This window comes from Malaclemys terrapin, chromosome 21, assembly GCF_027887155.1.
Source record: "Malaclemys terrapin pileata isolate rMalTer1 chromosome 21, rMalTer1.hap1, whole genome shotgun sequence".
Lineage (NCBI taxonomy): Eukaryota > Metazoa > Chordata > Testudines > Emydidae > Malaclemys > Malaclemys terrapin.
In genome coordinates, this window is record NC_071525.1 from 7,050,666 (window position 1) to 7,121,473 (window position 70,808).

The 70,808-nt window shown below is 50.1% G+C and overlaps 3 protein-coding genes across 3 annotated transcripts in view; all 3 read right to left on the minus strand.

Annotated features, from left to right (window-relative positions):
- Window positions 1–460: 460 nt before the first annotated feature.
- Window positions 461–6,685, minus strand: MCL1 (MCL1 apoptosis regulator, BCL2 family member). The gene is made up of 3 exons (XM_054010388.1): window positions 6,042–6,685; window positions 3,800–4,047; window positions 461–3,231 (listed from the first exon to the last, which is right to left on the minus strand). Exons 1-3 carry the CDS (start codon window positions 6,655–6,657, stop codon window positions 3,115–3,117), a joined length of 981 nt encoding a protein of 326 aa, XP_053866363.1. The 5' UTR covers window positions 6,658–6,685; the 3' UTR covers window positions 461–3,114.
- A 16,815-nt stretch (window positions 6,686–23,500) lies between these two features.
- Window positions 23,501–36,221, minus strand: ENSA (endosulfine alpha). The gene is made up of 4 exons (XM_054010408.1): window positions 36,066–36,221; window positions 29,392–29,517; window positions 26,459–26,625; window positions 23,501–24,757 (listed from the first exon to the last, which is right to left on the minus strand). The coding sequence occupies exons 1-4, from the start codon at window positions 36,120–36,122 to the stop codon at window positions 24,700–24,702; spliced, it is 408 nt and encodes a 135-aa protein (XP_053866383.1). The 5' UTR covers window positions 36,123–36,221; the 3' UTR covers window positions 23,501–24,699.
- A 15,302-nt stretch (window positions 36,222–51,523) lies between these two features.
- Window positions 51,524–70,808, minus strand: part of LOC128827314 (hepatocyte nuclear factor 6-like) — a 22,445-nt gene continuing 3,160 nt past the window's right edge. Inside the window, exon 2 of the mRNA XM_054011175.1 lies at window positions 51,524–51,890. Within this exon, the coding sequence (XP_053867150.1) occupies window positions 51,592–51,890 (299 nt within the window). The 3' untranslated portion in view covers window positions 51,524–51,591. The remainder of the gene's footprint in view (window positions 51,891–70,808) is intronic.

Consider the following 70,808-nt stretch of genomic DNA (forward strand, 5'->3'; position numbering starts at 1 on the left):
AGAACCCCCCCGCCCGCTATCACGATACCCTTAAAAGCAGTCCTACCTACCACCCTCAGCTTGACTCTGGGTAGGTCAAAAGGTGGCAGCTCTAGCACATATCCCATTATCGAGAGGAACCTTTGGTAAGGTAACACGTCCGCATGACTGAACGAATTGCTTCTGCAGCAAGATGCATCAGGCCAGTTGCCCTCATGTTGCAATCCCCCCATGGAGGAGAGAAGCTGCCACGGAGAGGTACTTGTTTTGAAAGAAGCTTGTAGGGGACAGTCAATCCTGGGTATCTGCTTCAGGCAGGAACAATACTTGAATACCAATTGATGTTTTCTTGCCTTCAGCAAGAAAGTAGGCTATATGTACAGCTAGAACTACACTGTTAGTTTACACAGTGGCTGTAATTAATAGTAAATGCTTACTAGGTTATAAAAAGCATGTGTGGTTTAAATACAGATATACTTAATATATTTGCATGATTTATTTTAGGAGGGAACAGTCTACAGAAAAGCAGGTAGGCATAATTGCAGAATAGTTGGAATCTAATACACCCTTGAAAAGCTACGCCCGTTTGGTGAAGGCTGTTGCACTACTGGGGGGTGGGCAGAGGGGGAAGAAAAGGAACAAGTATTTCAGTTGTACACATTGTCTGGACCCTGCTGAATGTCAGGGCAGGGCTAAAGAGACTAACCCAATCCAAGCTTAAACAAAAACTCTAAGATTAAAGGCTATTCGCGAAATGTTACTGCAACTGTTGAATTAGCCTCTCCCTTTGTGGTTGAGCCTCTGAGTGCAGCTGTTAGCACTTTTTATGTAGCCCTGTGTGATGTTTAGCTGAACTCTTGTATGCGACTGTTAAAGAGGTAAATTGAGCTGCTCAGTGAAGAAAGATTCCCCCCTTCTCCTTTTAAAGATAGTTGTGATCTGCTGAACTCGTTGAGATTTAAAGTGGTGGAGATGAATGTGAGTGTTTCCTTACTAACACACAATTCTGGGTCAACATGATCATGGAGCAAGGGTTCTCACAACTTCTGTACTAAGGAGAGGATGTTAGGGATTTGTCTTGACACCTCCTCATTCACAGTTGGAAACTATTGCTAAGACAGCTAGAGCAGCTGCTTACAGGGAGGACTAGAAAAGCTATAATGCTTTGTCATCTGTGTGACTTGATGCAACAGCTGGCTGCAAGTAGAACTAGTACTGTGGTAATAGCCCTTGCCCAGGCTTGGAGCTACCTACGAGCTACCCCAGGCCCATAGAACACTTTGGGCATGTACAGTATATTCATTCATGCTATAACTGAAGACTTCTGCTACCACTGTAGCCGTAGGCTGGAAATTACATGCACATTAGGGAGAAAGAAGTTCACTACAGTCATAGTATACACTTGGCCACAAAATACTGTTATGGGGTGCGACTGCCTTTTTCCTCTGCCTAGAAGTTCGCAGCAAGCTTTAATTGTGCAGAAGTGAACAAAAACCACTTTATTGACAAGAGTAGGATGCTCATTTATTATGTAAACAAGCAAGCCTGACACTAGCACCATGTTTAAAGTCTAGGCTTTGTTTTACATTAGCTTCCACTTCAACCCCAATTCAGTCTGAACAAGATTTTAATACAGTGAAGACTAATATACTTAATTTTGCTGAAAACCAAAAAATTTAATGTGAAACTATTGTGCATACAGAGAGGGAATCAACTGGCTCATAGTTCAAAAAAAAAATTAATACCAGATTACTCCCTGCAAGCCTGTCCAGAGTGAATGCTTAGAACTAGCTACTGACGGATTGAATTGAGTATGTCAAATTAATGGATTCACGGTGCTAACTGTAGATTCAATCCAATGTAGCAGTTTTATTTAGTTTGAGAAAATGCTTACATTCAAAATTAGCTTAGTTTTGAATCAAGACTAAAAAATAGGTCAAAATAAAACGTGACTAGGAAATAGCCAACAGTGGCTTCCAGAACACTCACCCATCCATTAAAGAGTCAGGAATAACCCAAAGATTAAAACAAAATAATAAAAAAAACTTGTGCTGTTCCCAGCACGTCCTAGGGACCAGTCACATAGCTGATCTTTGCCAGAGAAGCCTAGCAGTTTTACTAGAGTACATGAGGAAGAGACACTTTGTGGAAATCAGGTAAAAGAGAAGCAAAAAATAAAATGCTGTGTGCAATGGGCTGAAGTATAGTATTTCAATAAAGTGATCTGGACTCACTCAAGCCATCTTTCTCAAGAGATCATCTCTGTAAAAATGTACATATTTTACAGTTTTATAGACATTTACAAAGTTCTCTGTACAGCCTCCCCACCCCCTGGGAAGTTTTTACATACTTACAACTGCACTCCCTCTCTTTATAGCTGCATGTGTTCTTTGGGAGTCATAACAGAGGGGGCAAATAATGGCCCAAGGAGCTCTACTGGTAGCCTGTTACAGTTGACTAGCTACAGTAAGGTCAGGCTTCTCAGCTTTCAAGAGGACTGTACCCCTTTTTACTGCTGATGGAATGTAGGCATATTTCAGCAAAAGTCCCACTCATAGCTGGTATATCTGGTTATAGCCAGAATAAACCTTTTTGCACTTCTAACTCAAGACACAAGCCACAAACTTAAGAGATTCAGTGGGTCCACAGGACCCTAGTCCACATTTCCAGTGAGCTATGATCACAATTCAGAGCTAAGGAAATGAAACTCATTCCACATACAGCCACCATACCAAAACTAATAAAAGCCTCTAGGTAGTCCGGAGTAAGAGCCGCTGGTGCTTTTGTTGACTTGCAGAATAGGAGCTGTTCCCCTTAGTGACAAGACTGCACTTGAAAACAGTACTCTTAGCATCCTTTCACAGAGCTCTTCAAGGAAGTAGTATTACTTGCTTCATTTTCTGTTCTCGTTAGCAAAAAAATCCTCTTGTTGGTACTCTCAGTCAGACTGCACCACGCTATCCCTTTCTGGGGGGGAAGTCACTCAAGGAGATTCCCAGATGTTATTCTCTATGTTCCTGTGAAGTACAGGGTACTAGGTATTCTTTCACAGCAGGAAGTGTGCAGTTCACTAACTCCAGATGCAAAGGAGAGCTAGTGCACCTGGCATTTAGGTCATTTATATCACTCCATGGCTCATCGCATCATGTAGGCCAAGCTTGCTCCCAGTCCAGCAAAGCCTGCAAAAGCCACCAGAACATTCCTGATGCTACCTTCTAGATCCTCTACACGGAAGAATTCAACAAATCCCTCCTGCAAAAAAGAAGTTAATTATTAATGTCTAACAGCCATTTGGGGGGGGGGGGGGGGGAGGGAGAGAAGAGGGGCTCTCAATGCAGTTTGCCTTTGTGAAGTTCTCATAACAGTAGCATCCCTGCACACCACCAACTAGGGACTAATCACTATGACAAACTTGTACCAAATACAGAAGCAATTCAGTACATTCTACCCGATTAAGGGAACCTGTCTAGTGGGTTGAGTGTGGAATTTGGATCTACTTGCGGCACATCCTCATGGCATGACAGAACAAGTCAATTCACCTTTGCACCTTCGTTTCCTATCTTTAATTTGGACAGATATATGGATGAAAGTGCTCTAAGTGCAGAGTAACATCATAAAGCACCATATGTCTTTATTACACCAATTAAGTGATTCATAATCTGCTTGCACTGCTCCAACCAGTAGTTTTAACTGGACTGGTAAATCACCCTGTATACCTTAGGCATGTACAAGGTGTCAAGTGTCAGCCAGAGAGGTAAATATTACTAGACCGATGGACAACTTCATTAACCACATTCAGTCCCTGCAATCTCGCACTTACCCAGCCTCTTTGGTTAACTAGCCAATCTCGTTTGCCTGTGACAAGCACATCTGTGATGATCCCTGCTAGTGTGTTGATGCAATTCTCCTGGTTTATGCTCTTCAGGTGTTTTGCAACAAAGGCACCAAAAGAGATGAGTGTCACAATTCTACCCCAGTTTGTTACTCCATCACTGAAAACATGGGTTGCAACAGCAGTCACTGACTTCAGATCCTCCTCATTCTTGATGTCTAGCTTCCGAAGCATCCCTGAAGTAAAAGATTAGCAGAAAAACACACTGAGACTACGAAAGTAACTCACTAAGTGACTGCAAACACTATACAATAGGTAGTATAAACACCAACAAAAATATCTTCCTTAAAGGCTAGACAAGTACTGCATATCCTTCCCCCCAAGTGGAATAGAGGAAGATGGGAAAGCCATTATCTCCAGGCACGCAGGCATTAAGTTTGGAAGCTTTAGTACACAATTATATTAGCATGAGCTATTTTAGTTGGTTAAATCCTTTTTCAGACAGGAACCTAAAATCAAAGTGCTGTGACACTGCACACTTAAGCTTTGGGGAAAACCTCTGTATTAGCCAAATCACAGTACCTCCTCCTCACTGTATATAGAAGGACAGAACACCCAAGAACAACAAAACCAGTTTCTTTTCAGCCTGTCTTTTGGACACTCCTTGAACAGGCTAGGTGAGTTAAAACAATTATGAAACGGTCACTCCTTATTAAAAGGAAGCCCAACCATTCTGACCCCATGGCCCTCTTGATGAATTAACATACATCAGAAACTACTTTCTTGTTATAGTTAACATTTACAGGAGTCTCCTCCAATATTTCTTCCCTATTCAGCACCAAGCGTTAAGATTAGTTATCCAAAAATACTGTTTATCCCAGCAATATACTCAAACTCATGAAAGAGGTAATTTATTCAGGTGGCTTAATGCCAACTGTAAAGGCTAATGAATTCCATTCCCCAAAGAACTAAACCCATTGAAAGTCCTTATCTTCTTTGATCTAAGTAAAATATAACCCTGTGGAAAGTCTACGGTATCTCAAATACTTCAGACTCATTAAATTTTAGAAGAGTTATTTGAGGTTTCTCTTCAAAAAAGAAAAAAGTTACAGTACTGCTCAAAGTAGGAGTTTTGGGACTTCATGTTATGGTAACCACTGTAACATTGACACAAATTTCATGAAAAAGTTTTCAAAGTTTGGTATTTCAAACCTGAAACCCAGGGCTTAGTGTAGTACTGAAATTCTCTTTTGCTATTACTCAATCAAGTTTGAGACACTAGAAGAGAACTGAAGAAAATGTGACCTTCAGAGGTTAATAGAAACTGCAGATTGGAATATTACAAGTCAAGAAGATTCAGGACACCCACCTATGGACATGGACTTTAGGATTCAAGTTTCTGTAGCTATTTTAAGACTACTGTGCAGCATTAAAGGGTGAAGCTGGTGTAAAAATGCTAAAATAGCGCAACAGAGATAAAAGTCAGAATAAACACTTGCTAGCACTTCTGTTTTACTGCAGCCTAGAAAATGAAGCGGTCTAATCCATAACTGGCTAACCTTTGGACAAGATTAACAATATATTTGCATGTTTACTCCCTTCTTGCACCCGGCTATGGTGAATATGGGACCATCTAGATTTGCAGAAGTTAACGGGTTTTCCCCACCCTCTCGATAAACAACGTTTAGTTTCGTTTTTGAAGAGGCGAAGGTTATGCTGTCCCAACGGGTGTGTGAAGAATGCCCTCTCCCTGGGGCCAGGGGCCCTGCGGCCCCACTCCCGAGCCTGCTTCCCAGGGCCCGCTCTCCAGGCCCTAGATCAGGAGGGGGCAACTTTCCCCCCATTTGCGGGCCCCCCTGCCAATAAAAAGGGGAATGGCGGGGCATTTCCTTTCCCTCTGGAAATCTCGCCGCTGTCCTAGGGCAGAGCCAACCTGGCACTGAGCCTTTAGCCAAGAGCCTGCAACCCTCCAGGGGGTCCCCCCCGCCCGCGATCCCGCGGAAAGCCCCCCCCCCGCCCGCGTGACTCCAGATCTACGGGCCGCCAGCAGGGTCCCCACCTCCGACCCGACCCCGCGCTCCCGAGGGGGGGGGCAACTCGGAGCAAGCAAGGGCAGGAGGCCGGGAAGGCGCAGCCCCCCCCCCCCCCCCCCCCGCGGCCGCCATCTTGGCAGGCGACCCCCCCCCCCCCCCATCCGCGGTGTGGCCCGGCCCGGCCCCCGTCCCCTCACCTTGGAAGGCGAGCTGGTGCTTCTCCATGACGCCGTCGCCGACCCTCCGCAGCGTCTCCAGCGCCTTCTCCAGGGCGGCGGGGCCCGCTCCCCGCGGCCCGCTCAGCAGCCGCTTGAGGAGCTGCTTGCCGCCGGGCGCGCCCAGCTCCGCCGCCTCCCGCAGGTAGCGGCTGATGAGCTCCAGCGAGTCCTGGTACAGCCCGTCCCGCTCCTCGTCGTCGTCCTCCGCGGGCGGGGTGCTGGGCAAGGAGCCGTCGGCGTGGGCGGCGGCCGCCGCCGGGCCCATCCGCTCGGCCTCGGGGTCGCAGCCGTCCAGCTCCTCCTCCGGCCGCCACAGCGGGCCCGGCCGGGGCCCCCCGGCCCCCAGCGCAGGGGCGGCGGCGGCGGAGCCAATCAGCGCCCGGGCCCCCTCAGAAGGGCCGTTGGAACCCCAAGAGGCTCCGCCAATCAGCGTCGCCGGCCGGACGCCCTCCGCCGGCGGGCCGGGGTCCCGCGCGCCCGGGGTGGGAGGGGTCCCCGCGCCGCTCGGGGAGCCCGGCGGGGACGGGGGCAGCGTCGGGCCGCCCCCGCAGTACAGGTTGAGGCCGATCACCGCGTTCCGCTTTAACGCCAACATGGCGCCGTCTTCTGCCAGGCCGGACAATCAAGGCAGGCGGGCGGGGGCTGGTCCCTATATAGAGACCGGATGGGGGCGGGGCTGGGGGGGAAGTGATGAATGAGCGGCTCAGCGAAGGGCGGGGCCTTAGAGGAAGGGGGGGGGGCTGTGAGTGAATGAGTGTGGGGGGGCGCGCAGGGGAGCACGGGGGCGGGGGCGCGCAGGGGAGCTCGGGGGCGCGCAGGGGAGCACGGGGGCGGGGGCGCGCAGGGGAGCTCGGGGGCGCGCAGGGGAGCACGGGGGCGGGGGCGCGCAGGGGAGCTCGGGGGCGCGCAGGGGAGCACGGGGGGGGGGGGGGGAGAAAGCAGGAGGGGGAGGGGGGAAGGATCCAGAAAGCGATGGAAAAATCCAGGCTCGCTGGCTTTGCGCCTCCTGCGGGCGGGGGGGAGCTACTTTCTGGAGGCCTGTGGGTTTCCCCAGGCTGTCCCAGGACAGGGGAAGCGGGGGTGGGATGGGGGGGGGGGGGGGAGGCAATTATGGAATTTCCAATTGTTCTTGCTGCAGATGGATCGATCCTGAAACCCCCCCAAAAAGGGGGGTGGGTGGGAGAAACCCAGATCATAAAATGTCCCACGTGTGGGGGCGGGAGGGAAAAACCGGGATTTAGAGCCAAACCCAGCACCAAGCGGGTGCGTTCTGGTCAACAGCGGGGCAAGTTTGGTCCCAAACAAGCCCGCGTTACAGGGTGAGAGGCGAATGTCCTGCGTAGAGGCCTCGCTTTAAACCATCCGTCCGGGAAGTGCAGATTCTAGGGTGACCAGATGTCCCCATTTTATAGGGACGGTCCCAATAGTCAGGGCTTTTTCTTATATAGGCGCCTATTACCGCCCACCCTCGTCCTGATTTTTCACATTTGCTGTCTGGTCACCGTATCTGAGATGAATCCTGCAAGCTGCTTAACAGTGCACAGCAACATCATACCCACGTTCAGGACAGGGAGTGAAGGAAAGCATTGTAGCCAATGGAAAATGAAGGAACTATGCAGGATATAAGTGTCAGATTAGGAATCTGATGAAAACACCAGGGATAACACACTGAGGATATGTCTACATTACAGTCACTAAAGCAGCACAACTACAAACTTATGATGTCAATATGTGTATATTGTGGGTAAGAAATATTCAGTAAGCCAGATGTTTTTTGCACAAAAGCAATTTACTAGGTCACAATAGGCCATCGAGGTCTACCAATGGGTCGTGAGCCCAAAAAAGTTGAGAACCACCGCCCTAAGCAAGGGCTTACGATGCAGTATTGCCAAGGTGGACTATGACAAGTAGGGGGAATGAATTATTTAGCGGTATAATTACGACGAGAGATGTGGTGAAATTGAGCTAGATCTAAGAGATGGTGGAATAGCATCGCAAGCGGTGTGCTGGAAATATCATTGCTTGAGAGTTATAGCTACACTAGACAAAACACTAGAAAAGATGGTGTATGGAATAACACGGCTCTTGCATGGCTAGATCAGACCAAATACATCTTTTCCAGTTTCTGTAATTTCATGGGAAGGATTATTGTGCGAACCTTATACTGCTTGCTCTTGTCTACACTGGAACATTTCCCCAAACAATTTCCACCATTGCAACCATCATTATTATTAATTACCTCTTTTGCAGTAGCAACTAGCAGCGCCAGCCACAGACCAGGACCCTGTTGTAATAGGTGCTGTGCTGTGCACAGGACAAAAAGGTGATCACTGACCCAAAGAACTGACAATCTAAGTAATGTGCATCGCTACTGGTGTGGACTGTCCTGTCCTGGATTCTATGTGTGATATACAAGCTATCACTTAAATCAGCTTCTGTACCAAAGGACTGGAGGAGAGCTAATATGACACTACTTTTTAAAAAAGTCTCCAGAGGCGATCCTGGCAATTTCAGGCCGGTAAGCCCAACTTCAGTACCAGGCAAATTGGTGGAAACTATAGTAAAGAACAGAATTAGCAAACACATAGATGAATATGATTTGTTGGGGAAGAGTCAACACGACTTCTGTAAAGAGAAATCATACCTCATCAATCTATTAGAATTCTTGGAGGGAGTCAACAAACATGTGGACAAGGTGATCCAGTGGACTGTACCTGGATTTTCAGAAAGCCTTTGACAAGGTCCCTCACTAAAGATTCTTAAGCAAAGTAAGCAGACATGGGATAAGAGGGAAGGTCCTCTCCTGGATCAGTAACTGGTTAAAAGACAGAAAACAGAGGGTAGAATTAAATGGCCAGTTTTTAGAATGGAAAGAGGTAATTAGTGGTGTCCACCAGGGGTCTGAATTGGGACCAGTACTGTTCAACATGTTCATAAATGATCTGGAAAAAGGGGTAAACAGAGGTAGCAAAATTTAAGATGATACAAATTACTCAAGATAGTTAAGTCCAAAGCAGACTGCGAAGAGTTACAAAGGATCTCACAAAACTGTGTGACTGAGTGACAAAATGGCAGATGAAATTCAATGTTGATAAATGCAAAATAATGCACATTGGCAAATAACCCAACTATATATGCAAAATAATGGGATCTAAATTAGCTCTCACCACTCAAGAAAGAAATCTTGGAGTCACTGTGGATAGTTCTCTGAGAATAGCCATTCAATGTGCAACAGCAGTGAAACAGCTAACAATGTTAGGAACCATTAGAAAAGGATAGATAATAAGACAGAAAATATCATAATACCACTATATAAATCCATGGTATGCCCACACCTTGAATGACGTTGTGGTCATCCCATCTCAAAAAAGAAAAATTAGACTTGGAAAAGGTACAGAGAAGGGCAACAAAAATGATTAATTGTATGGAATAGCTTCCATATGAGGAGAGATTAAAAAGACTGGGACTTTTCAGTTTGGAAAAGACGGGGATATGATAGAGGTCTATAAAATCATGAATGGTGTAGAGAAAGTGAATAAGGAAGTGTTATTTACTCCTTCACATAACACAAGCTCCAGGGGTCACCCAATGGAATTAATACGCAGCAGGTTTAAAACTAAGAAAAGGAAGTACTTCTTCACACAATACACAGTCAACCCCGGGATGTAGTTTTGTAGGCCAAAACTACAACTGGGTTAAAAATAGAATAAGGTAAGTTCCTGGAGGATAGGTCCATCAATGGCTATTAGCCAAGATGTTCAGGGTGTCCCTAGCCTCTGACTGCCAGAAACTGGGAGTGGATGACAACAATGGGGATGTGAGGGGGAGATCACTTGGTGATTGTCACATCTGTTCATTCTTTCCGAAGCCCCTGACATTGGCCACTGTCCAAGGAAAGGCCACTGAACTGGATGGACCATTGGCCTGACCTAGTGTGGCTGTTCTGATGCTCGTATGTTATTCCCTGGCCTGCTACAGTCACTTGGCAGTGGGATATACCCATGGGTGGCGGGTGAACCCCCAATTTGCAGGAGGCTAACCTGCCAGCCCCGCCCCTTCCACCCAAGGCCCCAACCCTTGCATGCCGGGCCCGGGGCCCTGAAACCTGCCGCCTGCTAACAGGAGTAGCCCTGAGCCTTCCCCCTCTCTCCCCCCCCCCCCACGACCAGAAAAGCCGCGGCTCGCCCACCCTAGCCACCACTCCTCCCAGCCCCCCGAGTGCCGGGTCGAGTTGAGTTGCCCAGCGGAGCACTGGGCTGAGCCACTCCCTCCTGCCTGAGCTGTCCCCCGCCCTCATGCTGGGCAGAGCCAGTGCCCCCCATCCTCTTCTGAGCCAGTGCTTGGCCAAGCCACCTCAGTCCCCCGCCAGACCCCCGAGCCCTCTGATTGCTCTCAATGTCCCTCCTCATTCCCCCACCCCTGAGGAGCAGCGAGAACCTGGGGGGCAGGAGGTGGAAGCAGGTGGCAGCAGCAGCGGGGGGGAGAGGCCACCACAGTCGGGGGGGGGGCAGCTGCGCCAGGGAAGGCTTTTATACCCGCCACCCATGGGTATACCACATAATGAAGCCCACAGATATGAACACCACATCATGGAGACCTACTTGTCCTTGAGTTACACAGATAATATGCAGTCCTGTCTATACTAGCTCCTCACCACAGCAATGGTGAGAAATCCAACTCCTCGGGTGCACACTGCCTTTCTGGTCTGGGGTGGGGAAGTGAAATGAGAACAAGCTGTGGGGAGGGGATTTACTCCAGTCTCCAGATGACTGTTTCTCCCCCTCCCTTTGCATGGTTGTGAGCATTCAGCAAGGCTTTGAAGTAGGCTTTGAACTTCACACTTGAGATGAGAGGGGTGGGGAAGGTTGCCATTCACACCTCCACAGTTGTTACTTTGGTTACATCTACACCAGAGACCTTGCTGTGGCACAGCTGTGCCTATGGGAAAGAGTTCTCCCGTTAACAAAATTAAACCACCCCCAACGAGCGGCCTTTGCTAGGTCAGTGGGAGAAGTTCCTAAAAGGCCTTACACATCCCCCAAGCTGGGGACATTATAAAAGCACCAAGTAAGCAGGAGAGAGGTCCATGTGTGTAAACTAGTGCGGCGTTCAGGGCGAGCTCTGACCTTGGGCAAGTCGCTCAGGACATGTTTACATGGGAACAGAAAGTGAAGTTAAATCCAGTGTAGCTGGACTGAAGCAAACCCCCGGTGTAGACAAAGGAAGCTGCGAGTGACACTGATGTAGTTCATCCCATCTCGAAACCCCACAGTAAACTGCACTGCTACAAGTCACAGCTTATGTTATGCCCCAATGCATCTAGGCAAGGAGATTTGCCCTGATGGACGTTCAACTGCTGGAAATGGGCCATTTTGATTACCACGACAAAAAGTGGTTTTTTTGCTTTTGTTTTTTTCTCTCCTGCTGGTAATAGCTCACCGTAACTGATCACTCTCGTTATAGTGTGTACGGTAACACCCATTGTTTCATGTTCTCTGAGTGTGTATGTATATATATATATATCTTCCTACTGTATTTTCCACTGCATGCATCCGATGAAGTGGGTTTTAGCCCACGAAAACTTATGCTCAAGTAAATTTGTTAGTCTCTAAGGTGCAACAAGTACTCCTGTTCTTTTCACCAGCGTCTGTCATTGTGGTAAATCCCAAGCTAAGCCAGTCCTGAGACTCAGAACACAGGCTCTGGGAGGTGTGCACAATCCAGAGGGAACAGAAGACTAAACACAGGAATGGAACTGGTTGAAGGAAGTGAAGTTGATGTCTGAAGTGAAGAGGATTCATGGGCCATCAGGGAAGTGAGAAAAGGGGAACCCTGCAGCTGGAAGAAGCCTGCCATGGGGCCAGGGAATGGGCTGTAAACAATGTCACTAATAATAATACATTCATTTGCTTTTCATTTGATAGTCCGAGTGTACTTTACAAGGGTAAATATGTATTATTGTCTCCATTTTATGGATGGGAAAACAAGCCCAGGGAGGGGAAGTGACTTGCACAAAGATCAGCAAGAACCCAGGCGTCCTGATGCCCAGTCCCTTGCCTTCTCTGACCGCTAGACCACACTGCTTCCAATTAGACAGCCATGTGCAATTTGACATGAGTGAAATAATCGCTTTGTTCTTCCCCCTTAAGCAGATGTTAAGATTAAGCTAGGAAAATACTTAAGCTAGGAAAATGCTGCTGTGCAATAAACATGCATTGGTTTTGTGCTCCAGCTTTGAGCCTGGAGAATATGATAGGATGCCTGAGTTCTGAAGGTTTCAGGGTAGCAGCCGTGTTAGTCTGTATCCTCAAAAAGAACAGGAGTACTTGTGGCACCTTAGAGACTAGCAAATTTATTAGAGCATAAGCTTTCGTGGGCTACAACCCACTTCTTCGGATGTTTTCTGAAGAAAACAGCACGTCTCAGATCTATATCTAACATAGCTCACATTCCTCTGCAAATGGAGGGGGAAATCTCTCACTCACCAAAGGGGGAGGTAATAACTGGTGAAATCAAACAAAGTAGATTAAGCAGTCAGATTAGGCCCTTTTTGTTTGGCGCAAATCATTTAGTTTGCAAGAATGGCCTAATGGGGGAGCACAGTAGGGTTCAAGACAGCACTTCTGTGAATGAGCAAAATCAATAGGAAGCTACCAACTTTCCTTCGCCCCTCCGTCTCCACCAGTTTGGAGGGAGAGCCCTTCAAAAGCCCTGACTAGAACCAGTACGGGGGGTGCAGAGCATCAAATCAGCATCCCCTGGATTGACAGATCATCTTGTTTAGTTTGTCCCTGTCTCTGCTCACTTCTGGTCTGTATTTATTATTAGCAGTAAGGATTTGCTGCTTGGAGGCAGCTGTGTGGCACAGCTGTGCCCTGCTGTTTTGGTTGAATGCAGTATTCTTCGCTTCCTGCCCTAAACTCTCGGATGGTGCTGAGGCATGCTCTTAAACAGCTGGTGTATTTTAGGGGTCTGTGATGAGTCTTGTCCAATGCTGTAGGAGCAGGATGAATGAAAAGTGCTCTATCAATGCCACGTGTTATTTGATAGCAGAAGAGGCCGGATAATGGAAGCTAAGCCTTGATACCTGGGGATTTTAGCCATCAATGACCAACCACTGGAGTAACTGCAGCCGTGCAAAGCTCTGATGTAGACATACAAAACTGTTTTCAGCCACAATTCGCAGTGATACAACTCATTCCTGCTTGATACCAGGAGGCAGTTTGTCATCTTGTGGCTAGTAAAGTGGCTCAGGACTCCGAAGAGTTGCATTCTATTTCTGACTCTACCAGAGGCCTGCTTGGGGTTGGGCAAGTCATTTCCCCCTCTTTGATCTTCTATTTTCTGTCTCTTTTAGATTCTTCAGGGCAGGGACGGTCTCTCACTATGTGTATAATTATTGCAAAGTGGGGCCCTGATCTCGATCGGGGCCTTCAGACAGTGCTGTAATACACATAAATATCAAAGGAAATCATGACTCAGCCAGCCTACATTAGAGGTTTGCACTGCTGCAGCTAGTCCACTGGCTGTAATTGGGGCAAATCCCCACTTTTGACTTTGAGGCAACTGCCTGGTCAAAAGCCTTTGCTTTAGAATGACCCAATGCAAGTGAGCCATGTACACACAGGCTGTGTCTGTGATAGCACTTTCCTGAGCAGGGGTAGACAACACAGGACGAGTGGGTGGCTCCAGAGCCCTGTCTACCATTGCTGCCAGTAGCGAAGCGGCAACAGTCCCAAGATCGCAGGAAAGAAGAACGGTTACTGACCCTACAGTAATGGGGGTTCTTGGACATGTGCTGTCCACACAGATCCTACTCTTGATTTGCACATCCCCCAGCTGCTCCAGATTGCTGGCCAAAGGAATCCAGTGTCTGTGGGGGCCGCACCTGTCCCTTGTGTCCCCTTGTGCCCCCACCTGAGGGCATAAAGAACCCAACTGTCCCCCAGTTCCTTCTCCAGTACAGAATCTGGTAGGAGCAGGATGCCATAGTAGGGGAACGGAGGCAGGTCATAGAATCCATCTAGAAGAATTATAGTCACTGTAGGGCAGTGGTTTTCAACTTGTGGTCCACAAACCCCTGGGGGTGCATAGACTACACATTTAAGATTCCCCAAGGGGTCCACACCTCCATTTGAAATTTTTAGGGGTCTGCAAATGAAAAAAGGTTGAAAAACCACTGCTGTAGGGTAAGTAACTGTTTTCTTCTTTGAGTGGTTGTCCAAATGGATTCTACTTTTGGTGACGAACAAGCTGCTAATTGCTTGGAGGTGAGTATTCAGTGTCCTACCTAAAAAATGCCTGCAAGACCACCTACCAAAACTGGCATCCAACCTGGAAGGCTCTAGTGAGGAACAGGGCCTTGTAAAGGTGTAACTCGAGCTCCTGTAGCCACCCTATACATTTCAGATGCAGCAATATTCCTCAAACAGGCCGCAGAAGCTGCCTGGGCTCTAGGGTGGCGCTACACTGGCAAACTCATAACACGTCCTTATACAGTTGGAGATCCACTTGGATAACCTCTCTAGGTTGCTCCTTAATTCTATGAGCAAAGGCTATAAATAGTCCAGTCCGAATGATCTGGTCCTATCCAAATGAAAAGAAAAGGCCTGTCTGCCATTAAGTGAGTGAATTCTAGCTTCCCCCAGGGTTGAGTGAGATTTAAGAAAGAAACCAGGAGGAGAATGGATTGGTTCACACAGAGCTCTGCGGCTACCTGATGTTCCTTCTCTCTTTCCTCTTCCTGTCTCTCATGTAATTATGTCTGAACCAACTGGCATACCTGAGGTGGCTTGATCTGTCTCTGTGGGGAGGGTGATTTAGCCTGAGAGACCAGAGCTAGTCAGAGAACAACAATTCCATTGTGCGACAAACTTTTGAGGTTTCAATATTTATTTTCGTTTCACAATGGACCAAAACCAAATATTTTTACTAGATGGGATTGTGTCCAAATGTCTGGTTTTTAGCTCTGAAAGATTAGGTTTTCAATTTGGGTCTCTCTCAGTGAGCATAGAGTTCAGGAATCTTTGCATCAAAAATGTCTTCAAAACAGAGACGTCTCTGCAAAATGTCTCAGCTTTGATGGAACCGTGTATTTTGACAAAAAACACTGAGTGGGAAGTGTTTCAACCAACCCCACTAGAGACAGCAGAGGAAGCAGGCTTCCTGGAGGAAGGTTAGTCAGCCCAGGGGGTCAAGTAAGGCCAAAGGGTACTGTGGTGAGGGCACTTAGGGGGTATCAGGTGTCTCAGATCCTAGCAAGCACCTCTTCCTGGCCACCCATTAGGATTGCTATGAGAGGAATTCCAGCCACTACCACAATCTCAGAGTCCCTGGGCACACTCTGAAGGCACAGACCTTCTATCTGGAACCCCCCGCCCCACCACACACACACACACACCTCTCTCCCAGAACTCCATCTCAAAGCTGTGAAAACTTCTGGTCCCCCCAACACACACTTTGTTCAATCCATCAGATTTATGCTCTTTATATTTAATCATGTAAAGCACATATCATACAAACCCCAAAAGCATCCTAAACTCAAAGTCCCTCACTAGCTCACTCTTCCCTTGGGAGATAGTTTATGTTCAGGCAGGCAGGGTCCTCCACCCTATTGCCTACCCTGCCCCTGCAACAGCCTCCTTCATCCAAATCGGGTGCAAGGTGTTTCCCTCTGGAGTTCCACCAAGCCCCTTTATGGAGTCCTACTAAGGTCACTTGCTTCTTTTGTTCTGCCTTTTGGTCATTTTCCATTCATCCCAACCCCGCCTTCAGACACGGGGAGGAACAGGAATTGGCGTCTCCCCCATAGAGCAAGCCTGTTATCCCAAGTTGTTTCACTTTGAATAGGCCCTTGAGTGCTGATTGTTCACCATTGTTTCTGGCCTGGGGGGGGAGGGATAGCTCAGTGGTTTGAGCATTGGCCTGCTAAACCCAGCATTATGAGTTCAATCCTTGAGGGGGCCATTTAGGGATCTGGGGCAAAAATCTGTCTGGGGATTGGTCCTGCTCTGAGCAGGGGGTTGGACTAGATGACCTCCTGAGGTCCCTTCCAACCCTGATCTTCTATGATTCTATGACACAACTCTGCAAACTCACCAGGGATCTACATGCATAGAGGCTTTCCATGATTCAGTAATTTCATGATACAATTTCATACTATCGTCCAAAATTCAGAAGTGGTCCAGACAGAATGCCCAATTCGTCACACAGGCAGGGTGATCCCTACGCCGGGGTTGCAATTACACTGCATACAACAATGTAACGTCAATCATCATGTGATCAAACTAATGACGTCAGCTGGTGTTGAGTAATCCTCTTGATTACAGTGCCGGTCGATAGGTGGGAAACTACAGAAAGATGATAAAAAGAGCAGGCCAGACACAACTAAAAGTAAAAATACTCAAACCATTGTGTCATAGAGGACGACATGAAAGTAGCTTTACAACTCTGAGGCAGTGGGATTGCCCGGTCAGGGACTACGTGTCCCTGACAGGTGGATGACCAAGTGACTCTTTGCCTATATATTAATCATTTCCTTTCATCCTAGCAATAAAACTTCAGGCTTGGTGTCTGCAGGAAAGAGGCCGTTCTATAGGGCATATCCCACATAAACAATGCTCCACAGAAGCAAAAGAAAGAGAAAATTTGAAAGTGAGATCTGTAAAGGAAATAGGACTCAGTCTGATTTTCCTCTGACATTGGGTTTTACATCAGTGTAACTGCATTGAAATCAGTGGAACACAGTAATGGTAACCCCCTGTACATGTGTGCTTCTTCACCATTGCTACCCGCAGCGAAGCCGGACAGCAGAACACCGGAACCACTCAAACTCCACTGAAATCAATGGAATTACCTTGGATTTACATTAATGCCTGAGAGGAGAATCCGCTCCAATGCCTTGAAGCGGGAAGGGCAGGATTTCTGGATAAAAATAGCACAGGCAGAAGCATGGTTTCTCCAGTGCACGGTCGGAAAAGCAGTAACACGGGGTGTAGCGAGAGGGTAGTAAACTCCCTGTGGTGGAGAGGAGAAAAATGCACGGCCCCTGCCCCTGCCCCCACAGCCCTTTGGACCTGATTTTCATACGGATTGAGCACCAGCACATCCCACTGACGTCAACCAGAGTTGCAAGCACTCAGTAGTGCTGAAAATGAGACCTGTAACATCACAGACCATCAGAGACAGGCTACTGGCCTACACAGTCCTAAGGTCTGATCTTCTCTGGCACTTCCTATGTTCTAGACCTAGCAGGGGATAGCCCCGATTCTGATAGCAGTGGTTTGACTGCATTCAGGATCCCGCAGCCCCGCTCAAAAAAAGATTCCCAACCCCTTGGCAGGATGTTGCCAGTTTGGTAAGGAAGGAGAGCACAGCACCTCCTGCTTTTTCTCTACTGCACTGCAAGCAGAACTTGGCAGGGAAGCAGCATCGGTTCTAGGCTTCTGAAGTCGTTGAAGCAACAAGGGCGATAGGTGTCCAATAAAGGTTACATTGCAGAACCAATTACTTGCATCCAGGCTGGTTAAAGGAAGGCCAAGAGGCAAGATGATTTGAAGGACATCAGCATCAAGGAGAGAAAAAGCTATTAAAGTAATGAGATAAAACAGAGCCAGAAAAAAATGTAGTCTGGAAACCAAGAGCTGGCTACTGTTGAAGCTATGGAAAAATACAGAGGGGAGCAATGGGAATCCTACTCATTAAGTTCACCATTTTTAAGCTAGACAAAGCACTCTGGAATGTTTTGCAAGGAACAATTCTGTGATAGGCTAGAGCAGAGGATGCACTTAATTCTCTTTGGGGTCTTTTAATCTCTATATTTCTTATTAGGAGTACATGCCGCTACCATCCACTCTATGGGAGCTTCAAGCTTCATTGTCAGAATGAGTCAGTTAGACAAACAACCTGCACCTTGGGAAGGTAACCTTGAGCTGGTCTTTGAGCCACCTAGGCCAGGTGGACAGAGCAAAACGGTGCTTTAGCGGTATAGCTTATTCCTGCTGCCGAGTGAAACAAGTGATACCAGCAAAAGCATAGTTTTTGGCCAACATCAACAAAAACACGAGCCAACAAAATTCTTGACCAACCTCTTCCCCCTACCCCAGACACAGCTGCATTTCTGTGGGGCCAGTTGGACTGTGTCTACAGTTGTCTGATGAAAGATACTAGACCAGTGTAAAACTAAATATTTTAGTTAAAAATTCGTTGAGGGAGCTGCATTGGGTTGGCTCCCCTCTGAAGCCAATTGAGTATATAGAACTCTGTTCAGACTGGGGGGTTGTGCCAGCCCAGCTGTGTCAGTCACAAATCACACCCCTGACTGATACAAACTTTTGCTGGCATAGTTGTAACATAGACCTGACCCTAGTCACTGATCTTTTAACTGAGAGTCAATGTTCTTCTTGGCCTGGGGGTGGACCTGCAACATGAGAACTCCTCTCCCCCACCCAGGGTAAATATAAAGTAACACCTACCTTACATAATTCTTCTTGTGCTGATCGAGTTCACCAGCTCCTGTTTACAGTTTACACATGGACAATCGCTACATACAAACTAACGTTTGGCACTGAACAATGCATTCCAGGCAAGTTATTTTTGATTCAGTTGATCAAAGTGTTTCCTTTTACTGGACCAACAAACAAAGGGTCAGGCCCCCAAGGTTCATTCTTCAGCTCGGAGGATTCTATCCTTGCTGGGTATTGAATTCTTGCCACTAAAACCAATACAGGTTTAAAAAGGCTTAGGAGCTGCTCAGAGGTCATTCAAGCACCACAGGGCAAGACCTAGCACATATTTCCCTTCAAGTGCCGAGCCTTGAGTACACATGCAAACATGGGCAAAGCACATACTTGGCATAAGACACAGAACAGTATGTTCCTGCCCCGGGCACAATACAGAAACTTGCACTCATGGTCTGGCTGAGGAACAGATGAACTTGAGTTTTGAAACATCTAACAAGGATCGAACACATTTTAATAGAAAACTGATCTACAAAAGTGTCAAGTCCCCTTTATGGGGACTGGACTCGATGACCTCTTGAGGTCCCTTCCAGCCCTAGAATCTATGAATGGCTGTTTGATGGGGCTTTAATTCAGATGCATATATTTCAAAGTGGCTATAAGACTGAGATGTGTTTCAGCATCAATTATAAATGTGGTGGGAAGACAGGCGGAGTTTTCATTCATTTCTCTTTCTAGCAGGAAAGTTAGGTTAGGCCTAACTTTCTCTCAGTGAAATCAATAGGAATTTTGCCAGGATTTTAACGGGAGCAGGATTGGGCCCCATTGTAAGCAACCAGTCTTTAAGTTAAATACACACACACACACACACACACACAGACACGTAAAGTAAGTGCTGAGTACAGGATCTGTGTTAGGCTTTTCTAAGGTGCCTCTTCCCATGGTATGCTAGTATTATTGCATATTCCCTACAAATGAAATGTAAACCCTTAGAGCTAGTCTGGTTTCAATAAGTGATGTCAGTGCAATGAAATGCTGTGATTTAATAATAGGATCTAACTGCAAGGAGAAAGACAACAGATATTAAACCTTAAAGCAAACCAGAGAGGTATATTTCAAATGTAGGAGCTTATTTTCCAGTCATAACATCAAACTCCATCACCCTTGTATTAAATTGACTTTTCAAAATAAGTTATAAGGTGATCCATGTGTCTAGGTTCAGACGCATAGCACTGCTAAACCACTGGGGATGGCTGCCTAGACTAAGCTCCGGGTTGGAAAAATTTGCATTCCCTAGGATCACCGTTCCAAATCCTGGTGGAAATCAACGCCACGCTCTGCCCTTACACAGCAGATAAAATGAGTTCCACAGTTTTCTGTTAATAGAAGTCTTTCAAAGGAGACTTTAAATACTGAGTTACTGTTAACCCCACACATACTTTTACAGAACCTAGATTTCATCATGGTAAATAGATGTTGCCCCTGAGTTCTTGACCAACATCTCCCCGCCCCCATCACTGCTGGTTACTTCCCTCACCCAACACACAGCTCCATTTCAGGGGGACCAGATGGACTGTGTCTGTTTTTTGGGGTGATCAGTGTAAAACTAAGTACTTTAGTTAAAACATTGGCTGAGGGAACAGCTTTGTGCAGACTTTAATCAGAACCCAGATGAGTGATGATTTCCAAATGCTTGATTAGCATCTGCCACTTAGCCAATCAATAATTGAGATCAAGTGAGCTGTTTTTTCCCCCCCCAATCAGTAAAGTGAGTCAGGAGGGGGCACTCTAATCACTTGCACTAATATTTGCCAAAGGGGTACTCTTACCAGAAACGTTATATTACAGTTATAGAGATTGGAGAGTCCCATTTGCTTTCAGCGCTGCTTTTGTTGTCTATTTCTATACTCATTTATCTCGAAGTGCTAAACAAACATAGGATGTAGCCTAAAAAGAGCACAGGTAAAGAAGGCAGGTGCTGGTGGGATCAACACTACCTCACACAGATTCCCTCTCAGTTGAATAATCTCCAGTTTCAGGGTAAGTATTCGCCAGGACACTAGTGTTATCCTCTTGGCTCATTCCGTCTCTTCTCCCTAGACTCAAGCTGGAGAAAGGATCTTCCATCCAAAACAAGAGAGGTAAGGTAGTAGGCTGCAGGCGGGTGCTCCATTAAGTCTGCTTCAGAACCACTGATGTCAAGGGGAGTCTCCAATGGGTTTTGGATCAGACCCTTGTCCATGGTAGTTACATTCCTACAATCTCAGTCTTCATATACAAGGAAGCACAAGGCTCAACCCACCTTTTTCTCCACGTACCACTGGAAGGGCCACAAAAGAATGAGTGGAGAGAGAAAAAAAACCATCCTCCAAAGCCCCAATAGTCTAAAATGAGACTGCCTGGCCTCCTGACTCAATCCTGGGTCCCATAGGTATCAACTTGTCCATGGTCCACTGCAAAATCTGAACCTTTGGCCAGATACGGTGCTGGAACACTGCACGCGGATGGAAGATTTAACCACTACATGTCTCAAGTGTGATGGAGAAGGGGGACTGAAGATACTGCCTCAGCCCGCTGTGATCTAATTGTAGCATAGGGGCCCCATATTCTACTGTCCCAGTACACTATGGGAACCTGCCCTAATGCAAGGCCCCTTCCTTGCGAGGGCCTGCTAAACTACACTTTGCTAGACTAGGCTGCGGGAGCATACTGTCCTTAGAGCCGGCATTAGGCATAAGCAAACGTTTAGGGCCCTGAGCAGCTCAAGGGGGCCTCCTATTTGCTTATTATTATGTGGTGTGTGTGGGGAGGGTGGTGGTGGGGGGGGGAAGGAGGACTATTTCTGCTTAGGGCCCCTAAGGGGCTAACACAACCACTGACCAGCCTCCTTAAATGGAACTGCTATACAGTTATGACTCCACATCTGTTTCACTGTTCCCTTGGACCTACCCTAGGCATAAGAGCTCAACTTGCACAGTTCCTTGGGAAACTGCAGCTTAGCCAAAAAGAATATAGAGATGTCATGGGGTTTTATTTTGTACAGTGATTTGGTACTGAATGTTCCTTCCTTCCCACCCCAAAAGGAACAGGGCACTAAGAAAGACCATTGCAACAAACAGAAATTTAATAAGGGAAAATGCATCCCCATGAAAAATGCTTTTATACATCAGCTTCTTAAAAATAAACCACCATCAAGGAGTTTCTTTGAGTGCAGTTAATTGTTACAGCGGAAATAGAAAAATAGTTTTGATGGAGAAAAAAAAAAGTCACATAATTTCGAAGTGTTGTAAGTAAGTTTTGCTTAGAGGGAGAGAAGGGGGGGAAGGGAAGATGTTGGATTTTTTTTTTTTTTTAAATCGCTAGATAAGTAACAATTTCTTCTGCCCTCTGCTGCTCACAAAAAGGAATGCTATAGCTCTCTTTAAAAGCTAGTGGGCTCAAGTCTCCATCAGCCTGGACCTTGTACAATCAATCACTTACACCAATTTAAATCGGAAAGATGGTGTTTTGCACCAATGCAAGAGACAAAAATCTTCAGGCCAAACCTTGCATCCCAGTCCTAAAAAACCTGGAAGATTTAATCATATTGACAAAAAGAAGAACAGGAGTACTTGTGGCACCTTAGAGACTAACAAATTTATTAGAGCATAAGCTTTCGTGGACTACAGCCCACTTCTTCGGATGCATAAAGTGGGCTGTAGCCCACGAAAGCTTATGCTCTAATAAATTTGTTAGTCTCTAAGGTGCCACAAGTACTCCAGTTCTTCTTTTTGCGGATACAGACTAACACGGCTGCTACTCTGAAACTAATCATATTGAGACATTAACTAATCTAGTTTGCTCTTGTCTAGTTTGCATTTCCTGCCTGTGCAAGGAGATGAAGTACTCCAAAGCAAATGAATGGATTTCAAATATTGAAAGTCCCCCACTCCCAGAGACGTAGGAGTGGCTCTGTGGAGCTACCATTTACACATTTCTGCAATGCCTACTCAGTCAAACTACAGCCCAGCCACTTTGCTCAACAAGCTTTGGTTGAAATCCTACCAACATTTGCTTTTTAGAGGACAACTGAAAGTTTCCTTGCAGTTAAAAATCAAGATTTATAATACGTCTGTTAGCTCAGACACTGATCATCTATCAAAATTTCAACTGGACATAAGCATTGTTTGTTTTTTTTCCAGCTAGTAGAAACAAAAGCCTACTCAGCCATTTTATCTAGGGTTTGTACCATGGCATCAAAATACCTTATTTATCCTCCAATAGTACCAACAGATTCAACCTTTAAGGCAAGCTCAACTTGAGATCCCTTCTATACCGTAGTCCAGCAGTGGATAAATAATGGGCGCGAGTGTTGGTTTTATTATAATTGTGCCTGATCTGGATGCCACGCTCTCTCCAGGAAACACAATTCCCTAGGAATTGCAGCAAGGAACTGTTGGGGATGAAACGTCAGCTCTTTGTTGGGATCCTGGCATCTGGGGCTAGGGAAAGTATCGCTCAGCTTGGCCCATGAAGAAAAAAACAAGTCCAAACACATTAGCTCATTAAACATGCAGAGGCCCTTTACTGTTTTGCTGCCAGGGCTTCTATTTCTAATTATTAATAGTTAGCGTCATCCTTTCACAAGCAAACAAAAGAAGTTTCCACTTACAGTTATTTCCCCAGGAGAGGGAATATATATATATAAAAAAAATTATAACCATGCTTCAGTTTTTCCCAGAAGTCTGTTTAGACTAAGGAGAAACCATTCCAAGGACAAAATATTTGTATCCTAAAGTTGTATGTAGTGCAACCGTCCAAGGAAGATCACTCATTCCATTTCCACATTTAAGGCTGCACACCAAGAGGTTGAGCTGCAAATGCCAAACAATGGAGTGGAACTGGAAGAAAGCCACTGTGAAATACACAACGCTCCCTTTTTAGGGTCCCTCTTTCCCCACTGTTTTAGTTTTCATGGCCGAACAAAAAATGACTTCGGTATGTGTTTGAGACAAGTTTATTTTTTAAAATAATCATCTCTCCTGATGTTTCTCACTCAGTATTTTGAAGGTAATTTCTTCCTCCTTTCTATATAAATACACTTGGTATTTCCTGAATCCTGGAGGGAGCGGGGGGAAATGGTTCGACATGTTCATTCCCCTCTCTGTTCTCCCTGTCAATCAGATTTCACTGAGAACACCACCATGAAGGTTTAGCCAACAGCTGACAGGTACTCAGTAGTGCAAGAGCAGTTTTTTTGGTTTTTTTTGTTTTTTTTAAGAAAAAAGCATAGAACAATAGAAGATAGAGATGAAGATGATGTAAAAAATTATATATATTTATATATATATGATTCATATCTATTTACAATGTGGCTGGGACAAACAGCAAGACATTTGAGGAGATTATACAAGACACCAGTAGCTTTTCCCCCCAACCTTCTCAGATTCGAACCTGGACATAAGGCATGAGGAGACTGAGACTAAAGAATGAAATTACACATTTACAAAGAAGGAATTTCCCACTCCCCGCTAAACCCCGTCTCCTTTTCACTCTGGTGAAATTGACTTTTTATTGACCAGTCTCTATGAAAAGAAAAAAAAATGGTTCTTTACAACCTCCGAAACATGGATGTTGATTTGTACGATATGTCAGGTTTGGCTTTTTACTTCTTTTTTGAAACATGACTTTTAGAAATACCCTGATTAGCTAGAGCAATACCATGTTTTCCATTTAAAATCATCATCAGCAAAACATGGTCAACTGAAACAGACCTTTGTATGAATTACTTGGTAATTTTTAGTCCCTAAAGTAAGGCATAGCAGAGAATGTATGTAGACAAAGCTACATCAATTGTGGAGTTTCAAGTGTTACCTTTCATTGGGTTTTCTTGACCTCGATATGGTATCCTACAGAATGAACTGATTAAACAGATTCCCTCCCCCGTCCCCCAAAAACAAACAAACAAACCCAAATCTTTAAATTCTGGACTTAAAACAGAGATTCATGTTTGCTTTCAGCACAGCAAGCTGCATGCTGAAATCTTAAAATTATCGTTCCAGTGAAACACCTTTTAACCCACCACATTGTTGCATCTCTGATAAAATATTCCTCAAGATTATAAATGCAGTTCAATCTTGTGTTCCAGGTGAAATGCTGTATTTTCTATGCCACACGAAGACCATATTTGACATGCATTATCAGTTGTGATCTTGCATTCCACAAGCTGCAGCCATTGAATCAACATGGTTTTCAGGCCTGAAACAGACACAGGCAGGGGAAAAAAAAAAAACAAACAAAAACCAAGCTACTAATGTGTTATGCCATTAATGCAAGTTTGTTTTTATGCTTCTTTCCACTCCATCCTCCCAGGTTCTCAGGTTTTTTTTACAGGCTGGTGATCTTCTATCCTGAAATCCTCTAGCTTCAAAGAGAATTTCCTCTTCCCCACGCATCCTCATGGGTTTAGAAGGGTCATAATTATTGTCCCATTTTTCTGAACTACAATATAATAAGCCATGTTTGCTTTACACTCTTCCTTATCCTTTCCAACAGGCTTAAAAATATTTTTTATCAGTAACAGGCTGCAGTGCAGAGCAGTAATTTATTACTCTGTAATTTCAGCTATTAGTTAAGGCGCTAGCCTGGGACTTAGACTCATGGAATCTATGAATGAATCTAAGGCCAGAAGGGACGATTGTGATCATCTAGTCTGACCTCCTGTACAAAAGATAGGCCATAATACTTCCCAGAGCAGATCCTTTAGAAAAACAACTAATCTCTATTTAAGAATCGTCAGTGATGGAAAATCCACCATAACCTTTGGTAAATTGTTCCAATGGTTAATTACTCTCACCATTAAAAATTTACACCTTATTTTCAGTCTGAAACTTGGGAGATACAGGTTCAGTTCCTTGCTCGGCCACTTTGTGACCATGTGCAAATCACTTAGTTTCTCTGTGCCTCGGTTCTCCATCTGTAAAAGTGGGATAATAGTACTGCTGTGCTCACAGGGGTGCTATTAGGATCGACACATTAAGGATTGTCAGGTGCTCAGATATTATGGTGATCAGGGCCATATGAGTTCCTGAGACAGAGCGATTTAGTCACAGGTACAAATTCTGATTGAAGGTAAGTAGGTTGTTTTAAATGTTGACAATTAAGAACACTGGATTTTCAAAGAGGAAATCAAAGATTAAAAACCTGCAGATTCCAGGAGGTAGAACTGAAGAGAGAGTCTTCTGTCAAGAGGGCTTACTCTAATTTTGCCAAAGCACATTGGTACCTGTGAGTATGGAATAGTTCCCAATTTGCTCAGCCAAGCAGAATAGCAAATATTGACATTTCTTTAAAAACACATTTTGCCGAATTACTTTCTGTATTCTCGCTAATTTCTTGTTCAAGAGTTCCACTATTCATTTAGCTCAAGCATAATATATATACCCATGGGCCACCTGTTTGTTGGTCATCCTAGTCCTGCCCAATTCTTTCTATACCTCTCAGTACCTTGGACCTAGTAGCTGAACAGCAAGAGGCTCCCAGAGGCCCAAGATCTGCACGCCAAGCTGAGAGCCAATGGCGGGCCAATCTTTTGATGCAGTATTCTGCTTTTATAAGCTTCAGATAGTGAGGTGGCAAAGTTCAAACACTTCTGCTATGACTCCTCTGATACCTGAGGGATTTCAGCTGCACGCAAACTAAGGCAGCAAACTGACTTTGTATGGAAAGGATCCACTCAGCTGAATGATCACCAGTTGTAAAAATCTGCACACACACCCAGGACTATAAACTCATCTCACTTGCTTTCCTTTTGTTTGATTACTGTAAGTATTTGAATGATTACATGAATTCCGATCATCCCAGCCCTATAATACAGTGAAGTTCAATCAGTTTGACACACACACACACACACACACACACAAAATAATAATTAAAAAAAAATCAGAAGTGCAGGTTTACCCTGCCAGCTTGCTGGTTACAAGTGATGACTTTCTCGGTGGAAGATCTTGTGGTGTCGGGATATGGTCTCCTGTGACCAGGTTATTGTCTGGCCCGGTGGTTGGCAACTGCTTGTTCTTCATCTTTGCCTTGGCCATATTGTAGTCACCCGAGTCAAAATACTTTTGCTGAAAGAGGGACAGGATTTCAGGTTACTTTGGCAAAGTCTTAAGAAAATATACTGCCCCAAAACTTGTTGGAATATTGCAAACATACAAGACCTATCTAACCATGAATGTTTTCTTGATTTAAGAAGTAGCTTGGTCAATGTACACCATTGTGCCACTGAATTTGCAGACTCTTAGATCAGCCTAGCTGGCACGTAGAAGTATAACTATAGCTACCCCAGCAGAACACTGCTAGTATAGACAGTTATACTAGCAACAGAGGGCTTTTGCTGGTATAGTTCATTCGGTTCGGTGAGCAAAATAAACTATCCCAGCAAAAGTGCTTTTGTGCTGCTAGAACTGCATCTACAATAGGGTTTTTGCTGGCACAGCTGTGTCATAAACAACAAACCCAAGCAAAATAACTCTCACAGCCCTATCAGGCAAAGCTGTGCTGGCAAGATTTATATAGCCCTGGCCTAAGAACAAACACTAAATCCTCACTTTAAAGAAGCAGTCACAGAAGACTGGAAGCCAGACAAGCAGGCTCCTTCCACACAAGGAAATCCACCTTCCCGTTTTACAAAGTATGTGTATAACACAACCAGTCACCCCCAACCAATTTTCGGCCTTTCTGTAACACTTATTTGAAAGGATAACCATGATCATTTACTTCCTTTACCAAGGTGTACTGTAAACAAACACAATTCACCAAGTACAACAGCAGTTGAGAAAGCTTTATAACAGGGAATCTCAGGCCTGGTGTACACGGGGGGGGGGAGGGGGAGGGAAGAGGAGGGGGAAATCGATCTAAGTTACGCAACTTCTGCTACATGAATAACGTAGCTGAAGTCGCCGTACTTAGATCTACTTACTGCGGTGTCTTCACTGCGGTAAGTTGATGGCGGACGCTCTCCCGTCGACTCTGCCGGCGCCTCTCGCCCTGGTGGAGTACCGGAGTCGACGGGCGAGCGCTCAGCGGTCGATTTATCACGTCTAAACTAGACGCGATAAATCAACCCCTGCTGGATCGATCGCTGCCCCTCGATCCAGCAGGTAATGTAGACAAGCCTTCAGTTGGGTTTACCGAGTTCCTTAAAGTGACTTTTAAAGCCCGAACACTTGACCTACTGCCACATGGCTGTACCCCTAATGGGGAAAGACCCCAGGACCCAATTTTCATTTACCCCATTCTGGCAGCATAAAAGAGGCCTTACAGTGGGTGTAAATTACATGTCTGCCAGAGCACCATACAGGGGCTTTGGTGTAAGTGAGGAAAGGCCTGATTTTGCTCTCCCACTGGGGTGAGTTAAGGCCCGATTCTCCTCTAAATATCGGATTTAAAAACAAAAACCCCTATTGCTTCCATGCCAAGACATTAAATAACCATTATGTTTGTGCTTGCTCTGCAGGCTGTTACCTAAAACAATATTACCACAGTAACATTGACAGCAAGAGATAATGCTGGCACACAATGATGTTTTGGCAGGATGGAAGGCTATAAATAAAAGCTATAAAAGGAAAACAATAATGTTAATTCCCAGGAAGCAAAGCAGAGGCAGTGGGCAGAATCCCTGTGGTTCTAAATGGGAAAAACAGCAAAACTGTTGCATTTTCCCCAACTTCTCAGAGGATTGGGAAACAATCTGAAGGGGATAAGAGGCTCATATACTGTACCAGACTGCTTTACAATGGCTTTATAAAGCATTACCGCTATAAACAAGATGCCAGGCTTTGCTTTACTGAATTTCAGTGAGGGCTTTAACTAATTCCTCGGCCATAGGAGTCACGAGGCCTGATACACCATTGCCTTGAACCTTGGCCAGCCGTACATCAGCACAGAGTGGGTGTAAAATGCTGCCATTCTGGGCCGGTGGCATTTCTACACCCACTTTGCACAGGTCTAAGTGACTGCACAAGGTGCAGAGGAATGGAAAAATCAAGCCCACAGTTTCTAATTTTGCATCATTATTCTTTAAGGATTCTACTTTGAACCTACATGTGAGATTTGGAACATCTGATCTGCCAGATCACCGGCTGGTGCAGGACCAGCTGCACAGCGTTAAGGTAGATCCCAGGGAGAGGCCCAGATGGCACAGGGAGATCAGTGCATTAGTTTCTAACTATCAGAGTCCAAATCATGACGGGTCACAAGGTGGAGAACCGGGAAGCCACTAAACAATATTCACATAGCAAAACCCACCACACAAAAGACAGCCCAACACAAGAGCAGCCTGAGATGATCTCAATCAGGAGCTTACGAAACAGGGGAATGTGCCACACAGACATCTACTATGGTGACTTCAGTGGGCTTTAGATGGGGCCAATCCCAAAGAGCTTTAATCAGGTCCTGCAGACCTGGCACAAGCTTGCATTATCAATAACATTCATAAGCACAAAGTCACTCAAGGTACAAGTAAACTCATATTCATCCTGGACAGCTACATCAAAATTATGTTTGTTCCTACATTTGAATACTTTTCAAGTGGTCATGCCTGACTTTTTTCATGCCTGATATATCTCCAGGCCAGCAACAGTAACGAATAGAAATGTATTAGATACAAATGGCATTACATGTTCAGGCCACTGGTCCGGTTTGGTCAATAGATAGAAATATAAGCACCCTATGTACATACTGAATCCAAATCTCTCATTCAATACAGTCTTTACTAACAATGTCTAGACTACTTTAAGTGCTACTATCTATATCATATACACTTTTCTTTACACCATCTAGTGATGACAACGGTTCGCTTCCAAGACAAGGGTATTTGAGTAGGTAAGTACCCCTTTCTGCAGTCTTTTCATTAGGAAGTCTGACCCTCCTGGCTTCTGTCCTAAATTAGGATATTTGGCCTTTAGTTTTGCTTCTTCTGCTCTCTCAGGGATGACTGCTTCCTTCTCCTGTGTATCCTGAAAAACAAGAAACGGATTAAAGCTATTCAACCCTATGAAACAGGACACTTATTTTAGCTGGGAAATCTAGTTATACAATGTTTGTCCTGTAACTACAAGCCTAATGTTTATCACTAATTGAGGTGTGGCCCCTTAAATGCTTAAACATACTTTGAGAATACTGTAAACTCAATTCTAAACCCATAGGGGGAGTGGCTTTCTCAGAAAGCCTGTGGGAAAGTGGACAGATAAATGGTTCAGGTGAGAGATACAGCCATAGATAAGGAGCCATTGGTAAGTTTAACCCAGGCAATGAGGTTCAACAGGCAGTCATCAGTTTCACATCAACTCCCATCAGTTAAGTGTGGCACCATCGGTAACTCTTCTAACCTTTCCACATTGCAGAAGCCAATTGGCTGAGCCAATATGGGCGGTGGCTAGAAATTCAACCAAGCTTTTATACTCAAGAGCAAGCAACATGCCAGAAACAGCTCACCGGGTGGGTGGCAGAGATCAAGTTCTGCTGCTTCAACATGGAGTAGTTGTTCACATGTATTCAACGCATCAACATTCCACAGTGCCATTTCCTAGCATTGCTTAAGGATAGTTGTTTTAAACAATCGAGCTCTTTGATCACTAAGCATCATTAAAAGAACAAGAGGCAAATCAATGTTTTTAGTGCATATTTCTTCATGAAGGGGAATTCCATAATGCTGAAGACAGCCCAGGAAGCCAGAAGGTCTCTGTATTCACAAAGCACAGATACCCTGAGCCACCCCACCCATGTGTGTGCCTCCGCCCTATGCTGCAGAGAACAGTTCCAGAGCAAGATGGTATTTCACCATCCAAGACTTTGTCCTATGGACTGTGTTACACAGGTCAGACTTGCAATCCTTTCTGGCCTTAAGATCTATGAATCTTTGGCCCCTCTGCAGAGATCCCCACCAGCCCCTCACGTGCGATGGTTTTTGCAACATGGACACCTGCCTACTAAGAACGGGACTGAGACTTCGCAACTTGTGTCGTACAAACCAAACAATGCTGACTCGAGTCAGTTTCAACCAAGGCCAAATTCAAACTGGCAACTCAATCGTCTATGCCATCCAGCACCACAGACGCAGCAAGCCCAGCTCCAGCGGCAGAACAGCACATAAGATCATCTCTCTGGTTGATCAAGAAGTGGCATTGACTTGTTCTGTGGCAAGTTCCTTCTCAAGCCCCTGGGCCCAAAGGCTCATGGCCTAAGTACAGAGTAGATTAGGCAAGGTAAAGACAGGGTTGAGATTTCCCATGTCTTTGCTGGAATCAAAGACTAAAAAACTTTGCAGAGGGGGGAAAAAAACAAAACAAACCAACATTTATCTTCAGCTTGGCATGCAGGTGTCAATACGGTCACGCAGAGAGTTGCTAGAGCAAGCTCACAGAGATGTAAGAAACAGGATTCTGGTCAATGTCAGTGACAGGACATCACACTAGAGGGACCATGAGTTTGATCCCGCCTAGCTACTCCTGTGTTCCAAGTAAACTGAATCCCTCTTGCTAAAAGGGCAGGACACAATCCATCCAACTAGATAATCTACATTTGATTTTAGTAAAGAGAACAGGCAAAGTTCTGCCGTAATGGTTCGGATTGGGCATGTTATGGTTGGGTTCAAGACACCTTTGCTCAGAAATATACAGATGGAACTCTGCTGAAACAGACGTGAAACTTTCGAATTGGAAAAATTAACAAAAAAAAGATAGAAATCAGTATCCTAACCTAGAAAATTAGTTGAGACCTGTAAATATCTGATAACGTGGACTGGTTTTTAAGTGACAGCTTCAGAACTTTTGTACAGAAGTTGCTGTACAAGAGCAGAAATTGGTGATGGCTTCAAAAATGATCCCATCTGCAACTAAATATTTGTCTCAGCCCAGTGGTAGAGGTGGTTTGAGAGCTGCCTGGGATGTATTACTCACTTCCACCCCTCCAATCATGTGAGGAAAGAAGATTAGAAGGATTGTCACACTTCTGTCCTCCAAGAGAGTGCTTATCCCAGCCTTATTCTTTAAGTGGAGTTTGCTTAAGTAAAGAGCGTGGATGTCAGCGGAACCAGAGAGTGACTATATTTCTCAGTTATTTCAGAATTTTTAAATACAGCTTTGAGAACAGACTCAATGCTATAAAAGTCCAACACTATGAATTACCAAATACAGTCAATTCCATTTCCTAGGGCTGTACGGCTTATTACACTCGAGGGTCAATAGTAGGTGACCAGAAATAGAATGGCACAGTCTGTCTTAAGAAATCTTGCTGCTCTGTTATTCTTGACAAGTCATCTGTTGGAAGGCATTTCAGGGGGCATGAAGTTTTTCAAAGATTTAGAACAGAGGCCGCTGGCCTGTTTAAGATCTGGATTAAGATCTGGATTTAGATGGTTTTTCCTCTACAGAGAGCAGCCTAATGGGCTGGGTCAGCTGTCAGCCCTCTCTGCCTGCAGTATTCACTAGGCCGTTCTGGAAACCTCCATTCCTGCTAGTCACTATTGCCACCAATTCCAGACAAGATCTTGCACCGTGGGAACTCAGTTCAATTTAGATGGCCTGTGAAGCATATCTGGGATCCTCAGATTTGCTTTGTTGCTGGCCTTCACCAGCCTGTGACATTTGGTCCATTACCAGGTAAAACACTGGAAGGAGAGGCAAAATATTTCGAGAAGCCACTGCAAATTAACAGATTAGCCAACAAAGTGAAGGCAGGCGTGCCCACATCTCAAAATCCACATCATCATAATTGTTCATTGTTCACTGTCTCAGACAGATTGAGCCATAGACGGACACTGAAATCTCTCAGTCTTGGATCTGGTCCTTCCAGGTAAGGAAGGACATACAGGAGGAAGTTAGTAGTGCTGGTACCACCAATGGTGAATGTGTATTTTGGCAGTTAGAGTCCATCCTGGGTCGAGGGGGAGGTAGAGTGGTCCTCGTGTCTGATAGTTGAATAGTGGGTTGGAGATGGTGGGTAGAAACGATGTTTCCAACCTGTGTACATATCTTATTCTCCAATCTGTTGAGCATAGTGGGGAAACTGGGATGGAGAGGCTTGGAAGCTAGGAGCGAAGATGTGTGCCTGGCGCAGGCCAGACAGGTATACTGGAGGATGCTCTGTGGATGACAGGTGGTGGCTAGCGACTATACGTAGCCCAGCTGGAAATATACAAGTTGGTTATCTGGTCTATTAAAGGCAGTTGACAGCTGCTGAGAAGTTGGCTGTGGAACATTGGCCACAAGTGTCCTCTGAGATATTTTCTGCTATAGTATTTATTCCAATGGTGTTGGGGTTAATGGAGATTTATCACTCTGGCTGTCTTAATGAAGTTCTCTTTTCTAGGAAGAGGATACAGGTAGACAGATGCCACTCAGCCAACTACAATTCAAAAAGACGCTGCCCCACGAAATAAAGGGATTCTTTACTGGCAGAGAATTAAAGAGAGAAGTACAAGTTCCAAAGTGGTGTTTGGTCTCTCAGCAGGAATTCTGGCTGTGTTACCCATAGCCCAGTAGTTCTTACCAGACACACTCAATCCCAACTCCTCCCCTCAATTATTTATTTCTAAGTCCTGCCACTGTATCCAAACTGCCACAGAGCTGATCTTTATGTTTCATCACTGTTCAAACTTAACAGCGACACACGGCTACCACTTTTCCCAGAGGACCTGTATCACTGAACACATGTGCCCAGATGGCCAGTAGGTTTTAGCTGCATGACTGTTAGCATGTATTCTAATAATACTGTAAGATCAGGAAAGCCTATTTTTCTGATAGATCCCTGTTGTACTGGCGTCACCATTAGTTTGGGCAATAACCGGTTTGGCTGAGAGCTGCCTAAGTGTTTGTATGAGAACACCTGGCCTGTGCTAATCCTGCTCCGGTTCTGAAGTTTGAGATGGCAGCGCCGTGTATAGAAACTCTGAGACAAAACAGGCTTCAAAGTGTTCTTGCAAACTGTTACCCAGAATGCTCTTCCACTTCCCAACTATTAGAGGGGGGGGGGGTGAGAGCTCCGAGAAGGCATTTAGATGTGAGTGTTAGGGGTGGTTAAAATGCTTTTGTGTAGGATTTATGTGCCAGAGTAGTAGAAAGTTTTTAACCTCCAGGCTGCACACCATATAGCTGTTTGTGATATCACAAGTAAAAGGGTCAAAGATTTCCTGCATCACAGGAACTCAAATCTTTTGGCAGTGATCTAGCAGTGGCCGTTAGTAAGCGGTTGGACGGTATCCTTGCTGGAGGAAAATGTCTAGCCAGGGGTCACAGTCCATTTACTCAGTATAAAAACTTGTTCTGGACCCTTGCAGGCACAAATGCAGTTCTCTTTTGCAGAGCTTCCCAACTGGTCCTATATAGAGCCCAATCCACAGTCTCCCAATGATTTCAGTGGGATTTGGATTATGCTCACACACAAGCTTCAGAAACATATTTAGATTTTTTTTTAATTAAGTCTGATGGTGGAGTGGCGTTTAATAGCCAGGGTCCCCTGTGTAAGTCATTAAGAGAAACCCGTGCCTTCGGAGGTCAGGAAGTCACATCCTCTGTTGTACCCATTTCACCATTTTAAGTTGAGGGACGCTTTAGGAGCAAGTATTTCCCTATGTTAAAAACCAAGAGTGAAAAGAGTTAATATTTAAAATGAAGGTTTCAGATTGGAAACACTTTCTCCCCAGTCCCAACATATATGATTTCTAGGACAGACGATGCCAAGGCATTTTGGAAGAGACTATTTAAGTCAGGTTTCTCCTTTTCCCTAAAGCTACCGTCTCCTCTCTTTGGTTACCATCCACTTAAAGAGAATCAAGAGAAAATAACAATTGGAAAGACAATGCATCTTTGCTAAGACAGTCTTTAAATAAAGTGGATAAGTCTGAGTAGCTGCTCCGCTCACGACACCGTGGGCAATGCTCTAAGAAAGTCGATGACTCACGAAAGCTGCACACCATGCTGCTAAGCTGCCCTAGACAAAAGGCAAAACAAGAATTTTTGTGCAGAAGGGTTATGTGGGATAATTTTATATTATTACTCACTACAGTTCAGTCCCGCAGCGTTAATACAAAACCTCCACTACAGCTTCGCCCCCCCAAAGTAATAATGCCACCCCTTCTCATCTACTGCAGCTTCATTTTCAGGCTGCCCCCTGAATTCTACTTTAGCCTAAGGCACTTTATTACCCTCAAATAAATCAACAGCTTGTGCACAGAACTACAGACTTGTCTACAACACAGTGATTGCTTTAGTGCAAGCCTGAACTGGTATTTTGAGAGAAACATCCCTCCCCCTTAATACTAAAGGGAAATTCCCCTACTTACTTTGAAGCAGCTGTTATTATATAATCCTAATTTACCGCCACTTCACGCAAACCTGATCTCACCTCTCATCAAAAATTATTTACAGAGAAGTCACGAAACTGAGGTGAACTGACGTTCTTTATACGGAAGCCACCACTGCTTTTAAAGCAACTCCTGCACTCTTAATTCTTCTTGTGACTCTCACAGGGCTGGGCAGGTGGCTTTGTCCTACCATTGGGGTCTTAACAGGTGGGAGAGGGATACTTATTATAAGCCATTTCACATATATGTTTGCAGAGTTGTAGCTGTATTGGTCCCAGGATATGAGACACACATGGGTAGGTGGGACAGTATTTTTCATTGGACCAGCTTCTATTGGTAGAAGATACAAGCTTTCCATCTACAGAGGGCTCTTCTTCAGATGACCTGGTGGGGCAGGTGCGCTGAAGAAGAGCTCTGCGTAGCTCAAAACCTTGTACCTTCCACCAACAGACGCTGGCTGGTCCAATAAAAGATATTTCCTCATCCACCTGGTCTCTCTCCTTTCACATACGTGTACTCATGGTTTCATGGAGAGCTTAGCCCTGGTCGACACTTAAAATGTAGATGGACCAGCCACATCGCTCCGCGGGGTGAAAAACGTCCACCCGAGTGCGTGCCGTAGTTAAGCCAACCGGACCCCAGGTGAAGAATTCAAGCCCCCTAAGCTCCAACCAGCAGCGGAGCCACCCCATGCTGAAGTCCAAGTCCCAACCCAGCACCCCCAGATCCTCCCTCCCCCATAATCCCCTGCCCCTAGTGGAACCACCCCCAAGCCTGGGTTCAACCCCCACCCCAGGACCCCCCCCCCCACCCCCAACATCACAGTCTCCCCCCACATCCTCCTCTGACCCACCCTGTCCCATCCCACGGCTGCACCCTGGCCCCAGAAGCTTCCACACTCCCCAGGATCCCATCACGACGCCCTGACCCCATCCTGTCCCGCCTCAGAGGCCTCCACACCCCCAGTATCCCACAATCCACCAGCCCAGCCCGTCCAGACTCCCGCCGCACTGAAGCCCTATCTACCCCACGGCCAACAGCCCCCCCGGAAGTACCACCCCCACCAGGCCTGTAGCCAATGACCAAACACCATTACGCGGAGCGACGAGTAGGGCAGCCAATCACAGCGCAGCCCGGCGCGAACGGGCAGTCCCAGTGGCCAATCGGAACCCAGCGCGATCCCGCCCAGACTCAGCCCCTCACCTGTTTCTCGTCGCCCGTCTGTTCGCACCGGCTGTCGGCGCTGAGCTTCTCCGACATGGTGGGACAGGGAAGGGAAGAGGGACGTGGCTGAGAGAAGCGCCGGCGTTCTGCTTCCCACTCTCTCCCCGGCTCCTGTCACTTTCACTCTGTAAACAAAATGGCCGCCGCCGCCCCCCTAACGTTTCTGACTGGTAACTGACAAGCAGAGCATCCAATAACAAAGCTTCGGAGGCCAGGATGACATCATACCCAACCAATCATAGCCCACAGGAGGCGGGATGAGGGGGGGCGGGATACGGAGGCGAGACAGATGGGGCAAAGGGCCAATGGAGAGTGAGGCAGGAGCAGAACGGGCGGGGCAAAACTTGGGAATGACGAAACACTGAGCGGGACCAATAAGAGACGGAGAGGAGGCCGTGGGCGGGGAACCAAAATAGGGGGCGGGGTGAGGCGGGTCTTGGCTGTAGCGGGGGCAATTTCATTGGCTGCCCTGAGCTCGGTGGCGCCAGGTCCCGCCCCTGACTCGAGCAATGGCCTGGGTGTGAGGGCGGGGACTAGCGTGAGCCGCGCCGGCCGGGCCTGGGGCCCCGCCCCCACATCGCCCCGGGCCCCGCCCCCGGGATCCCACCACTAGCCCCCCCCCCGAGCCTCCCGCCCCCACATCGCCCCGGGCCCCGCCCCCGGGATCCCACCACTGCCCCCCCCGGGACCCGCCCCCGGGATCCCACCACTGCCCCCCCGAGCCCCGCCCCCCCACATCGCCCCGGGCCCCGCCCCCGGGATCCCCCCACTGCCCCCCCGAGCCCCGCCCCCCCACATCGCCCCGGGCCCCGCCCCCGGGATCCCCCCACCGCCCCCCCGAGCCCCGCCCCCCCACATCGCCCCGGGACCCACCCCCGGGATCCCACCACTGCCCTGCCGGAACCCGCCCCCCACATCACCCGGGACCGAACCCCGGGATCCCCTGGGACCCAGCACTGCCCCTCCGGGACTCTCTGGGACCTCCCACATCACCCCGGGACCCCCCCACACATCACCCTGGGATCCACCATTGCCCCCCAGGACACGCTCCCCACATCCCCCAGGGACCCAGCCCCCAGGAACCTCTGGGACCCACCACTGCCCCCTCCGGGACCCACCCCCCACATCACCCTGGGACCCACCACCACCACCCCAGGATACACCCTCACATCAGCCTAGAACCCAGCCCCTCCATATCACCCTGCAACCTACTGGTGCCACCCCCCAGGAACCTCTGGGACCCGCCCCCCACATCACCCCAGGACCTGCCAGGACTCACCCCACACATCAGGACCTGCCTCCTCTCCCCTGGGACCTGCCCTCCAGGACTCTCTGGGACCCACCCCCTCAGAACCGCCCAGTCCCCCATCACCTCAGGACCTCCACCCCCACCCCCCCATCACTCTGAGTGTCATACAGTTTGTGTCTTCTGTGGTGACAACGCTGAGTCCTCCTGTCCCTGGGAATTTGGGATGGGTCCAAACTTGGATGAAAATGATGTTTGCACAGTTAATATGTAACCCTGTTAATGGCTGTCGTTAACATGGTTCTCATCCCAGTTGGGAACGAGCCTAGTTTGAATATGGTTCTTTAATCCAGCCCCTCTTTATGCCCTTGGGGACAGCTAGAGCCTGAATTTAGGCCCCAAAATGTAGATTTTTGTTTAGATTAAGGGGGAATTTGCACAATATAATATAGCTAGAACTGGGCTCCTCCAGCTGCATTTAGGAACTGAATTTCGTGCAGATGTGGTTGCTCCATCTCAAAAAAGATAGATTGGAATTGGAAAAGGTTCAGAAAAGGGCAACAAAAATGATTAGGGGTATGGAACAGCTTCCGTACGAGGAGAGATTAATAAGATTGGGACTTTTCAACTTGGAAAAGAGATGACTAAGTGGGGATATGATAGAGGTCTATAAAATCATGACTGGTGTGAAGAAAGTAAATCAGGAAGTGTTATTTACTCTCTCTCATAACACAAGAACTAGGGGTCACCAAATGAAATTAATAGGCAGCAGGTTTAAAACAAACAAAAGGAAGTATTTTTGGACGCAACGCACAGTCGACCTGTGGAACTCCTTGCTAGAGGATGTTGCGAAGGCCAAGACTATAACAGGGTTCAAAAAAGAACTAGATAAATTCTTGGAGGATAGGTCCATCAATGGCTATTTGCCAGGATGGGCAGGGACGGTGTCCCTAGCCTCTGTTTGCCAGAAGCTGGGAATGGGCGATAAGTAATGACTCACTTGAAGATTACCTGTTCTGTTCATTCCCTCTGAAGTACCTGGCATTGGCCACTGTTGGAAGACAGGATACTGGGCTAAATGGACTTTTGGTCTGACCAGTATGGCCGTTCTTATTTTCTTACAAATGTCCAGGGATGTTTGGATCCAGATTCTTCAGCTAAAAGCAGGGATGAAATTGAAGGGAAAATGCTATGCTCCCAGGCTCCACCCTCAAACTAAGCCCTGCCCATTTGAAGTGCCACAATGAGGTACTACTCACAATAAATTGTGCAGCCCTTCCCAATATAGTTTTCTTGTTTTATGCACTCTGCAGCACAGCGGGAGGAGTTGATCATCATCCATCAACTTTCCTGCATTCTTTGCACAGCAATGAAGTAGTTCACAGCATTGCCAGTGAAACAATCACCATTAGGTTTCAGAGTCAACAGTCTACTGAGATTAATTGAGACAAGTGACATCTCTCAGAGGGATTGTTTCAGGCTGGCTGCAGGCTTGGGTAGAAAGCACTGCGGTGGTTTACACTTGGTTCACAGTTTGATGATTCTGTTTACGACTAGAAGCTTAATTTTGGTTTTTGAACAAAAACGGGTTTGTTGGAGAACAAGGTGATGAAAAAAGTAGGCCAAGCCAGCCCGCTTCGATCCTCTTTGTCATCCTTGTAAGAAAAGTCAGTGAAAACAAATGTTTAAGAATCTTGCTCTGCAGGGTTACCCTCTCAACCACAGCCGCCTGGGGCTGACAAGGAGGGTTAAACGCAAAGCCTACGAGTGACAGGTTCATCTTTGTGCAGTGCCGAGCACAATGGGGCTCTGGTCCGCGAATGAGGCTCCAAATGCGCCTAGATCATTACTGAGAAAAGGAGACTAGCAGTGTGTAGGGGTTGCTATTTCCCCCGTAGAGATCAGGGCAGCTCCTCCGTGGGCCCCTTGGCTTTGGCTGTCTGGTAATCCTTTCCTGTATTTGGGCCAGGACCAGGGATGGGCGAGGAGGATTCAGGTGGCTTTATGCTGCTTTTGTGCTTCTCCTACTGTGAGGCGGTGCAGCCTTTGGGCTGTTCTAGCTTGCGCCCTGCTCCCCAGGAACCCCGGAGAACAGGGCAGCGGGCCCCAGCCGTGCTCCCAATCCACCCCTGTACTGAGGGCTGGGAGCAAGACCAATGCAGAGGCCTTATGCTAGCTCCACCCCAGCCAAGGCACCACCCAGGGAACACCTCCCACCAGGCCCTTCACACCTAGCAACTAGCACCCAAGAGGAAGGAAATCCCCCCCCACCTCCCTGCAGGGAAGCAGGGCAAGGACCCCAGCTAGAGAACAAAGGTGTCCCTGTGAATACTCCCTGAGAGCCTGGAAGAGGCCCAGTACAAGGCTCCCACAGGCATCTGGTTGGGCTGGATTTGCTGCAGCGAGAGAGACCGGGAACGCTAATGCCGAAGGCCCAGTTTCAGTCTGAAGGCCACAGGCCTGTTGCAGTAGGTCCTGGGGGCCTGGCCCACTAACGGGATCACTCTCAAGGGATTGGTTACAGGCTGGGACATAGCCCGGACCTTGGGACTCCAGGACAAAGAGGTGTAAAAGGCCTTTGGCGTCACGCCTGGGCATGAATTCAGATCACTCCCGCAGCAGCATTCTCCGCCATTTCAAATGCCCCGCGAGTAACATTCAAGCACTCCCTGTTGCTCCTTTTGACGTTTGCTACCCACCGGCCCCACCGGCCCCATTAGCAGAGCTGTGCTGAATGCAAACCAACCAAGAGCTCGCTTAGACACTCGGAGTTCTGCCTCTCTCTAGTGGCCTTGAGTGCGGAGTGTGACATTAAACAGCGGACACAGGAGCGGCATGAACAAATCAAGCCAGGAAGACGTGTTTAACCATCCCGCTTATACCTGGCACTTGCATCTTCTTCTTAGTAGCGAGGGTCTTGTCTTTAACCAAGGCCGAGTTGTCCAAAGCACGAAGATCATTTAGCTTGTAAATTCTTTGGGGGAAGGGACTGTCTTTTTGTTCAGCGTCGGCACAGGCCTAGCTGGCCCTGAGTGGGAATTCCAGGGTGTTACCGTAACACACGTAATATATAACTAGAGAAATCAGAGCTGGGAAACCCCGGTTAAGTCCCAGTTAGTCCTTCCTCTAGTCTCCCGGCCCTTGAACTTCCCCTGGTAATGTGGCTTCCCTAATTCCTCTTCTGCTGCTCGGAAATGCTGCTCCCTGAGGTTCAGCCTGAATTTCCCTTTGCTGAAGGACTCCAGGCATCTGAAGAAGTGGGTTTTTTTACCCACAAAAGCTTATGCCCAAATAAATCCGTTCGTCTTTAAGGTGCCACCGGACTCCTCGTTGCCTTTGCTGAAGTGAAGCCACTCTCTGCAAGGCACTTGGCATGACGCACTAGGGCCACTAGATGCCACTCTTGACACATTTTGCAGAGACTTTTACAGGCTTGGCTACTGAGGGTTGCACTGCACCAGGGTCAGCAGCCTACATCTTCGCCAGGCATTCTGGGCAAGTGCAGCTACCCAAGTGGCGGACTCCCCAGTGCAGGAGATTTCTGACTGTGGAGGACAATGCTAGTTCTGCCGTGAACTTTAAATCCAGGCTTCTGGCCAGCCAAGCAGCAATAAGACCTCTCCCAGAAGACACATGTGCTCTCAAAGTCACCTCCAAGAACAGGGCTGGTGGGAAGATCCAAGCAGAAGGCTTTGAACAGGGAAACAAGTCAAACTGACTCTTGGCTGGGTTTCTTTTTCAGCAGAAGCTTTATTGGGCCAGGCCAGGCTGATGGGAAGGGGATTAGCGTTCTCACCTTGCTATCAGCATGATGCTGCTTCACCCCACAAAGTGCTTCCCCATGGACTTGCCTGAGTGAGTTTCATTCATTCATTAGTGCCAATCCATGACTGACACCTCCATCCAATCTGTAGTTACTCAAGGCCTCTTGAGCAACAGAGCTGGGTAGAGTCACTGATTTCAGGGGGAAAGGCAATCACACAGTTTTTCCGTTGGCCTTCAGCTCTCACACCACCTTCAAAGGGCCCACACGCTGCCATCTCCTCCTCCAGATCTCATCAGGAAATACCTGCTCACACAGCATGAAGAAAATCAGTGGAACTCCCTGCTGCAGGAGATCAGGACATTAGATATGGTGGCTGGGTTTGAAAAGGAGGTGAACAATTTTATGACCGACGCAGGCTACGCTGAGGGAATCGACTCTCACGTTCCAGGGCAAGAGCTGATGGCCATGAGGGTCCGGCAGGAATTTCTGCCTCCTGCACAGAATGACGCAATAGGCCAGGTGCATTTGGGGAATCTTTTTAACCTTAATTCATCATTTGTGCTGGCTTTTATACCAGTGCAAAGTGGGTACAAAACTCCCGGTCACTTTGCAATGCTGTAATGAATGCACAAGGTATAGGGCAGCAGAAAATTCTGGCGCAGCTATCAACCACCAGCATTAGGAGTGACGGGCGTGATCCTTCCTTCGTCTGTGTGCACGGGACCATGCTCCGATGCCTTTTAGAGGTAGCGGGCTTAGCTTAATGGACCGTCCCTCTAGTAGGTTCAAATTCTAGCTGAGTTAGCCTGTTGTGGTAGCTAAACGTGAAGTCCATGCAGCAGGCGGGGTGAGGGTTTCTCAAAGAAAACTTTAAAAATCCAGGCTCTGCATGGTCCCCTAGCCCTTCTTCTCCAATCCATGGCCAAAATTCCACCCCTGCAAACCCCATTTTTATGCACAGGACTGTAGAGCTGTTGGAACATTTCACCAGAATTTCCAAATTCCGTATTTCAATTAAAAAAAAAATAGGGAAAAAAAGCTGACACGTTTTCACAAATTCTCCCTCCACCTTCATTTTGCAACTGACTCTAGAGCTGGGTCAAGAGTTGGACAGAAGTTTGACCAAAAAAAAAAAAGCCCCCCAAATTAATTTCCCCCCATTCTACCTGACTGCTTCACTTCACCCCAGACATGGCTGCATTTCTGTGGCACTGTACAGAAAGCAAAGCAGCTTGGGATTATAACAATAGGCCCTGAGCCTGCAAACACACACACGCTTTACTACTGTGAGCAGGCCTGTTGAACTCAACAGTATGTTAATAAGAAGACCTAGCTCTTATGTGGTGCTGTCTTCAGTAGATCTCAAAGCACTTTACAAAGGAGGTCAGTATCATTATCTCGATTGTACAGATGGGGAAACTGAGGCACAGAGCGGAGCAATGACTTGCCCAAGGTCAGCCAGCAGCCCAGTGAGCAAGCCAGGTATAGTCCTGAGTCCTAAAACAGGGCACTAGCTACTACGACACACTGCTTCCCTACAATAGAGTATCGTTAAAGAAGTACAGACATCCCTAGTGTGAATGCAGCCATATCGGTATAAAGAGGCTTTTTACTGGTATAGTGATTCCGGTATAAGCTGTACTGTTATAAGGCACTGTTATACTCATGGCGCTGGGTCCACTCTTGCAACAAATAGTTTTACCGTAAATCAGACCCCTTAACTGATAGATTGTACAAAATGTGTGTCTAGAACAGGCCTTAGTGCACTGGTTCCCAAACTGGGGTTCATGAAATGTTACAGGGGAAAAATTCCCTAATGGGGGACAGAGCTGTCCCTAGTGACCCCGGGCAGCCCGGGACCAGCAGGCCAGAGCCCCTGGACTTCCAAGAGCTAAGCAGATCAAAGCAAGCATCTCTATCACACCGAGGAGATTTAAACTTCAAGACTCCCTATAAGAAATGGAAAGGGAGGTGGATATTTTTTGCTGTTTTTTAAATTAAATAAGCAGCTAGTATTGTTTTTTAAATTATCATGAGAAACAAGTTTAAGCTTTGTTGTAACGTGCGTTGTTTGCCTGGACTGCTCAAGACCTGAATGCTTGTGTAGGAGGAACTCTTTGAGTTGGCTTCTTAAATCCCTTCCTGCTGTTTCACATCTGATACTCCTTGATGAAACATAGGAGCCTTGTCTTAGAACAGGCTTCTTCAAAGTGATACAAGCTACGCAAGTGAGATCTTGGAAGAATGTGGCCATTTTCATAATGTAATAAAAAAATAATCATTAATAATAAATAGTGTGTAATAAGCATGTCATAAAAACAAATTTTATATTTCCAAGATCACTGCTTTTATAATTTATACTCAGGTAAAGGAGAAAATCCCTGGAAATATTCATTTTTAGGAGGGGGTTCGCGAGACTTGACATTTTAGAGAAAGGCATTCACAGGTGGTTAAAGTTTGGGAACCACTGCTCTAAGTGGAAAAGAGAATTCAGCCTAATTATGAACAGGGGATGGCTTCAAATGCACTCAGGGGTCAAGGTATTTGTAAAATACACCCCAAAGGATGGACTCGTGACCCCACTTGAAAGCAAATCAACCGAGCATGGAGCTTTTCAATAAAGGACATTTACTTTGTGGATAACATATCAACACAAACAGGTACAGGCTGAGGTATCCGAGAAAAAACTTTGGTATAAAATGTACATGTCTTTAAAATGTTTACAGGCAAAGAGACTTTGGTTAGTTAGCACAGTCAACAAAGAAGAAACGAAGAAGAAACATTCAAGTGAATATATAGCAATGCACTGCTTTTCACACATGGTCACAGCACGCTACCAACGGGAAAGGAAGGAAAGGGCTGGTCAAGTTTGGCGTCATGTATTATTTGTGAGAGGCTCCCGGTGGGGTCATTGCTTGGTTGGGTGTTTTGTGAATCGATGCTGGTCGGCCAAAAAGAGAAAAAGGAATTCAACGACAGAATTCAGATTTAGGTTTGGGGACGGTGGCCGTGTGTTGCAGTGGGATGACGCAGGGCCCAGTTCTGGACAGCGATCAAAAGGAACAGACACCCCCCAGCAGCAGCGGCATGGATCCAGAAGGCTCCTTGGCAGGATGGCTATGCTCAGTCAGGGGGCTAGTCCCATTCCCACCCACCTTAAGGCCCCCCGTATGTTACCACTGTGGCACAAAGAGGCCTGCTTGTAACTGAGAATCAGACCCACCGTTCTGTACGAATCCGTGCCGCCGGCCACAGCCAAAACGTGGCATCGGGGGAAGGAAGGAAGGAAGGGGCGTCACAGCAGTTGTTTGCATTGTGCACAGATAGGAACGGATGCTCAGAGCTGCTACTATATTCTTCCCAATTCCCCACTGTGGAGAAGAGGCCAGGCTGGACTGCAATGAATATAAAGGGGATTCTTGACTGAGGCTGCGGGACCCGGCCAGACCCCGTGGTTCTCTCTGGCTGGCTTCTGCCAGTTCTGCAGCAGAGATGTGCCAGGGGCTGGCTGACAGAGGCACCTCTCAGAGCTGGACTGCAGTAGTGGGTGAGAATCTTACCAATGCCCAATTCACAAGAGGGCACAGAGAGCTTCCAAAGCCTTTCCCTTTTATCCCCATACTGCCACCAGCAGAGTCCTGCGAAGGGGAAACGATTCCCCTGACCAAGACCAAGAGGCAGGGCATAAAGGTAAAATCAGCAGGTCCCGGGATGATGGTATCCAACATCACAAGTTTAGGGACGGATGGGTTCAGAATCCCAGTTTTGTGCCCTGGGGTGTGTGTGTGTGTGTGTGTGTGTGTGTGTGTGTGCGTGGGTGTGTGCGAGAATTGTCCAGGTCTTTTCTTTGGCTCTTTGATGTTGCCAATTCCAGTGTGAAACTGGAGGTTAAAAGAGGAGCCCTTTAGCCTCCCAAGTGGCAGACAAGACCGCTGCTAAAGAGACACCAGTACAGAGTGGGCGAGGTTCATGTCCTTAGAATCACCAGCATTTCCCAGCAACTGGGATTACTGGAGAGAGACTGGAATTTCCAGTGGAGTCTAAGGGAGTTAGGCACTCAGCTCGCTCTGCCAGTCAATGAGATGCCCCAAAGCTCCTTTGAGAGTCCCAGCCAGACAGTCAAAGGGCCAGAGGAAAATCGGGGTGCTAAAGAGAGCAGGAACCTGGACCCAAACAGCTCTGATCCTTGGGGATCCCCATCTTGACCTTCCCGGCTTGTGGTGAAGTAGCTCGGGCAGAATAAGGCCCTGCCTGAAACTCAGTCAAAGTCCCTGAGCAGAACCATTTCAAAGCGCTGGATTGTTTCCTGCTCCCAGGGGATTGTCTGTGTTGGCGGCCAGCTGCTGTCTCACCTGGTTCCACATGGAAGCACCCACAAAGGGCTTGTGTAACCCAAGCCAACCGGAGCTCCCTGCCCCGCCCCAGAGGCCAGACCGTGCATAGAGTTTCAGCAGCCTGCTGGTCTCTCTGAGCCAATGGATGTGAGACAAATCCTGGCCCCACGGAAGTCACTGGCAAAACTCCCATTGATTTCACCGCTCATTCTCTAATTCAGGCAGGGGCAGCTCAGGCTTTTAGATCCAGCAGTTCTGCATTCGCTCGTGACCCACGGAGGGACACCAGTAGGCTAGGAAGGCTCCTGAGAAATCTCCCAAAGGGGCCTGGATTTCATTTGGAGGCAGGGCAGAGGGTTTGGGTCTGAGGGATGCTGATCCGGCCCCAGCCGTGTGAGGTGTGCTCCTTGCTCTTAAGGGAATGTTGAGAGACTGGCCCCAGGGGAGTCAGAGAAGCGACTGCAAGAACGTGTTGTGTTCTTGCTCAGCAGCTGTGCTCCCCGTGTGCATTCAAGCTCATAACTGCTGAGCTGAGGGGCAAAGGTATGTTTTTAATGCTCCCCATTGCCCTGCAGGCTGTGGGGGACGGAGCCAGGTTCTAGCCTGGCTCGGGCCTCATCAATACAGTTATTTCCTAGGTTGCAGTTGCAAATCTTCCCCCCAGATCTAGGAACCAGGAGCTAGCAAAGATCCTAGGTGCTCGTGCAGCCAGGGAAACGTGCGCTGGCTGGAATGACACCGAAGCATGCTGTGCAATGGAGACAGCGGAGCTGCCCAGAGCAGGGTTTTTAGCTGGCAGAGGTTTTGTTACCAGGGCTGATTCCCAATTCAAAGTGAACCCAGTTTGATTCTCAGAGCCCAGGAGGAGTTTGCAGCACTGACAGCTTGTGGGGAAACACCTTTGCCCCGAAGGACGTTTCTTGCTCAGTTAAAGGTGCGGGGAGGGGGAAACTAGCAGGAAAAATAATCTTTGGATCTTTTCGCAAAGCCTTGTAAACCAATCCGGAACCCTGATAAATACAGATCCGGCCCCACCATCCTGCTTTTACAGAGAGTCACTCCTTAGCAGAACAGCACTGGTCTGTCCCACTGTTACAGGTGTCTCACTAAAGTGCATTACATTGGTAACATCCAGAGAGCAGGGGACCGTGGGGAATGTCACAGAGTCGTTGTCTCGGTTAGGACAGATGACGCATGTAGCTCACGTCACCAGCTCTGCAGGGAGGGAGGCAGCTCCTGGCCCACGCAGGGTGACAGTCCGACACCACAGAGCACTTCCAGAGACAAGCCATGCAAAAAAATATCTCTCTCTAAATATAACTATCGACACACGCACGCAGGCCCACCTAGGCGCCCACACGGAGACTCCTTGCAAAATCTTTGGTATCTTTGGTGCAAGAGACAAAGTGAGGTAGAAATTTGCCGCGGTTTGACAAAACAATAGAGTCGCACGAGACATATGGTGACAAATTCGGGTGAGGAGCGGCTGGGCAGGCAGCAGGATCCGGACACCTGGGCTGTCTCGCGGTGGGGACGGCGTTCAGACAGCCAAGGGGAGATGGAGCCAGCTAAGTCTCGGCCGGGTCTGATGTGTTCATGCAGAATCCGGGGCAGGGTTTTCTAGGTCAGATCCTTCCTTACGTGTAACTGACTCCAGGAGTTGGGGGTGGATTTCCCAGGGCCCTGGTGTAGCAGATGGATGGGGCAGAGCCAGCTGGGGAAACGAGCATCGCTCCAAAGAAGCAGAGGCTCTAGCCTGTACTATTTATCCGAACGAGTGCGCCCCGCGTGTGGAGCGCTGAGGCCTTTCAGCCCATCCACGTGGTTATTGATTTGCGACTGTGGTCGTCCCCGCTTGGGATCAGCCCCGCTCCACAGGAAGCCTGGCAGCGCCGCACGGGAGGGGTTAGTGGAGATCATTAAGGACAGGCTGCTTCTCGCTCGCTCCTTTCCACCCAGAAGCTTCAACCGTTTGACAAACCGCTCGGATCTGAGCATCACGGGGCAACCGCAGGTGCGATTTTGAAACCAGTTCACTTACACTGGTGCACCTTGGCGTGTGGACGCTCTTGCCTGGCTTTAAGCCTGACCTACAGTGGGTTTAGTTTGGCCTGATGTGCCAGCTAAACCAGGTTGAACTGGATAGAATGTGTCCACACGGCCAGCGGCGGGTGTGTGTGTGTGTGTGTGTACACGAACACACAAGCCCTGAATTCCATCTGCATTGTGTAGAAGCAGGCAGCATGCCTGCCAAGCAAAGATCTCAGGTGCTGGGGTAGCCGAGGGAAATTGGCCCAGGTTGCAACCCCCTCCTGCAGCCATGCCACCCTGTGGAAAACGGGGCTCCCACCCATCGGAGGGACCCTGGCAGCTGATCGGCCACAGTGACACTGGCGCCAGCCCCGTCTTACAACAGCACAACGTGTCCGCCACCAACGTAGCGAGGCTGGTGCAGGTGAAAGCCGCCCCCAGCCCCTGGGGAGTTTGGGGATGAACGTCAGCGATGCCAGGATTTCAGTCCTGCCCCGGGCACGTGCTCTCGACTCCCAGCAAGGGGATCCCGTGCGCCTTAGACATGGTCTCAGGGCATCACCTTGCCCCGCCACCCGCATAGATACCACAGCAATGGGCACCTTATGAAGCCTTACTCGGACTCTTATTCTATTCGTTGCTGTATCCCGCTTCCCCTTGAGCGCCACAGATAGAAAACCAGACACTCATGGCTGGAAGCTTCCTGCCTAATCTAGCCCCATCTGAGAGCCCGGGATGGCCACCTCCAATATTCTTATCCAATCTGCATTCTGGGGCCCAGGTGTGATGAGTTTGCTGGGCCCCAGGCCCGTTCCCACCGGGGTCCCCAGTCCCTTTCATTGCCCACTTCGTGGGCCAGCCTGCCAGAGAGCCGAAAGATCGGGGGTGGGGGAGGAACCACTGGAGACCAAACTCCCCTCTCCTTGCTCTGAGTAGATCCCACCAGGAAGCACCCGGCAGGGTGGTGTGGGGCCAGCTTCCCTGCCCATACTATGGGCACAGCCTCCCCCTTAGCCAGGAAGCCGACGGGGAGCTCAGCTGTGCAGCCCGTTGGGACGCTGGTTGCTAAAAGCTCAGCTCTGATCCCCACCTTTCATCCGCCCTCCAAGCTGCCCGGGTCTCCCTGCCTTCGCTCCCCCTCTGCCCTCTGGGGAAGCTGCTCCCGGCTGAGCCAGAGCCCAGCTCAGTCCCTCTCATCCTCAGAGGAGAGAAAGGTCAGGGGCTGCTTCAAAGCCCTCCCCAGCCCTTTGAGTCGCCGCCTCTCCAAATGCAGCCCCGGCAGACAGGGCCTGAGGTCTGGGGGCCGTGTGGGGTGCTGGTGGGGGGGGACAGTTCCACAGAGGGCAGCAAAACCCCGCTGCGCCGTGCCGAGCTGCTGCGTCCGGCGAAGGCTACGCTGGGTCCTGCCCGGCCTCGCTGCGGCTCAGCTCCCCCCCGGGGTGTCTGTCATGCACAGACAGGCGGGGGGCAAATTAAAAGAAAAAGCGTTGCCACCTCCCCGAAGCAGGGGAGCCGCTCCGGACCCCAGCGAGGCGCAGGGGGACTTTGGCTGGCGACTCCAGTGGGGGTAGGGTGGGGACGCTGGGAGGCGAACCAAGGAGGATTTTGAAAGCACCAGGCCCTAGCTATGAAGTCGAGCGCCAGACCTGAACCCTCCCAAGGCTCCCAGGGGGGTTGGAGCCAGTTTTCTGGTCGGTCCCAACTGCAGCGTGACGCTCCCTAGCTTAGGCCTCAGGGCAGGGAGGAGGGGGTGTCGTTAGTGGCTCCCCCTCTTTTGAACCTCACTCTGGGCCCATTCCTATAAGTGCCACACAAACCCAGAGCCCCCCTTGACTTCCAGGGGTGCTACGGCCCCATTCCTTGGAGGCTCTGCGCCTGGGGAGCTTTCAGGATGGGTTTGGTTCATCTACATGCCCAGGCCTCTCCAACACACCAGTTCCCTCTAGGCCTGGCCCCTCCATTGCGCAGAGATTGCCCATGGCTCTTATGGGCCCAGAAAACCCCCCTGGGCCCACACCCCACAGAGGCATCCATGGAAGGGGCACAAGACAGAAGACCCCCTTGATTTTTCCAAGCAGACTGGTTGTGGGGAGGAGGGGTCAAGCCCCCCCCGGCTGCAGTGCATAGCGAGCAGGAGACACCCCCCCCCACTGTTCTGATTCGGTCGTGCACCGTGAGTGCATCAGCAAAGGAGTGTTTCACGCTCACTTTGCATGGGTGGAAGTGACAGCAGAATCAGGACTCGTGATTTCAAAGCGCCAAGGCTCAGATCCTCAAAGGCATTTAGGTGCCTAACTCCCCACAGCAAACCAATGGGAGTTGGGTGCCTATATGCCTCTGAGGATCTGGGCTTTAGATCATAGAGCTTAGCAAGCCGTCATCTGATGCTATTGGGCTGTCCACATGGGACAGGACCACAAGGGGGCTGGGTACAGAGCACCGGGCTGCCAGCCATCCCTCCCCCGCAGAAGGGACTGGTCATATTCCCAGGGATTTGCTGTTTAAACTGAAAGGCTCCCTGGGAAAACCTCCACACACGCCCTGGGGAGAAGCCACCCGGGGAGCCGCATCACGAGGTGTGATTTGTAATCCAACGCTCCCCCCGCCCAGCACTGAGAATCCCCACCTCCCACAGGTGTTAACAGGAGCTGCAGCTGTTCAGCTCCACGCACTGGGTCCAAGGCGCCATTTGTACAGCGCCTTGCGCAGTGCCGAGCAGGAGGACAAGGCCGTCCTCTCTGAGCGTAGCAGCGAGTTGAATGCACTTTGCACCTGTGCAAACAGCAGCACAAGGTGCTGGGCATGGGGGAAATCAGGCTCACTCAGAAACAGGCCCACAGTCTGGACACTTAGGCCAGAAGAAGAAGCAGGTTTGTCTACACAGGAAAGTTAATCCAGATTAAGGTAGAGCATGAATTTAAAGCAGAATAGATATCCTGGAGTACCTTACCTGTAGATAAACCCTTAATTAAGTTGCCCAAGATCATTTTGATGGATTGATTTTACTGCCAGTCAGTGACACACTGGGAACCAGGCTGGGGGAATGTCCCATTCGCCTTGGGACTTCTGACCCTGAAACCAATCATATCCCAGAGGTAGGCTCTCCAGAGCACCTTTCCTCTCAACACTTGACAGACACTGGCTCATTCAGCGTCCCAGCACCCCAGTGAGATAGGGCAATTGTAAGGGCTCTGACAGGTGGGGAAACTGAGGCACAGGACCGATGTGCCCCAAGGTCACACACCAAGTCAGTGGCAGAGTCAGGAACAGAACCCAGGGCTCCTGACTCATCTGCTTATGGTGACATTGCTAGAAATCTTGTAAGAGCCATGTGTAGAACCCAGGAGTCCTGGCTCCCAGTCAACTGATCTATCAATTAGATTGCATTTCCCCTCCCAGAGCCAAGGACAGAACCCAGGAGTCCTGATTCTAGGCTATTGTTCTAACCACTAGACATCACTCCCCTCTCAGAGCCAAGAACCAAATCCAGGAGTCCTGGCTCCCAGCCATAGCTCTCCCCATTTCCCCACACCACCACTCCCCTCTCAGGGGCACAAATGGGACCCAGGAGTCCTAGCTCTGCATCTCACCTCTGGGCAGCACCGCCTTCCCCCAAAGGAAACAACCACGGGCTCAATCATCAAGGGGAAACAAATGCTTTTTAAAGAGCCACAACCTCCCCCAGGCGCCCGAATCTTCAGCCAGGTGCTTCCCCTGCCTCCCAGGCAGTTATTGGAATCAAGGGGGGGCCCAGCTCCCCAGCCAGTGCCATTCAGTCTGGCCCCATTTACCCCAGCTGAGGCGCTTGCCTGTGATTATTTAAACTCAGCTCCGCAGCTGGGGTAAATCGGCGTTGCTGCATTGGAGTCAGCGGGGCCAGATCCCCAGCTGGGGTAAATCAGCAAGGCCCCACTCAGTGCAAAGGAGCTGTTTCATGTTAGCTAAGGATCTGGGCCTGGTGGGTTCTGTTGAAACAGCTGAAAAAAACAAACAAACCTCGGGCAGGGGAAGGGGAAAGAAACCACCGAAGAGGAGAAATTAAAAACAACCTCCCCGACACCCCATCAAACCCCACCCAATCGACACCAGCCTGGCGCGGTGCCCCCTGTCCGGCGCCCTGGCTTCCCCTCAGGCTTTGGTGCAAGTGACAGCAGAGGAGGCGTGGGTGCCTGAGGCCGGGGGGCGCCCCTCTTCCAGCCACTTGTCTAGGCTGCGGCGCCGTGCGTTCATGAAGAAGTTACTGACGGTGGAGAGCTCCAGGCCCAGCTGCTGGGCGATGGTGACCTGCAGGTCCTTGGAAGGCCGCTGGTTCTCATGGAAGATGGCATGAAGCGTGCGGCGCTGGATGTCCGTGAAGACCAGCCGGTGCCGCTTAGGGACGTGGTTTCTGTCGGCTTTGCTTTGCTCTTGCTCTTTCCTTTTGCAGGCTGCGGCAGAGGGAGAGAAGAGGAGACGCGGTCAGAGAGGCGGGGAGCGGCTGCCCAGAGGTGCTGGAGCTGGGCGTGCGGGTGGGTTTAGTGCCAGGGAACCAGCCCAGCCAATAACCCCAGAGACTGGAATCCTCCCGCTACCCCCAGCCCTGACGAGGTTCCCACACGCTGCTTGGAGCCCCCGGCCCCACTCCTGATCCTCAGCCCCAAGCCCAACTTGGGGGGACCTGCCCCACTGGATTAGCGCAGGGGCTTCTCCAGCTGCTAAGAAACCCTGCAGCAAAGGGCTATCCCGCCCCACGGGAAGTTTCCTCCTGCCCCACATGTGGAGCTTGCCCTGAAGGAGGAGGGTGCCTGCCCCAGCAAGGGAGGCCTGATCCCCTGGCAGGGGACGGGAATTTCATCCAGCCCTGATCCAGGATTCTGTAACCACAAGACCAACCTTCTGGGCTCATAGGGACTGCCCATTTGGATCCGAACCAAGGTCCAAGTAGCTGCTGTCCTACCTCCCACAGGGGCCAGTACCAGCTGCTTCAGAAGAAGAGGTCAGAACCTGGCAGTGGCAGATGGGGGAATATAGGGGATATAAGGAGACTCACCCCCGGCGTTAGGTCATGTCCCAGTCTCCCTCCTTCCTCCTCCAGGGACGAGTCTCCTTTGCCCTGCACCTTGTGCCGTCGTTTACACCAGTGCAAACTTCTATCACACAAGCCCCCAACTGGGCTCAGGTCCCCGGGGTGCTGGGCGCCGCACGGACACCCAGCGAGAACCAGGCCCTGCCCCAACAACCCACACCCTACGAGTTTCCCCTAATTGTCAGCTCAGCTGCAGAGAGTGAACGTGAGCTCAGGAGATGTCAGGATGACCCGGAACAACCACCGCGGGTGGGCCAGGAGGCAGAAGTGAGACACACAGAGATTGAATTTGTCCCAACAAACAGGTCTCCTGATATAACGCAAGGGCTGAGTTCAGATCGCGCGTGTTGAGCCAGAGCTGTGAGAGACTGGACCAGAACCGGCGTGAGACATTAGGCCTAACTGGTGGACAAAATAACCCCGGAGACTGGAATCCTGAGGGGAGTTCTAACGTGGGGCCTCGCAGGCCTACCCCAGTTAGGCTCTCAGCTGCTGAAAAGCAGGTAAAATGAACACACCGGGGGGGCAGAACGTTGAAGCTTGCCCGCCCACCGCCCGTGCTCTGTGGATGGACGGAGGCCTTGTGGCTTCGGGGATGCCAACGCGGTATCCTTCACCAGGGCTGAGATCACTCCATGCTAAAGAAAATTAGAGACGCCCCAGTTAGAGCTCTCGGTTCCCTGGAGTAGGCCAGCCCTGCCCGTCTATCCGTCTGCGCCAGTCTGGTGCGTCTTTTGCTCTTGACGCAACCTACGCCGATACCACATGGACACAGCTGGACCCTAAGTAAACACATTGACTTGTGCCAGTCCTAGCTACCAAGGCTGCTACTCCGGCTAGCTTCTAAAACACAGAACCCGGTGAGCGCCGCCAGAGGGCCTGCCGACCATTTAAAGGGCTATCACCCTCTCCCGCCACACACCACGTAACCACAGCCTGACGCAGGTTGTAGCAGCCTCCCCACCCGCTCCGGGTGAGTAACCACCGCCCGGCTTCAGGTGGGGTGTCAATAACCGTTCACAGCTAAGGAAACCAATAATGCACGAGAACCGCCACTTCATTTCGCTAGAGCCTCGTCCAACCGCCCGCCCGCCATTAATATTGCATCAGGCACTTCAGGAGGCGCGTTTGGGATGATGGATGGGCTGGGCCAAGGGAGCCCAGTGATGGAGCAAGAGGCCGGCATGGGCGGGGAGGGGAGGGGGGAGGCTGAGATGTTAAATGCTGCTGTATTCAGACACAGATCCTCGGTCCAGTGCTTCATGGGCTCCTGGATCGATAGGGCCCAGCTAATCATAGAATCATAGAATATCAGGGTTGGAAGGGACCTCAGGAGGTCGTCTAGTCCAATCCCCTGCTCAAAGCAGGACCAATCCCAACTAAATCATCCCAGCCAGGGCTTTGTCAAGCAGGGCCTTAAAAACCTCTAAGGAAGGAGATTCCACCACCTCCCTAGGGAACCCATTCCAGTGCTTCAACACCCTCCTAGTGAAATAAAGACATGCTGCAACCCAGCGAGGCCAGCTAAGCACTGACGACTCCGTATCGTACAGCTGAGGCTAGGGGACGTCAGGCAAACGTCTGATTGACGCAGAGGGTCACCGAGCAGCTGTCCCTTTTATCTGCTGTGCCTCTTCTTTACCCTAGTATCTGAGCGCCTCGTGATCATTAATGGCCGGATCCTCCCAACCCCTCTGTGAGGCAGGGCAGGGCGATCACCCACATTGTGCAGATGGGGAAACCGAGGCACAGAGCGGCCAAGTGACTTGCCCAAATCTGTAGCGGAGCAGGGAATGGCACAGAGCAGGCCTGGGCCCTAACTACTGGACCAACCTGAAGGTCACTCAACCAACCCTGTTCCAAGGCTGGCTCTGGGAGCTGGGCTCAGCTGTCCTCGGACCTGGTTTAGCTGGGACTGAGAGCCCAGTGGCCAGACGTGCCAGAAGTCTGGGCCTCAGTCAGTCGCTAGAGGATAAAAAGGGGACTCTGTAGTTGCCAGCAGGAGAACTGCAGAGGGAGGCTGCAGCTGGACTGAGAGCAGCTGGCGGGGGTGGCTATGAAGATGACAAAGGCCCGTTAGAGATGCAAATTTCTCTGCAGCTGACAGAATCACCTGACTCCAGGAGCTGGGACCTTACGCACCAAACGGCACGGGAGCTGGCGACGCTGCCCTGCATGCCAAGCACACCCACCCAGAATGCACCTGCTGGTCTAGCCAGTATAAGCGGGGCCGGCTGAAAGCCCCACCGATTTTCACCTGCTTCCGCTGCTCAGCTTTGACGTTTGTGGAGCTTCAAGGCCTCAGAATCTGGCTGTGGGTTAACGACTGGTGAGGATCCTAAATCCCCTGTTAGTGTGAAACAGCAGGAGAGTGCTGTTCATTGCAAACCTGGCCCCGGCAGCCGCTGGTGTTTGGTTCTGGAGGAGTTAGGGGGTGTCTTCAACACCGGGGTTCTGCCTGAGACAGCCAGCCCTCAACCAGAGCCCTGCACATGCCTCTGTCAGCCCTGGCAGTGTACCATGTGATGCAACACCCCCTGTCCGTCCATCCCCCGTCCCCCCACCTCCTGCCCTGTGCACCCACCAGGCCAGCTGTACAGACATGCCTCTCCCCAAGTGGCACTGCTGTACAGCGATGATCTATGGCTCTGTCTTACGGTTGTGAAACATGAGGGCCCTGCCTTCCCCTCCTCCAGTTCCTTCCATGCCCCCCGCCCCCAACCAGCCCCCACCCCACCCCCGCTCCCCGCCTGGCTCCTCATCTGGGGCTGCACGCTGATAGAAAATATTGATCAGATCCAAGCAGCGCGTCTGCAAACAACAGCCTATTTCGCGTTAACCCTTGCCGGGCCGGGCTTCAAGCGGCCACGGATGGCATTTGCAGGGGTGGTGGGGGGGGGGGGTCGGGGTTTGCTCAGCAGCCCTGGGGGAGGTTTGAAAGGAGCATAGTCTCCATCAGCAGGGGACTGGAGACCTAGGTACGCTGGTTCAGATTAAGCCCCTGCTCTGTCGGTTAGAACCCAAATCTCCCACTGAGATTGCAGCGGGTTCCAGAGTTAAGCAGAATGGGGCAGTTCCCACGGCTCACGCCTCCTGGAGCTCTTGTTTCAGGCTGGCTGCAAACTCTGGCAGGCATCAATCCCATTTCCAAGCTTTTCTTCCTTCCTGCTCCCTTCAAGCGATGGCAGGCGCTGGGGCCCATCACCCCTCTGCCTTAACCCAGCCCGGAGGGGCTGATTCGAGCCAAAGCCGCTGTTCTAGCGCACGGGGCAGCCGCTACCCTGTCACCATCCCACAAAGTCAAAGAGGCCCCGAATAGATCAATAGCTATTTTGTGTGTGTGTGTGGCGGGGGGAGGGGGATGTCTCCTGTCTTAGTACATAAAGACCCCACCCAAGACACGGTCTGACACAAGATGGGTGTCAGCCACAGAAATTCAGATGCAGGCTTTGAACACCCTCAAACTTCGACGGGGAGGAGTTTGGATCCAGGATGGGCAGGGGGGTGATCCTGGTGACAACCCCTAGTTCTAATGAGTAACAACGGGACGACAGGACTTGTCTGCCTGGTCTGGATCGGTCTCCTCCTAGCCAAGCGATCCAGCCTTCCTGCAGTGACCAGCCCCACCGGCTTCAAAGAAAGAGAGTGCCCAGGGGACAAGATTTTGTTTTCAGGACATCTTCCATCACAAGATCTCAAAGCCCTTTGCAAAGACACTCCCTCCCCCCCGCCTTTTGTGTCTTGCTCTTGTTAAGAGCCGATCACAACCCCAGTCTCACTCCCCCCGTTGCTTGCTCCTCCTCTCCCACCAGTATATTTCCCACCTGCTCTCATAACAGCTCTGCTGGCAATGTCACAATGTGCCCACAGCAGGAAATTCACAAGACGGCTGGATTGGCAGAAAATTAAAGGCCTGATTTTTCCCAGGCGTTGGGCATCTGCAACTCCCCCTGGGTTTGGCAGGAGCTAGGGGGAGACTCCCCTGAACGAGTCACATCTTCTTTCTGTGCCTCAGTTCCCCAGCCGCTAAAATGAGTATAATAACCCTTCACTTGTTTGTCTAGACTTCAGAGCAGGGACGGGGCTGGGCAGGGCCTGGCACGATGGGGCCCTGATCTCAGTTACTCTGTGTCTGGGCAGCGCCCGGCGTGACGGGGCCCTGATCTTGGTTACTCTGTGTCTGGGCAGCGCCCGGCATGATGGGCCCCTGATCTCGGTTACTCTGTGTCTGGGCAGCACCCGGTGCGACAAGGCCCTGATCTCGGTTACTCTGTGTCTGGGCAGCACCCGGTGCGACAAGGCCCTGATCTCAGTCAGGGTTTTGAGCTCCCCTCCAGTTTCCTTAAAAAATATATATATATATATATATATATATATATATATATACATATGGAGATATACCTATCTCATAGAAGTGGAAGGGACCCTGAAATGTCATCAAGTCCAGCCCCCTACTCCCACTAGTAGGACCAAGTACTGATTTTTTTGCCCAGATCCCTCAGTGGCCCCCTCAAGGATTGAACTCACAGCCCTGGGTTTAGCCAGCCAATGCTCAAACCACTGAGCTATTCCTCCCCGCGTTTCATGGGTGTGACCGAGAGGGGGATTTTGGCCCTAAGATTCCAGGCTGGGATCAAGATGCCTAAATGCTTTAGGTGCCCAAATCCTATTGGGTCAGCTCCAGCCACCCTACCGCTGCAATTGGCCTAAAGGACCAGAGCAGCCTGTTCTCTTAGTGTCCCGCGTGCCAGAGGGGGGTGGGGGGCCGGCACGTCGTCCCTGCTCTAGTCCTTGTACCCAGGCACCAGGACAGAGGTGCCGGGAGTGGAGCAGGTGACATAAGGGTTAGGACCTGTCGACGGCCCAGACAAATACAGGCAGTGAGGGAGCGTGGCCGTGAATCACGCTGCCGAGTTAAATCGCCCAGCAGGGGTTGCCATGGCAATGGGGAAGGCCAGGCAGATTGGTAGGATCCTCTCCGGACACAGGGACCTGGGGGTCACTGGCCCCCACCCACTGGGAAGGGCAAGGGGCTGGGAGAGTCAATGCCCAAGGAAAAGATGAAACCTTTCTCCTTCACGCCTGGGAAGGTTTACACCTGTGCTCGGGGGGGGGGCACACTGCTCCCCAGTCAGCATCCCCCACACACACACTTTGGGGCAGGGCAATGGGCACCAGGAGGGCCAATTCTGCTCTCTGGGGCAGCCCCCTGCACTCAGTGGGGGCTACAGGGGCCCGTGGCTAGATGGACCACGATCCTACCACGTTTTCTTTGCACCTGCTTCCGCCGTTCCCACACAACCTCCTGTCCTTTAAAGTCACTTCTCCTGCTCTCCCTGCCCACCCCCCCTGAAAACCCCATGGCCAATCCTTTCCCAACTGGAGTCAGCCCCCAAGCCTTAAAAGACCCATATCTGGGGGAGCTTCCCCAGCCCTGAAGAGGGACAAACATTGGGAATAGCCAACGGCTCCTTTAAGCATCTCCGCTAGGATAGGAAACCGTACCGAGCTAAAAACCAGCCCCTGGGCAGCGGGGAAGATATGGCTGAGTCCAAAGGGCCTGGTCTCTCTCAAAGAATCATAGAAGATTAAGGTTGGAAGAGACCTCAGGAGGTATCTAGTCCAACCCCCTGCTCAAAGCAGGACCAATCCCCAACTAAATCATCCCAGCCAGGGCTTTGTCAAGCCAGGCCTTAAAAACCTCTAAGGATGGAGATTCCACCCCCCAGAGGAAGGCTGGCTGGCCCGACTCCGGCAATATGGCCTCCATCATGGCACCGTGGCTACCAGGCCGCCATGGCCAGGTTGGGTTTTAAGGTGGCTGAGAGGAAGAATCTCTGCTGACGCTGTCTCTCAGGTGGGCCCGGTTCTTATTCACAGCTCCTTTCAGAGTAGAGTAAATACACCCACTCTCAGGCCACTCCCAGAGCCACCTTGCGCACGAGAAATGACTTCCAGGGACTTGCCTCCACAGAGAATTTTGCCCTCGCTTTGCATAGACGATAAACACAGGCTGGGGGAGGGAAAGGGGAGGATGCAAAAAGCGGGGGCTAATTTTGGCAAATCCAAAATCAATGCTTCCCTGGCAGAAAAGCCCCCCTGGGGAACCGGGCGCAGGGAATTGTGGGCTATTGACTACTAGCTTGTGACTGTCACTGACTGACTGACTGCAAGGAGGAGAGAGAGAGAAAAAAATCAATGGCTTCCCTTAAATAAAGCACCCCGGGGGGGGTTGGAAACCAGCCAGGAATTCGTTCCTCCTCCCTTCCCCCATGGCAGCCTGGATTGAGTCGGGGTCTCTGCAGCGTGAATGGAGTCTGGCACCTGACCTGCTGGCCAGTCTGTGTCCCTGCCACGTCCATCGGGTACCCAGCCCGGCCGAAACAACGGACCCAGCGATTGCACCATTACTTCGCGCTTTCCATGGGAAAGTCTCCGAGAGCCATGGAGTTTCCCCGCCCCGCACTGTGGGGTGTTAGGAGAGATGGGTAAACGGAGGGGGATACTACTGCCGAGGGTGTGCAGAGACTCAGGGCCAGGAACCAAAACCCCAGTCATCCTGGATCCCAGGCCCAGACGCTAGATCATGCTCCCCTCAGGACCTGGAAACAGAAGACAGGAGTCCCCCAGCCCATGTCTCCTGTTCCAACCACTAGGCACCACGCCCCTCCCGGAGCAGAGACCAGAACCCAGATACCCTGCTCCCTTGCTTTAAGGGGGCACTGCGGATCGCCTGGCTGCAGGAGCCGCTCCCCGTTCAGCGGGAAGATTTGACTCATTGGCCCTGTCTGCATCCTCAGCGGACATGAGTCTGTAAACCCCTCCCCCACTGAAACATAGCGCCCCCCACCCCCGCTCCAGGGATAGGAGAGTTAGCTGCCTCCAGAGCTGACATGGGCAAAGCCAGCGTTCCCAGAGCTCACTGACCTTCCATCAACAACCCCATGGGAGCAGGCCTCCTCAGGAGACCCTACAATAACAAATCAGCTGGATACAGGAGTCAAGGGGAGCTGATAAGTCCAGGTAGGGTGACCAGACAGCAAGTGTGAAAAATCGGGACAGGGGGTGGGGGGTAATAGGAGCCTATATAAGAAAAAGACCCAAAAATCAGGACTGTCCCTATAAAATCGGGACATCTGGTCACCCTAAGTCCAGGAGCACTCCGTGGGGTTCTCTCTCTCCATCGGGCTCCCATCACAGCACCTCGCCATCTTTATCCTCCCCATCCCTGGGAGGTGGGGCAGGACTATCCTCCGCATTGTACGGATGGGGAACTAGGCACAGAGAGACTAACGCCCTGCTCCGCAGAGGTCTGGAGGCAGGTAACTCCCCATTGAAACCAATGAGAGTTAGGCATGTAAATACCTTTCAGGAGCTAGATCTAGGTGTGTCTACACTGCATTGTAAAGCTGGGCTCAGACTCAGGTTTGAGCCCCAGTCCCCTGTCCATCGCCACACAAATCAGTCTGATGTGTCAGCAAGCCCCGGGGACCCGGTCGGATCCTATGGCCCATCTTGGAAGGGTGTCTGAGCCCGAGTCCCTCTGAGACTCCGATCCAAGCCCTGTCATTTAGCAGTGCGGATGCAGCTCAAGCCGCAGACCCGAGCCAGAAGGTTTGCACAGGGCAGTGTGTACGCTGCAAGATGCGGGTCCAGCCACCGCAAACCCAGGTTTACGACGCAGCGTGGACGTGAGTCCACAAGCCCGGGTCCCACAGATGCAGGTTCACAAGGCAGGGAGACATCCCAGGGTACCCTCCCCCCCCAAGCCTGGTTTCAGAACCCGAGCAGGAACGGCCACACAACAAGTCTGTAGACCAAGGTGCTGAGACTTGTTGCCATGGTTTTTAGGGGATGGTTTTTTTTTTTTGCAGTGTAGACGCATGCTTAGGGTAGAGATCCGGCCCAGGGCTGCAGCCCGGGCTCTGGGACCCTCCCACCGCTCTGGGTCTGAGCCTGAACATCTGCACAATAATTAAATACCCCCTGCACCCAAGCCCAAGTCAGCTGGCCTGGGCCAGCCGTGGGTTTTTCACTGCAGCGCAGAGGTTCTCTCAGTGACTTGCCCGGGGTCAGGAAGTTTGTGGCAGAAGGTACGGAGCCTACCTGGGACATCTCCTAAGTCACAGGCTTGTGGCCTAAGCCCCAGCACCAGCCTTCCTCCCTCTCTCGTCTCTGTCTGCACCCAGCCAACATCCTGACTAACCTGCCCATCAAACCTAGAGCAGCTCCCCCCTTGCTAATTACTCGGCTCCCTGACGTCGGGCTCATGGCTCACCCAGCGGGAATTTGCACAGATCCCTAAGATGACAAAGCAGCAGCAGCTGCCGCAGCATGGAGCATTTTTGCACTGGTACAGTGAAGCCCAGCCAATTCCCAGCGGTCTGACTTCATTCCCCCAAGTGTCGCCCCCCAGCCCCTGAGCTTCTACCCCAGCCGTTGGGTCTAGGTTACAGCACATCAACTAATTAAAGCCCAGGAGAGGAGTCAATTGCTCTGTCTCTTAGGAACATGAATGCTTCATTTCAATTTTGGACTCTAGACTAGGGAGCGCGGATAGTGGTTAGAGCAGGAGGGGACTGGGAGATGGGACACGTGGGGTCTAGTCCCAGCTCCAGGAAAGGGATGTGTTTATCATACCACAAATAGCAGCTCCTTTCTGGTACGACTCTCAAAGTGCCCCACCCACCCACAGGAGGGTCAGTATCTTTTGCCCCGTTCTGTGGATGGGGAAAGTGGAGTTCACAGAAAAGAAGCAACTGGCGCACGTGGGAACAAAACTCAAGATTCCCAGTCTCCTGTGTGGGTTTCCCATCTCTGCCACGGACTTCCTGTGTCCCTTCAAGCAAATCCCCTCCCCGCTCTGTGCCTCAGTTTCCCCATCTGTAAAATGGGGGTGCTGACCCTCCCCTCCTGCAAATGACTTCATTAACTGATGCTAGGAAAGTGCTAGGAGACCCTGCGATCACAGGAGCTTGTAGGGCGAAGGATGACAGCTGTTAGACTCTTTGCTCTCTGGGTGGGTTTGATGGCGGCCCAGAAAAGCACAGATCCTAGTGCCAAATGATTCCTTCTGGCCGACCGTCGGGCAGAATTCAGATGCTCCTCCAGCCCCAAAGAGCTACAGCAGGGAATATTCCTGCACTTCAAAATAATGCTGAGCGACCACTGGATTTTTTGGTGCGGGGGCCAAACCAAAACCTTCCCCCCCCCAAATCCTATTAGTTCCTAACCGAAAACTATTTTTTCCATTGAATCAGAAAACTCAACTATCATTGGACATTTTGAGTTGCCTTGAAACGAAAGATTCCCACCCCCAATTTTTTATTTCAATTCAGCCGTTTCAGGTACTTTGCCCCCCTGCAGGGCATCATCATGGTGCTGGATGTTTTTGTCTCTGATAACGGGGCTGAGAACCAACAACTCGCTGCACACAAAGCAGCCATCAGAGGGCAACAGCTTTGGGTCACTGACGACCAGGCTGTGGAGCCCAGACCGGGACCCGTGAAGGGGGTTCCACCAGGGCAGGGGTGAGGCGCATGGGGAGGAGAGATGTGTGGGGCAGGGGAATTTTGGCCTGAGCCGCACCTGGTTTCCAGGTGGCAGCCGATCCAGAGATGGCTCCAAAGAGCGGGGCTGACAGACTGGGCCCAGTTCTGGTCTCTCCCTGGTTTTACACGAGCAAATCTCCATGGTTTTCAGTGGGCTTTGGCTCAGAGCCTCAGTGGATCCACACCAGCATTGTTAGCACAAGAATCGGGACCCCTGTCTCCATCCGCCAGGCTGCTCCCCTTCAAATCAGGGGCCTGGCTCTAACGGGAGCAGGGACAACGGTTGTTTTCCAGCCGGTTCTGTTTAGCCTCCGTTGCAGCTGCTGCTGCTGCTCGCCCTCCCCGCTGTCGACCCCCAGCCTCGCTCTTCGATTCTTCTGTAGCAGCAAGGCCCCGTGTTTTGTCTGTGGCTCACGTACTGGAGCGGATTCTGCAACGGGGACGCGCTGCGCCTCACTGCGGCGGAGGTGGGGGGAAGCGGGGCTGGTTGGAATGGCCAGCCTGACTCCCCCGGGACCTGGATTTCTGCACTGAAACGCACAGGCCCGGAGGCTCTGGTGTGGAAGCCGGAGGAGTGGGTGTGGGGGGGCATCGATGCCCTTCCATGAGCTGTGCACCCCCTAATGCAACGCCCCCACGAAGCAGCCACCTCTCCCCATTTCCCAGCAAAGCTGTAACAGCAGAGCATTCATACCAGTACAGCTTCATTACACTTACCCCTTGTACCAAAACATTGTTACTCACCAGTCAGAGCTAAGGGATAAGACACTAGACTGGGTCTATTCCTTGCCCTGCCATGGGCCGGTTTGAGTGACTTGGGGAGTGGGGCATTTACACTTTGTGCCTCAGTTTCCCCCCAACACACACACCTTTCATCTGTCTTGTCTAAGTTCTCTGGGGCAGAGACTGCCTCACTCTGTGTCCACGCCCAATGGGGTCTCTAAGGCTCTAGTCCAATACGAGTAATAATGGCCTGCTACAGAGCTATGGTCTCAAGTTGCAGTGGGGGAGGTTTAGGTTGGATATTAGGAAACACTATTTCACTAGGAGGGTGCTGAAGCACTGGAATGGGTTCCCTAGGGAGGTGGTGGAATCTCCTTCCTTAGAGGTTTTTAAGGCCCGGCTTGACAAAGCCCTGGCTGGGATGAGTTAGTTGGGGATTGGTCCTGCTTTGAGCAGGGGATTGGACTAGATACCTCCTGAGGTTTCTCCCAACCCTGATCTTCTGTGAGTATCAGGATTCGACTACCCCCTGCAGCACAAAGTACAGTTTGTTAAGTAGCAGCCTCAGGTTTTTAACCGTGCGGGGTCTTCGGCCCGGGAAGCTACGCTTTGCGTGTGGATCCCTGCACCCGCATTGAGCCCGGTTAACGTGAATGGGGTTCTGGGGTGGGGGTTCCTGCACGGACCGACTTGTGGGACTGATGCCTCGCCAGCGCATTTGTTACAGAGCTAGCCCGGTGTTTTCCCCTCGATACGTCGTATCAGGGGGATTGGTGCTCTCCTGGCCCCCAGCACGTTCTCCAGAACTAGGGCCCAGCCGTCCGAGCCCTGCGCCTTGTGAATGCCCTAGCGCCAGGCGGGGGCGAATGCCACCAAGTCAGGACAATCGCGCTTTGTGCCCGTGAAGATGGCCGGGTCAGAGAGACTCAGACCTAGAGGAGGAAATGCCGGTTGATTGAAAGGCTCCTGGGCCAATCCCAGAGTTTGCCCCCAGCTCTGGAAGGGGCCAAGAGGCTATATTAATGTCTGTAAAGCACAGTTAAGGTGAAAAATGGTACAGAACTGCTGTGGGAGGTAACTAGGACTCCTGGGTTCCATCCCTAACCTGCTGTCTTGCCCATAGCCTTACTCCGTGCCTCAGTTTCCCCACCTGTAAAACAGGACTAACGATACTCACCTTCCTGGGAGTGCCACGGATGAGACGTGCTACCCACTATTACGCTTTGGTGCGTTAAAAGTTTTTACTGATTATGAGTTGCCAGCACGTGGCTCCATTTGAAGTCTGGGCGGTATTTGTTTTCAGATGGCTAAGGCCATAAGTAAATCGAAATCCAACTCTTACTTATATGGCTATAGCCTTGGTCTGTATTGTTTATAGAGTCAGAGGCCAGATGGGACCCACGGATCATCCCCCTGACTCCTGGATAGCCTGGGCCATGAACACTTCCCAGCTGCCCCCACATTCATCCCCATAACCAGGGGTGGGCAAACTACAGCCCAGGGGCTGCATCCGGCCCTTCAGATGTTTTAATCAGGCCTTTGAGCTCCTGCCAGGGAGTGGGGTCCAGGGCTTGCCCCGTTCCAGCACTCCAGCCGAGGAGTGGGGCCCGGCGCCGTGCAGCTCCCACAGTTCCCATTGGCTGGCAACCACGGCCAATGGGAGATGCAGGGGTGGTGCCTGCGGATGGGGCAGCGCACGGCGCCTCCTGGCCGTGCCTCCGTGTAAGAGCCGGTGGGGGGATATGCCGCTTCTTCTGGGAGCTGCTTGAGGTAAGCGCTGCCCGGAGCCTGCACCCCTGACCCCTTCCCACACCCCAACCCCCTGCCCTGGTCCCCATCCCGCCCTCCAAACCCCTTGGTCCCAGCCTCCTCCTGCATCCCAGAGCCCTCACCCCCACACCTGCACCCTAACCCCCTGCCCCAGCCCAGAGCCCCCTCCCGCATCCTGAACGCCTCATTTCTGGCCTCACCCCCAAGCCCAACCCCCAATTTCGTGAGCATTCACGGCCCACCATACAATTTCCATACCCAGGTGTGGCCCCCAGGGCGGAGAGTTGACTCAGCGAGCTAAACTAGGACATAGGGTCTGGACACACTTCAAGCCGGTGGCGTGATTCCCAGCTTGATACCGATGCTGGCTGCCATCGAGCCTGCATGATAAAAACAGAGCAGAGGGGCTAGGGGCCCTGAGTATTGCCTCCTATCTCTGACAGGATCACACTGGGGCCGTGTCCAGCCAGGCTACTCTCCATTGTTAGTACGCTCCAGCTCAAAGGACAGACATAGCCAGAGATGTATTACGGTAGTGTAATCAAGACTGGGACCCATTTGCTACAGTGAGAGAGAGCGTCCCTACCCCAAAGCGCTTACAAGCTAAAGAGACAAGCCAAAGGGTGGGAGGGGAAACTGAGGCACAGAGGGGGCAGCAACTCGCCCAGGATCAGTGGCAGGATCCCTGACCTCCTGAACCCCCCGTTCAGCACCCTGGCCAGCTGGACCTCAGCCCCCATGTGCTAGGCGCTGCACACAGATAGGAACAAAAAGACAATCCGGTCCCAAACCCCAGGTACCAGACCAGTCTGAGTTTCTGGAGGCTCAGGCTAGGCAGGGTACCTGCCCCTTTGACAGCCTCGTCGCAACTGCATGTTGTTTGTAAATCCAAAGCACATTTATCTAAGGAAGCTGGAGATAAAAGGTCAAACCGCACATTAAGATCTAGTGTGGGCCGACTTTTTATTATGTATTTTTCAGGCAGAGAAGCGGCCTCTAAGTATTACCATATTTTTCCTAACAACCGCTGTCCTTCTAGGAGCCCTATTTCAGATCACCCTTAGTTTTGGAAAGGGGCTGCTTTAGGCTGAAACAGAGAAAATCCCGCAAGTTAGTTTTTAAATTCAGCCTAGAAAGGTTTGATCCTGCACTCGTTAGAGTCAATGGCAAAACCCACATAGACTTTAATGGTGCAGAATTGGGCCCTTAAATTAATAAGATCTCAGCTGATGTCCAGTTGTAATTTTCCCACTGTTTCAGGAAAGCTATTAAATTTATAGGGAGTCAGTATCGCCCACCCAAGCCATCAAACAACATGAGTTAACGCCCTCTCCCCAAAAAAATCACGTGATTGGATCAAAAGGCGTGGCATTTTAAGTAGAATAAATCCTGGGTTGTTTTTATTTGCCATCTCCTCTTGGAGCTTTTAAGCAGTAGTGTAGCTAGGGGGGAGCAGGGGGAGCGCCTGCTCCCCCAATCCCAGAATTCCCCAAGTGGCGCCTTTTCCCCTCGTCCGTGATTTCGGCGGTGTGCCGCTCCATCTTTCGGTGGCATTTCGGTGCATGCACAGGGCCGCTGAAATGCCACTGAAGGACATACGCCTTTTTTCTCCACCGCTCCTCCTCGGCAGCAACCCTGGCTACGCCACTGCCTTTAAGGGTCACATTTGCAAACTTCTCTTAACAACTCCAAAGGTTAGAAATAATAACAACAAAATAATAACAAAAATGCAAGATTCTTACATCACCTGACTCCAGGAGCTGGGGCTTTAAGGAAAACCAACAGCATCGCAATAAAATTGCAAAGCGTTGGCAGCACAACAGGTCGAATCCTACAACCTTTGTCCCTGAAAGTAATCGCAGTAGACTCAGCAACGCTACTCTCAGGAGTCCGAGCGGCTGGATCTTGCGACAGCTAGTCACCATCGTAGTCAATAGCACAACACTCACTGACTTCAGCGAGAGCAGGATTGGACCCTGTGTATCTGCCACGTAGCTGTAAAGGGGCTCACTTTTAAATCAATAGGAATAATCTAGCTATACTAAAGAGAGACGCATTTCAAGTGAAATCAATTTTTTTTAAAAACAAACAACCAACTTTCCCTGCCATCCCATAGTATGGTAACAGCTGATTGGACTAAAAGTGACGCGTGTAAGGCCGAGAATTTTGCAAAAGGGACTAGCGATTTTGGAAGCCCAACCCGAGACATCTTACAGAGGCCTGAGTTCCCACCTTCCGGAAACCAGGTCTCAAGACGGGCATCTGAAAACCAGGACACCTGTTATTGACTATTTGTATTGTGATGGCCCCAGTCAGACCTCAGGAGCCCACGGGGCCAGGTGCTTGTGCCTAAAATCATTCGTCATATTTTAAAAAGTCACGGGGACAGATTCGTAAAGGCACCTGAACATGCAGGTGGGCACTTTTGAAATTCCCACTAGGCGCCAATCTGCATCTTTCGGCAGCTAAATGTATTTAAACCAGAGGTTCTCAAACTGTGATCCACGGATAGTTCCCTCTAAGGTGCGCACCTGGGCGGCCGCACACGAGAATGAAGGGCCACCCACCTAATTAGTGGAGCCGCGCAGACGTGGCTCCACTGATTAGGTGCCTGGACCCTGGAGAACGCACACGTAAAATGAGGTGATGGCCTTGGAGGGAACAGGGGGTAGGTGGGAGGGGGCAGTGGGGTGAGAAGAGGGAGTGGGGGGAATTTCGGACGTGCAGGGCTGCGGTGGCCAGAGAAAGAGGTGACTTTCCCTAGCTCCAAGGCTGTGGCTGCCAGGGAGATATGGCCCTGCTTGTGGTGGGGGAGAAACCCCCCTCCTTCCCTGCCCCAGCTCGGGGGCTGCCGCGGCGGGGGAGAGGGGGCACCTCCATTGCATTAGAAAGGTCAGACTACTGATATTAAAATAGGAGTTGTGTGCTTTTAATTGTAGAACAAAAAACATTCCATTATTATTCATTTTTTTAAATAGCGCTTTTATCCAAAGCGCTTTACAATAGTTAGCTAAGGGTACAAACGACATTGGGAAAGATCATTAAGTGGTCCGCCGAGACCCTCAGCAATTTTCAAGTGGTCCGCGAAAAAAAAAAAAAGTTTGAGAACCACTGATGTAAATAATCTCTCTCTCTTTTTCTGTAGAAATATATGCCTGCTATTGATTTTATGTGGAAGGTGCTCTGATGTCACGGTGACGGGCAACACTAGAAAACCCCACGATAAGATAAATACACCCCCCACACCCCTAATTGACTTTCATCACAGATGCTCTGCATTTCCGCTTCACTCAGCTTTGGATAGCAAAAGTAGTTTTACGAGCCAGTTTCATTTTCTGGCTCTCAGGCCCTGGCTCCACGCTGCTGTACTGACACCGCACTGGAAAGTTTATATTAAAAAGTGTGGGGTGGAGGGGGTGGGGGGAAACCAACCTGTTTTCCCATTAAGTTTTTGTTTGGTTTTAAAATTTCATAAAAACATTTCTATTCCGCCAAGGTGAAGTTCACCCTGTCTCAGGGGCGTGGCACAAAACCTGTGCTCCATTTTCATCCTGGGGCCTTAAAACGCTTTACGGACGTTGATCAGCCTTCACAACCCCTCCGTGTGAGTGATCATCTGGAGAGGAGGGGAAAGCAGAAGCCCAGAGAGGTGAAAGGATCCACCCCAGGGGGTCCCACATGCCAGGGGGAGGGACAGAACCCAGGAGTCCTGCCCCACTGTATTACAGGGAGCAGCGCCTGCTGACAAGGGGAATGTGTCACTGTGTAATTGGATCTGTGCAAAGCTCCTGATTTACGTTGCACGACAATCCCTGCGCAAAACCCGATACCTCGGCACGGAGGGCCCCCTTTCACAAGTCAAGATTTCACCATGAACCCCGGTGAGCCTGGCTTCTCTTGGCAAAAAGTCTTTCCCGCCTGGCCAAAATACTTGATGCTCAGTTCCCTCCCCTGCCCCATCGAACTGCAGCCTCCCCCAACCGGAGATTTGGAGTCTAGCCTCCTCCTGAAATAGGGATTGCCTCCATATCCCAATCCTGATCCCCCTGAATGCCTCCCTGCAGCTCGCTTCCCACCAGTAAAGGCGCGAGTGCTCCACGCGGGATTGATGGGCGCGAGTCCTCTGGTGGCATGTGAGCTCAGCTGTTGGTGGGCAGCAGGCAGAGGGACGCATGAGAGCGCAATCCTGCCAGGCCCCATGCTGGGCACCACTTCAAAGTCAACAGCAGAGGAAGGCGCCCAGGTCCTTTCTGTCTCCCACATTCTCTGGGCCAGCTCAGAGCCCAGAGCACAAGAGCTGATCTCATGGGTGGCTCTTACTCAGTGGAAGCAACAAGATTGGATTGGGGGCCGGGTCCTGCTCTTTGTACAGCACCGAGCACCGTGGGGACCTGGCCCATGACTACGGCTCCGAGGCGCTAGGGCATAACCAAAAATAATAACATAACAAATCACCGGCATGCAGCCACCTCTGGGGTGGAAACAACCATCTAGCCTGCAGGATGTTGAACAGTGGTGGAGGAATCAACTGCACTCGCAGACATGAGGACATAGCTAGGGAACGGGGGGCTGAAGGCAGCGACTGAAAAAGGATTTAAGGATCATAGGAGACAGACATGAGCTCCCAGTGTGATGCTGTGGCAAAAAGGGCTAATGTCATGCTTGGACGTAAACACGGGGAAGTGGTGAGTAGGGATGGGATTCCCCTGCTATGGGAATACTGCAGCCAGTTCTGGCAACCACCGCTTATAAAGGACACTTCGAGAAGGGACAGAGAAGAGCCACAAAAATTATTTGAGGCCTGGAGAAAATGCCTTATGGGGAGAGACCCAGGGTAAGTCTACACTGCAAACCAAACCCCGCAACAGTGATTCTCAGAGCCCAGGGCAACTGATTCGGGCTTGCGCTACGGGGCTAAAAATTGTAGTGTAGACATTCCTGCTCCGGGTCTGAAACTCCTGTCAATTTTAATTGTTACTGACTTGGCTGGTGCTTTTTAGGTAGCCTGTTGTAAAACTAGGCAAATGAGTTGAGTACCCCCTGGGAGATCTCTGCACCCCAGGTTGAGAACCACTGTCTAGTGGGAAAATGCAGCGTGAGAACCAAATGACCTGAAGCTGAAGCCAGACAAATCCAAGCTCAAAAAAGGCTCCCATTATTAACAGTGCGGGTGACTAACCATTGGACCGGACGGCCCAGGCAAGTGGTGCATTCTCCATCTCTTGATAGCTTCAGATCACGACTGGCTGCTTGCCTGGAAGAGACGCTAGAGCTCAGCTGTGCTCCGGGAGGTCAGACTGGATGATCTAACGGAAGCCTTCTGGCCTTAAAATCTGTGAGGGCAACTCCCCTTCTCTGGGTGGGTTTTCTCATCCACGCAGAACAGACCTGGGTTTCTCCGGGGCTCATCCAAAGGGCGACAAGCTGCGTGGAGCTCAGTGTCTCTCTCCCAGAAGGGTGGAGATGAGCCGACTCTACTGGGGTTCAAACTTGCAAGTCCAGGGAGCATAGGAATTGCAAACTAGAGGTTTACGGCCCCAAGCCAACCCCTCCAGCCGACGGGGTGGGAAGCCGAACACTTCTCTTAGCCCAGCCAAACCAACGTTGCTAACACAGGGCTGCAGCTAACTCCTTGGTGCCCACCAACTCTATCCTAGCTACGGTGGCTGCCTGCATGCAGACCAGGGTCGCCGTCCGCAGGCCAGATCACGCAACACAAGGCCACAGGAACACAGTCACAACCAACGGTACTGAGAGACATTCATCACCGCTGGGATAACCTGGGGGCTGGTGTGCAGAGGGGCCTTCTATACCCTTCTCTTCCCCCCACCCCGCTTGGACAGCTCCATTCCCGGCTGCCCACCCTTCCACGGCAGAGGGGACCCAATCGAAGACAGCCGCTGCTGCCCAATGTCAAGCAGCCATGAGGCTGCTCCGACAGTTCCGGGGACACCGGCTTGCATGGTTCAGGGGTTGGAGCCGGACAACACAACCACCCCTGTGCCACGCTTTGGGCATCACAGGATCTGGCCCTCGGCCTTCACGGTGCTAACCTCGGGGCCTGGGCATTGTGACAAGAATCCCCCGCCAATGGCTTTTTTAGTCGATGCTAGAAATCAGAGGTGAGGAAAGGCCTAATGCAGCTAGTGCACCCCCCCCCCCCCAGGGTCGGCTCCAGCATTTCTGCCACCCCAAGCAAAAAAAAAAAGCCGCGATCAGCGGCGGCAGTTCAGCGG

Excerpts from the sequence above, each read along its gene's own strand:
- MCL1 (XM_054010388.1), bottom strand. The coding sequence starts at position 6,657 with ATGTTGGCGTTAAAGCGGAACGCGGTGATCGGCCTCAACCTGTACTGC. Across the intron at positions 4,048-6,041 it reads GCACCAGCTCGCCTTCCAAG|GGATGCTTCGGAAGCTAGAC; the intron begins GTGAGGGGACGG and ends CTTTTACTTCAG. Across the intron at positions 3,232-3,799 it reads TAGTTAACCAAAGAGGCTGG|GAGGGATTTGTTGAATTCTT; the intron begins GTAAGTGCGAGA and ends TCTTTTTTGCAG.
- ENSA (XM_054010408.1), bottom strand. The coding sequence starts at position 36,122 with ATGTCGGAGAAGCTCAGCGCCGACAGCCGGTGCGAACAGACGGGCGAC. Across the intron at positions 29,518-36,065 it reads AGACGGGCGACGAGAAACAG|GATACACAGGAGAAGGAAGC; the intron begins GTGAGGGGCTGA and ends CTTGTTTTTCAG. Across the intron at positions 24,758-26,458 it reads GTAACCAGCAAGCTGGCAGG|GCCTGAAAACCATGTTGATT; the intron begins GTAAACCTGCAC and ends TGTCTGTTTCAG.